The 60,948-nt window shown below is 42.0% G+C and overlaps 6 protein-coding genes and 2 long non-coding RNA genes across 14 annotated transcripts in view; 3 read left to right on the forward strand and 5 right to left on the reverse strand.

The window, feature by feature from the left end:
* The window catches only part of LOC135327821 (glutathione S-transferase-like), a 5,305-nt gene extending 5,151 nt beyond the window's left edge, over positions 1 to 154 (reverse strand). Inside the window, exon 1 of the mRNA XM_064508545.1 lies at positions 47 to 154. Within this exon, the coding sequence (XP_064364615.1) occupies positions 47 to 133 (87 nt within the window). The 5' untranslated portion in view covers positions 134 to 154. The remainder of the gene's footprint in view (positions 1 to 46) is intronic.
* Positions 155 to 8,359: 8,205 nt separating this feature from the next.
* Positions 8,360 to 15,088, forward strand: TMEM14A (transmembrane protein 14A). The gene is made up of 5 exons (XM_064508564.1): positions 8,360 to 8,544; positions 8,840 to 8,925; positions 10,800 to 10,901; positions 13,373 to 13,460; positions 14,462 to 15,088. Exons 2-5 carry the CDS (start codon positions 8,850 to 8,852, stop codon positions 14,499 to 14,501), a joined length of 306 nt encoding a protein of 101 aa, XP_064364634.1. The 5' UTR covers positions 8,360 to 8,544; positions 8,840 to 8,849; the 3' UTR covers positions 14,502 to 15,088.
* A 2,048-nt stretch (positions 15,089 to 17,136) lies between these two features.
* LOC135327825 (glutathione S-transferase-like) lies at positions 17,137 to 26,364 on the reverse strand. 4 transcript variants are annotated; one of them, XM_064508561.1, is made up of 8 exons: positions 26,135 to 26,362; positions 25,614 to 25,676; positions 22,596 to 22,702; positions 21,388 to 21,439; positions 20,968 to 21,100; positions 19,670 to 19,811; positions 18,320 to 18,451; positions 17,137 to 17,521 (listed from the first exon to the last, which is right to left on the reverse strand). In XM_064508561.1, the coding sequence occupies exons 3-8, from the start codon at positions 22,680 to 22,682 to the stop codon at positions 17,399 to 17,401; spliced, it is 669 nt and encodes a 222-aa protein (XP_064364631.1). In that variant the 5' UTR covers positions 22,683 to 22,702; positions 25,614 to 25,676; positions 26,135 to 26,362; the 3' UTR covers positions 17,137 to 17,398. The 4 variants fall into 4 exon arrangements, with proteins under 4 accessions (XP_064364631.1, XP_064364632.1, XP_064364629.1 ...); XM_064508562.1 differs by lacking the exon at positions 25,614 to 25,676 and having other exon boundaries at positions 26,197 to 26,364; XM_064508559.1 differs by lacking the exon at positions 25,614 to 25,676 and having other exon boundaries at positions 26,135 to 26,267.
* LOC135327826 (uncharacterized) lies at positions 26,322 to 31,224 on the forward strand. Its single transcript, XR_010388220.1, has 2 exons — positions 26,322 to 27,475; positions 30,069 to 31,224. It is a non-coding gene; the product is annotated as an uncharacterized LOC135327826 (long non-coding RNA).
* Positions 27,684 to 32,984, reverse strand: LOC135327824 (glutathione S-transferase-like). The gene is made up of 6 exons (XM_064508552.1): positions 32,877 to 32,984; positions 31,776 to 31,827; positions 30,452 to 30,584; positions 29,469 to 29,610; positions 28,428 to 28,559; positions 27,684 to 28,100 (listed from the first exon to the last, which is right to left on the reverse strand). The coding sequence occupies exons 1-6, from the start codon at positions 32,961 to 32,963 to the stop codon at positions 27,972 to 27,974; spliced, it is 675 nt and encodes a 224-aa protein (XP_064364622.1). The 5' UTR covers positions 32,964 to 32,984; the 3' UTR covers positions 27,684 to 27,971.
* Positions 32,985 to 41,819: 8,835 nt separating this feature from the next.
* LOC112980976 (glutathione S-transferase-like) lies at positions 41,820 to 51,049 on the reverse strand. Of its 4 annotated transcripts, XM_064508557.1 has the most exons (8): positions 50,830 to 50,982; positions 50,309 to 50,371; positions 47,291 to 47,397; positions 46,083 to 46,134; positions 45,663 to 45,795; positions 44,353 to 44,494; positions 43,003 to 43,134; positions 41,820 to 42,204 (listed from the first exon to the last, which is right to left on the reverse strand). In XM_064508557.1, the coding sequence occupies exons 3-8, from the start codon at positions 47,375 to 47,377 to the stop codon at positions 42,082 to 42,084; spliced, it is 669 nt and encodes a 222-aa protein (XP_064364627.1). In that variant the 5' UTR covers positions 47,378 to 47,397; positions 50,309 to 50,371; positions 50,830 to 50,982; the 3' UTR covers positions 41,820 to 42,081. The 4 variants fall into 4 exon arrangements, with proteins under 4 accessions (XP_064364627.1, XP_064364628.1, XP_064364625.1 ...); XM_064508558.1 differs by lacking the exon at positions 50,309 to 50,371 and having other exon boundaries at positions 50,892 to 51,049; XM_064508555.1 differs by lacking the exon at positions 50,309 to 50,371 and having other exon boundaries at positions 50,830 to 50,962.
* A 973-nt stretch (positions 51,050 to 52,022) lies between these two features.
* On the forward strand, positions 52,023 to 55,919 carry LOC135327827 (uncharacterized). Its single transcript, XR_010388221.1, has 2 exons — positions 52,023 to 52,170; positions 54,764 to 55,919. It is a non-coding gene; the product is annotated as an uncharacterized LOC135327827 (long non-coding RNA).
* Positions 52,379 to 57,679, reverse strand: LOC112979349 (glutathione S-transferase-like). Its single transcript, XM_064508554.1, has 6 exons — positions 57,572 to 57,679; positions 56,471 to 56,522; positions 55,147 to 55,279; positions 54,164 to 54,305; positions 53,123 to 53,254; positions 52,379 to 52,795 (listed from the first exon to the last, which is right to left on the reverse strand). The coding sequence occupies exons 1-6, from the start codon at positions 57,656 to 57,658 to the stop codon at positions 52,667 to 52,669; spliced, it is 675 nt and encodes a 224-aa protein (XP_064364624.1). The 5' UTR covers positions 57,659 to 57,679; the 3' UTR covers positions 52,379 to 52,666.
* Positions 57,680 to 60,948: the final 3,269 nt, after the last annotated feature.

The following is a 60,948-nucleotide window of genomic DNA, read 5'->3' on the forward strand; positions in this document are numbered from 1 at the left end:
AATATGTATTTCTCACATGCTCTTAGTATAAAAAACATAGGCAGACCTCAACTCCAGCTGCTGCTAGTAGCCACCGAATTGATTCCATTCGACCTCGTCCATTGAAGTAGTGGAGCTTGGGTTTCCCAGACATGTTTCCAAGCACCTGATTTCCTACTATCTAGAATAAAGAAGAAAGTTTTGCAGAATAAGGATTCAGAATGCTGTTTTTGAGTCTCTGACTGGTTCTCAAGCATCATTCAAAGCTTTCTCATTTGAAACCGATGATTTATGGTCCAGAACTCTCATCAAATTAACAGAGGAGTTAAAATGCATTATATCATTTTGCCTTGAGTTGTCTTTTATACATGTAGTTTATTTAAGCAGAACTCTGTACTGGGAATGATTGGCCCATGCCAGAGAGCAAGCAGATCAAAATCCTCTTGCTGAACACCCGTACCCTCCCAAAGTGTTCTGCTCTCACCAAAGAGCAAGGTGTGCAATATACACTGCTCTGTTTATTTTGACATTATCTCAGGACACAGGCTACTCTTTAAGCAGATACACAATACAAACTCAGATATTCTTTGTTTTCTCCCGTAGCCATTATGTTCCATTATAAGGTGATGGGAAGGTATTTTTTTTCCACTGTATGCATTCAGCCTCATTTGCAACAATCACTACTCCTCTCATTTCTTTGGGCAAGCACTGGAAGACCTAGAATTTTATACTATCTCCAGTAATGTTAGATTGACTGACAGCTATTACGACAAGCAGAGCCAAAGTAAAACATTTACTCAGTTTAATTCCAATTCTTTTTGCTTTTTCTTTGGACTTGTGCTACAAATATTTCAACATCAAACATTTCTAAGAGATCAATCAGTTGCCAACACTAGTTCAAGCTTTATCAGCAGATGCAACAGTTAGTTAAAAAACAAACACAGACAGAATTTGAAGCAACAGCTTTTTCTGGGCACGCTACCATCCACCCCATTAGGAAACAGTCCATGCACATCGGCAGCAAGTGTGTAGACAGTACCCAGTTTTATCCTGGTTTCACAATTATTAACACCATGTCAACAATAAAGCTGAAGAATTAACAGCAGTGAAAAACAAATTCCTACAAAAGATATATATATATATTCCTCTTGTAAATAAGATGTAGTCTTCTCTGAAATAGGAAGAAGGGGGTAACAGGAAGCATTCTTCACATTTCTGAGAGCAAAATACATATTTTTTTAATTGGTACCCCTAGCAGGCAGCTGCTTAAGAAACGAATATTTGATGCACATAGCCATGTTAGTAATGAAAACAAGTACAAGTATTTAATCCATTAAATCCATTCACTCACTTTACTTTCAGGTACACTAATTTCCTATGCTTATCTAAGATCCAAAAAGCTTACCTTGCACAAAGTCTAACCTGCTCAAAGCTCTCAGTAGCTTTGCCCTCAAGTTATACAGCTCTGTAGCCCCTCCTACAAAGAGAATTGCAGTCAGTTCTCTGCAGATAAGAAACGCCTCTTTCTTGAACAATTAGTCCTGCTTAGTCACTTCTCACCTACAGAAAAGAAATTCCTCAGTAAGCTGACTGTGTACAAATGTAAGACTCACAGGAGTTCATGATCAGTTGAAACATCTGAGCTGGTAGAAAACTCTATGCCTTTTATTTTCACTGTTTAGCAGCCTGCTAATTAAAAATAATCAAAACAGCTGAAAAATTCCCAAGATTTAAAAAACTCTTAAGACAGTAACCAATTTTTTACTTAAATGTTTTAAGATTTTGTACTTTTAACAAATTGCCTCTTTACTAACCAACTAATTCAGCTTGAATCATAGGTAAGCTTCCTTCCCTTCCCTACCGGTGAGGGATATTCCTTCTGGACATTTGTCCCTGCCTAATGTTGATCCATGTGCCAAATTTCATTCCTGGACATAGAAGTTTCTTCTGTTTTCATCAAAGATATTTCCCTGAGCTTGACCTGGTGAAAATGCATACTGCTGACGACTCCAGGGGACAGTGAATGAAGAGCGGCATCAGGAAGACAGACTGTCCTCTGTACTCCTGACTGCTTTCTTCTGATAACTGTATTGACTTCAAAGAGTCAAGACAGCATAAATTCCCCTGCACCCTCCTGCCTATCTAATCTAGCTCATTAATAATCCTGTAAACATCACCTGCAGGCTAGTTCAACACATGCTGCATGAAAATCTTCTGAATCACTCTGAATTGAATAGTGAGCTGGGATGTTCTTCTTGTATTACCCATCAGGGTTGTATGAATTGTAGTCTGTCAAACAAAAATGGTGTCGTTACAGTACAGGGCTCCCTCCTCAAGATCTTTCCCATAGAAGGGAAGGTGCTGTGTTGGTGCTTTGCTGCTGTTTAGCTGAAAATGATCCTCTTCCCATCAGACTCCACCAGTGGTGCCTGTTAGGCCGTGCTTGACAGTAAAAAAAAGCAGAATTATTTAGAACTGGGTCCACAGAAGGACAAGACATTGAAATCTCCAAGGTCACCAAGGCAATGTCTTGGCTTTTAGGAGATGCCTAGTCCCTGAATGGCGTACTCAGTAACACCTCCCTCTGTACCCCATACAGCACATGAGGAGAACCAAGCCCCCCCAGAACAAGACTCCTAACTGACAGCATATCCTATAGTCTCTGCCTTCTGATTCAGGCTGTTTCCTTTATTTCTTCCCTTTGCCTCCTTCTTACATTTTGGGAAGTTCTTCTCTTCAAGCTCTTAAAGCCCGCAGTGGGATTCAGTCACCAAACCATAGGTGTCCATGCCACCTGGAATGTTCTCAGGCATCCCACCAACCTCCAGCTGCAGCTCCCGTAGAGCACGACCCTGTGCTGCATACCACGTTTCATCCACCAGCCCCACATGGGTGCCTCAGTGCCTCAACAGTGTCCCAGGTAGCACCAGGCATCTACAGTAATATAATAGAAGACCCTTCTTAGTATCACTGGTGAAGCACAAGCTGCCCAAGTTTTGTTTGCTGTGATTGTCCAGACTAAACCTAATTTGTTAATGTTTTATAATGAAAGAGAATTCTGCATAAGAATGGTTTATTTGCTTGACAAATGAGTGTTTTCCCCCCAAGACTCTCTACAGTTCTGAAGTATGCTGTTAGCATGAATGTTTCCAAATGTAAAAGATCAAATTACACTATTGGAAACAGTATTTTCAATCTCATTAGACAAACACGACGCAGAATCTAGGATAAGATGCAGGGGACTCAAGTTGTCTTTACATAGACCTGTGCACTGAGGTGTGTCTGGTACTTTTGCACAAGTCCAGACTCGCTTTCTTAGGCAGCCTGGCTGGATTAATCTTTTGAAGGCCTGATCAAGATTAAGCTCAGAACTCTAGCAGATACCCCAAGGTCAAGCAACCATTCCTGCAAGGATTTAATGTCTACTCTATCAGAGGACTGCAAGATAAGAAAACCTGAGTTCAATTAAGAATATTAATTATGGTATGGACAAATTGGGTAAGACTCATCTCCCCTAACTTTGTAGAAACCTACATTTAATCTGGTTGCCTAGCCTTCTTTAAATAGGTCTAAATCCAGGTAAGAGGAAATCCTCACCGTGAACCTGAACTACAGCTGATGTCCAAGCTAAAGCCAATAGTATGCACTCAAAAAGCAGATGGATATTGCCTCAACTGAGGCATATAAAAGTTTTGTGTAGTTGAAACCAGTCCCCTCAAACTTCCCTCATGGGCAAGGGAGTGAAGTAAGAATCTTCAGAGGGTAATTCATCCCATCACTAAAATTTCCTGTTCTTGACTCTGTCAGAGGTTTCCTTCAAGATCTTAGGCAAGTCCTTTTCAACACAGTTCCTAGTCTAGAAAGAAGGGAAAAGTAGAATACTGTCTGCCTCCTAATCTAGTAGGACTTTTGAAAACCTCACTTCACTGAACTTTTAGAAAATGCTGTAAAGTGTCATTTCTATTCTGCATGCCTAAAAGCGTCTGATCTCTTAAGCACTACTTGGTTCAGACTGACCATCCAAGAATTAAAACTAGGGGAAACCTCAAAGATACCCTAATAGATTAGGAGGGATTATTCTCTCCAGCTGCTGCTGATGGCCACCAGCTTGCTTCCACTTTGTCTCTTCCCTTAAAATAATAAGGTTTGGGGGAAATAGTTTAAAATATAAATTAAAAAAAATTGTTTTTCAGCTGTGATACTGATTTTCTGTCACAGCATAGGAAAATGTTTTGTGTCATCAGCTTCAGTGGATTTTCCTCCATATACACAGCACAGCAGACTTAGGTTAATTTGGTTTGAGATTGTGTTGGAAATTATGAGCAAATATTTAAAATATACTTGTAACGGAAATAGGTGCACACAGAAACTGTTGTGTCTTATTACTGTATTAGCAGGGGGAATAGGAACTGTAGAAAAGGGAGCCTCATCAGTGACTATTTAAACCTACTGAGATATTCCCAGCCCTGCCTTGCTGTAGAAATAAAATCTAACACCAGTGTTCCATATCGTTTAAAACAAGGGCCTGGATTTTTTTTCAAACTAGAGCTGCCTGTGTTCAGCACACTTGAAAAATGCAGCTCACAAGATATCTCCCATGAAAAATATCTCCAAATTGTGTTACACCCTCCAAGCCACACAGGGACTGGATATTTTTCCTAGTAAGTGTGCTATGTGATGATCTTATAAACCCAGGAATATATGTGCAAAAGGTAACCTGGCAGAGGTAAGAGAGAAATAAATAAATAAGTAAATAAGGTCTTTTCTTTAGCATTCTCTTGCTGACTTAACACTTGGCTTCGGCTATTTGAAAGGCATTAGCTGCTTTCAAAACATTTTCAAGAAGAGAACAGTGGTTACCTAGAAGCAGACCAGTGTTCTGTGTGCTACAGAGCTTGAATTTTATGGCTGTGATGTGTTTTTGCCAGCAGTTTCTTTTATGGAGGTTTAAATAACAAATGCAATGTCCTGCCTAAGCAAAACAAAAACAACACTGTGATACTCAGTGAAAATTAGTAACTTTCTTTGACAGACGTCAAAGACTCCTGACATTTCCTCGGGAGGCAGACAAAGAGGTTTTGAATGGGGTGTTACCTGATCACTATTGCTTTTAGAGTTATCTGTCCATGTATCAGCATATTAAACTCGCAAGAAGCACATCATCTGCTCTTGGCTTTCCTTTCTGTTCCCTTTCTTTTGCTGCCTTTCTCTCTCCCACTTAGTCTGCAGCCTTAGTTTGTATCTTCTTGGCAAATTCCAAACTGTCCTGCTTACCTGAGATTACTCCCTATTTTCACGTCCACACTTCTATCCTCTGGACTTTTCTTCTCACTGGATGTGGTTCTCTTCCCATGGGAATGGTCAATACATAGGTATAGAAATTAGTACACCTTTGATAGGAGATACTTTACGATTTCCAGAACATTTAACACCTGAAGACCTTCTCTTTTAATATATGGTTTAGAGAAATTACAAAATTACAATTAGAAAACAATTAGAATTACAAAACAAGATCAATGTCCTGCAAACACTTTGATGTTGCTAATAACCCCACTGCACAACTCAGAAGCTGCTTCCCAAAGCCTTTCTTGATGTACCCAGGCCCACAGAAATCCTCCCAGGGTTGCCCTCCGAGTCCTCCTTTTCTGTAGCAGGAAGCTCTTGTGGCTCAGCCTGGAGAAGCAGCAGCAGCACTCGTCGCACAGAGATTTACAGCAACTTCTATAAGCTGCAACTGGTGCAGGTGGTCTCCATGCATAGCCAGGAATACAGCAGCCTTCTTGTGCAGACGACACTGGCCCCTCAGAGCCAGGGTTGCCCAGGAGCACAAGGTGGCAGTGTGCACCACGGCACCTCAGCACTGCTCACCTTGCTGGCAGTTCACCTATGGCAGTGCCAGCTGTTAACAGTTCCAGGTACTTCTCCTACAAAACTCAGGCTTCAGGAAATAAGCAACTGCTTGGGACCCGCTACTTTCACTTACTAAAAGGGGAGTATGTCCATAGCCTGAATGGTATGAAAAGCAGTCTGGAAAGATGACCTTGAATGGGTAAATCTCATCTGCCTGTGAATCTCTGTGAATCTCATCCACCCTCACAGCGAGGCCTGGCTGAAGCAGCTCCAAGCACACTGCCCACCAGTCCTGCAATGTTTCCACAGAGACAGGGGCGAGATGCAGCGCTGCCAGAGGAGCAGCCTGGCTGGGCTGTCCACATTGCTCTCTATGCTAAGCGGCAGTTCAGGCTCAAGTTTTTAGCTCTGGAGTTCTCCAAAGGTCACATCAAACATGGGCATAGCAACAAAATGAGGGTGTAAGACTGGTCTTAAATGCTCACCCATATATACCTGTGCTTATCCTTTAAACACTTCCAGGATTTGATGGCAGCTAAATATGGGAATGGGTTTTAGAGTTAGGGGCTAAAATGGCTCCAATCTGTTTCTGTGAGTCTAGCCTCAGCTGACAAAGAAAGAAAAAGAGTAGCCTGTAAAAAAAAGAATCCGCTGTCAGATTGCCAGAATAATCGGTATGTTTTATTTCACTTTATAATTCTTTTTACAATTGGTTTTAACTGTAACAGTAGTAATTTACTGAGCTGCCTACTTGCTTTAGGGCTTTTTAAAATATTTTGGGCCTTACTGAGGTTAATGTGGACTCCATTCGTCCGTCAAGACTTTCAGCACAGTTGCTACATAATGGTCATCTGGAGGAGGTTTCCTTGGGCTGCCAGGCTGCAGAAATTTCTTAATTGCAGGCATGTTGCTCATTCTTGTTTTAAAAGCCTGAAAAATAGAAACAGAGTAAAGGATAAGTTCCAACTACTCCAGAAATAAGCACAGCTGCTTGTGCAGAACAATGACTTCCCCTGGCTGACAGAAGAGAGATCCCAACATTGATAACTTGCGTTATCTGTGCACTTTCCTCTGTTCATCAGGAGAAGGACCCAGCTCCTGCATAAAGTCTGCTCGTATCAGTGAAAGCAGTATTGGAGAATAATATCTTAATCTCTTGTTACCTGAAAAAACTGAAGGTGAGAATTCAATATCTGAGAGCGGGCGGGATTATACTTTAATGCTACATGTACACTAACCAAGCTCATGACCTTCTTTTTCCATTGCTGGTTCTAATAGTGCCAGCTACGTTGTCGGCAAACCACAAGACATGTTAACAACATCATTTCCATTTTACCACTCTATGTAAGTATCTGAGCTCTGTTTACATTTAGCATGCCCACTGTCATTGCACTGTCCCAGCACTTCCAGGATTGCATGGGTGAGGGTGGAATGTCTGGAGGCATCCTAGGTTCAAATTTGTTGTCCAGTAGAGGCTTCTAGTGCTATTTGTTATACATTTGGGTAGCCAGTGATCTGCATGGAGTTGGCAGATATAACACAGGACTTCTGTCCCCTCCTGAAGCAGCGGCTGGAGGCCAGGACTAGGACAAGAGCAAGCTTGGTCATCTCAAGTGGCAAGAGATACTTATTTTAAGACAACTGAGTCAAGCTTCCTGAGACCTCTCACTATATGGACAGCGTGAGAGGACACGCTGATGTAGATTTTGGGCAGCTAGAGACCCCATGGGTAGCTAAGCAAACATATACATCAGGACCTCCGCTAACAATGTGACTAAGGGGATGAGCTTCCAAAAATGACAGCCAGTTCTTGGTGGTAGATGTATGAACGTAATTTCCTCTTCCTTACAGGCACTGGAAGGATAAGGGGGAAATACAAGAAGGAGCAAGAAAATTAAAAACTGTGAAATAAGTAAGCACCAATTTCAGAAACTGTTTCTCTACTGGTAGTGAAAGACATCGTCCCTAGATCAATGGCTTCATGGCTTCAGCAGAGGAGTGGCCATGCCTGGTGGTTAACACAGGAGATGGGAGCTGGAGGCTAGAATTCTCTGAGATTTCAAAACTGTAAATGGATTACAGTCTGCCTCTGTCATCCGCTCCTCTTCCCACTCCCATATGAATCATATCTGTGTGCAGGTAAGATTTGGGATAAACTGGAGGTTCCCAGAAGGCACAGATCACTGCCTTCTGGGCTAAGTATGACAATGCTGCTCCTGTTCTCACTGCTGGCGAGGAATGGAGCAAGAGATCGTTCAGGGAGAATCTGTGTAACAGTCTGTGTAGCGGTTCAGTGATTACAGCACTTGCCTGGAACACCCGTTAGCGTGGGGCGTCGCGGGCGGTCTGAGGCCGCGGTCCCCGTGACCGTACGTGCTGCCGGGCGCGCCCTGCCAGCTGCGTGTTAGGTTGGTGGGTAGCGGCGGGCCTGTGCGCTCTGCCGTGGTTTTGGAGGGCAGAGGCCTAGCTTCAGACCGCGCGTCAAAATCCGAAGGGGAAGCGAAACCATAGACAGAGACGGGATAAAGCATCCCCAGATCCGGTGTCCCCAGACGTGGCCTGCGTTTCCATCCGGGCTCTAAGGCTTCCTCTTCGTGCCTGGCGCCGCAGGGCCGGTCGCACCCTGGCGGAAAGCGGCGCTGAAGCTGCGCGCTCAGAAAACCCGACTGCTCCGCAGCACAGCTGCCCATGGGCCCCGCGGCGCGCGTGCGACAGGTCGATGCTTTGGGTGGTGTCAGACTTGCTGCTCACACACGCGTGCGTTGCCGTCTGGGGAACGCTGGATAGAAACATGGTATACCTAGGCGTGTGGTGTGAAGGAAGGCAGCAGTTAGTGAAAAGATGATGCAATAAGTCCTTTTAGCCATTTGAATGTTTTGATGCAGTCATTACACACATTTTACAGCAGTGTATTATTTAGAGCACTCTAAATAATGAAGTAAGGAATCATGCTTTTTTCAGAGAGGAAGGAACTTGCTTGTCTCTAGTGGCAATGTCTTTTCTCCTCCAGGACTGGGACCATGGCTATTGACTGGCCTGGTTTTGCCTATGCTGCGTTGCTGACTTTTGGAGGTGTTTTAGGATACACTCGTAAAGGTAAACAGTGGGGTGCCACGATTTGGAAATGAAGCGTTTGAGTTTCCTCTCCACTTTGCTTTGTAAAAAAGAACTGATGCAAGAGAGAGGAAAAAAAATGTTGTAATGAACGTGGTTGCTTCTTAAATCCGTCTGCACGGGTATAAATGAGCTGAGTCCCGTGAAATTACTTGGGTCAACTTAAGCAGAAGCAGTCACTTTTTTCTGTTAATTTAACTGATTGAGTTTGGTTTTAGGGCAAGAAGGGACTGTTACATTACTTCATATTGTAATTACATATATACATATTTGCATATTGTATTACATGTACATATTTTTGACCTTCAGTCTATCTTGGACCTTCTCATTTCCTTTGATCTTTCCTATGTTGAGCATAGTAGATTATGATTGATTATTTTCTACAGAGACGTCCAGGCCTGATTTGGGGTTTTAGGAGGTGTACAGCAGATGTACGCCCTTTAGTTGCCTATTTCATCTAGTGGTTAATTGTATCTGACTGTTAAAAATATGCATTTTCACTCTAAGACAAACAGACGGGTTTCACGTTATCGTTCACTGACAGCTGTTTTTCATATCTCAGTCGTATCTATGGCCCTTCTCTGAACTCGCCCAACTGCCAGCCTCCATCATGAGCTGGGGGTGCCAAAAGTGAGCACAGTGTCCCAGCAGAGGTCGCACTGGTATCAAGCACAGACAGGCTTCATTCCTAGACATGCTCCAGTTAAGTGTCCCCCGAAGTGGGAACACATTAGTCCTGTTCCCCACTGCATTGCACTGGGAACTGACATCCAATTGATTATCCATCGTGATTCCTGTGATTCAGGGTCGCTATTTCCCTGCATAGGGTGTTCTGCATGCTCTGCTTTTAGAGACATGGCTTCATGTCAGACTTTCTTAACAGACTTGGTGTATTTTTTTTATTTTTAACCAGATGCACTTACTGACCATCACATTGGTCTGTCCTCTTCACTGTTTAAGTCTGTCAATCTTTGTGGGAAATTTAGATTTTAACAGTGATGATATATGTTTTCTTTCAGATTCTTGATTAAAAATATTAAATAGCATAGGACTGAGATGTAAATGACACAGAAGGGTCTGGATTCTTCATTTACAATAATTTTGGGGTCTGTTTTAGTCCAGATAACATCTGCTGTGCTGATTCTATAGGTTTATCTTACAGTAGCAAGTCGAATGCCTCTTCAGAAACTTAATGATATTATTAAAGCTCTGGACTTCATGAAAAAAATTTGTAATAGCATGGAAAGAAAATGTCAAATTATAGTTTAAAAAGCTTTTTTTATCATAAATATAATCTAACTTTTAATTCTTTATTAATTAAATGTAATATCAACAATACCATTTATTTTTTCCAGGACTGATGTCAGACTGAAAGCCTTATGACTACCTGTGTTGTCCAATTTACCTTTTATACAGACTGACACATCATGAGTTTTCTTTCAGTTTTTTAGAGACTCTCAAGTGTTATAAGGTACAGTAAAAATCAACAGTGATAGTCTAGAGAGATTACCAAAATGCTTTTAATAGTGTATGTGGTAAAGCAAATAGCCTAGTTCAGGTTTGTGCTTGGAAGATTATTTTCCCAAACAGCAAGTATTACTAGATCTTCATCATCTCCCTTTGCTTGAACAGACTTTGCCAGTAATGTCATCCAAGAGAGTGGCCAAGAGTGATGAAAGAAACATTACCTTTCTTTTCACATTTGGCAGGTTGGCTGCACCATGGCAAAATCAGCTCTATTTTCAAAATATTAAGATAATACTGTTTAGAGATAGAGCTATCTTAAAGATACTGTACTGAGAAACAACTCTTGAACATGTGTTTTTTGGGTTTTTTGTTTTTTTTTTTTTTTGCAGGTAGTAAAATCTCTTTAGCTGCTGGTCTCACATTTGGTTCTGTGGCTGGTTATGGAGCTTACTGTGTAACACGTGATCCAAGAAATGTGAAGATATCATTGTGTAAGTGTTTTACTACAGCAAAAGGAAAAGGCAGTTGCCTGAAATGCATGTCAAAGTCTGTATTGTGTTAAATTTTGAGCATAATGATCATGCTTCAGTTTAAATGTTAGTTTTTAAATAGAGTTAGACACTTGTGATAGATACCTCACTTCAGCTTAGCTTGCAAAATTTGAGAGCTTAAAGTAGAACTGTTTGCAAGATAAGGCAGGTCATTCACACAAACCCAGCAGGTGTGTGCTATCACCTGGCAGTGCCTCCTTTTGTTATCTGGTTGTATAATACCATATATATTGTGAAACCCAGTTGAGAGATGTGGAAAAGTACTAGAAAGGTCTACAGATTAGAATGTAATTTGACAGGTAAAGGTATTATGAAATCCAGTCTTGCATGATGTAGAGTATCATCAGCTCCCAGTGAAGCAAATATTTAGCCTTAGTTTTTTCTTTGCTGCCAAGAAATTTATGGTCTGAACTATGGAATAATTGTCATGTTAGCTAGTCTGCCATGAAATGCTCGTGGAGGCAAAGTACTACAGCCTCTAAGGGTATGGTGTTAAACTTGCCTAACTGATTTGCAGTGAGAGCTGTTGGGAGCTTATCCCACTTACAGTTTTAGCGTGGATGGCTTAGGCTGTGGTTCCACATGTATGCATACCAGACCATTAGGATACATTTAATCCACGCTGCGTGAGCACACAATCACTTTTCTGACCTTAGTCAGAACATACAGAACAGTGTTCATGCTGGCTTTTGCCTTATACCAGCTACAGCTGTAAAATCTTCTTTCCTCTCAAAAAAATGTTGACTGCTTTTCAGTTCTCAGAGTGCATTTGTACTGAGTTCCCTTAATAAAGGTGGTCATGGAATACCTGATCTGCTACTGGAGAGCCTAAAATTGAATATTCCAGTTTTGCAATCATGACCTTGCTCTGATTCATTATCTCACTGCTGAAAAAAATCCAGCTCTTTTGCAGTGAAGATGCTGCCTTAAGTATATGGGAATTTGGAATCATTTGGAGTGGCATGCTTTTAGGGACCATACAGTATTGTACTTTTATGGGTTAATTAAATCATTAACTCAGATACAGAACTTGTGGAAGAGAAGACTAATTAAAAATAAGTAAATGTTGCATGTTTCCCAAAATGAATTCCTCATGCTTTTTAGCTTGTAATTAACTGTATATGTTCAGGGTGGTAGGCAAAACACACATTGTGGCAGTCTACCTTTCAGACATTCCTGAGAGGATCAGAGTATGGGAGCAGAAAAGAAGAGCAATGGATAATGGAGCATAATAGATTTTTGCAGGATATCTTAGTGAGTGCACATGTTTAGCTGGTAGTTTCATAAAATGCTTCTGTCAATGGTTGTCTTACGGTGTTAGGATGAGTGTAAAACTATTTCTTGACAACTGTGAGCACAGCACTGTCCACAGAAGTGGGCAATGGAGTTTGAGAAGAGTTATCAAGGTGGTTTAACTGCCCTATAATAAGGGGAGGAGACTGGTACAACTGCCACTGCTGCAAGTGCTGCAAGAGTGCTAAAGCCCAGTCTCCTGTGATAAGTGCTGCCTCTCTGCCCACTTTTAGGCAGCATTTCAGGTGACAGTTCTTTAAGTGAGCTAGCTACCTTTGTAGAGTTTGTGTTCTCGTTAATCTTCTCATTTATGTAGCACTCTGCACTCATTAGCTTAGTATGAATTCCCCATGCCTAATTGATCAGGAGTCATTGTTACCTCCATTTTTAGGAGGTAAAGGAGCTGCAGGAAGAAGATGTGATTCCTTTCTTGATGTTTGTTCTATGTAGCTTATACTGCATCTGTTGCCCTTTTGGGCTGCCTACCTCTTGTCACAGACAAGGATGGTTTCCTCATAGCAAAAGGAAGTCAAGGAATTTGTAGGCGTGATGTAGATGTTGACAATCATATTCTGTAGAAAAAATAAATGGCAAGCCTTCAAATCTGTTTTTTAAGGCTTGCTCAGCAAATAAAGAGCTAGCATTTAAAAATTAAAAAAAACTTAGATAAAGTCGGATGCATTAGTTCCTTAAAATAGCTAGTAAGAAAAGGAGCTGTAATGATCTAGGATGATGGGATTCATAAGCCACTGTTCCTGTAGTTCAGCGTACATGTTACAGTTATGACGAGGATCCTTCCTACTTTATTGGAGGAAGCCCCTGTGAATGTAAATAAAGGAGAATATAATTCATGGTCTGACAAACTTACTTGCTATCTGTGGAATAGGATTTAGCATTCTGCTGCACCTGTGAACGTTATTTGCGGCTGAAAGAAGCCATAGTAGTGTATTTTGGAAAGGCAAGAATGTTTCATAGACCTATGTCTCTGATTTAATATTTTATTAAATTACATTTCATAGCAAACAGCAATTTATTTTGCAGAGCTTTGATAACTTCATGTTCCTGAATAGTCCACTGGGAAAGGGGAGAACATAAACGTATTGAATTGTCTTTTACAGTTTCAGCTTTTCTTTTGACCATTATAATGGGAATGAGGTTCAAGAGGTCCAAGAAATTAATGCCAGCCGGACTAGTAGCATGTATGAGGTAAACTTATTCAGGATCTTAATGCAAAGATTTCACTGATTTTCAGATAGCTGCCATTCGACATCTGATTCAAGTCAGTATCAGTGAAAGCTATTATCATTCAGCAACTGTATGGTTTAAATGAAGCAAGTCCTGTTTTCAGTAAGCAGCTTGTTCATCTCGCTAGACAGATACATCCGATATGGACTGACTTTCTCAGCAAAGAGAGGAGATATCAGTAATTAAATTATTAATACATATTGATAAGACTCTTGGAAGAACCTGAGGTAAGCCTCAGTGTTTTCAAACATATATGCATAAAGTTAGTCAACTAATTTCCTCCAAAATGGCCATCTTAAAAAAAACAACAACAAAAAACCCCTTTTGATTTAGAAGTGCTGCATTCAAAAATGCTGGAAGCTCAGCACCTTTGAAAACTGGAAAGATTTTGACCTGACCTAAGAACTTTGGTCAGTGTTATTGCAAATGATGATGTTACTAACCAGTCTGACTGCTTTATATCTGATGTTTATTTTGGCATTCTGAAAAACATAATTTTCTGTACTTATTTTGGAACTAAATTATGGAATAAGTCCAGGCTTTTTTCCCAGTGAGTTCCTAACTCAAAACAATTTTCAGCTATAAGTCAGAATCTTCTTCTGAAAGAAGCAAGAATGACTTTTGCTTGGATGTCACCAGATTGGATATAACTATTAACTTATTTTACTCTCAGTACATAGAGGGAGGAAAAGATGGATATAGAGTGTCTAGATGCAAAAGTTAAGAATTGGGACTTAAATTGGAAAATGTTATTTTTCCATTACAGATCTCTTAAAACTTAGACAGACTGATGTGTTTCAGTGAACACTGAAGCTGTAGATTTAGTCGTGTTTTAAAAAATTGTTTACTAGAAGCTCTAGAGTCACGTATTTATGAATGTGCTGTTACTTAGAGATGACTTTCACTTTTTCTGTTCATGCACAAACATAATTATGTGTTTTGTTCTTCTCTTTTTTTTACAGCCTTTTGATGATTTTGAGGCTTGTTTTTATGCTGCTGTAGGAAAATTTAGCAACTTAAGAACTGAAGTATGACTATCATGCCCACCTGGCAAACAGGCAGGCTTTCCGTACTTAAAAGATAAGTTTGAATGCAAGTCTTAGTTTGCATTTATCTTTTCTGTAAAAGATCTTTACCTGAAATTTAGTTTTTGGCATTTGTTGATATTTTGCCAGCTTTTGTAAAAAAACAAAAATGAGTGTTTTGTTGATGATGTATTTTGATATACTTCTGTTTAAGCTCAAGGGATCTTTAATTGTAAGCCTGATTGATTGGTTTTAGAGGTGCTGAGCACCTTAAGAAATTGAATTAGCAATGCACTGTATTTTTCAAAGAAAAACATATGTCGATATATCATTATGATGAAGAGGTATATTGTGTTGAACCATAATTTTGTAGCTTCTGAGATTAAGTAATTGATTCTAATCATAGCATCAGTTACTGTTCAGTAAAGGCTCATGCCTGTACTATGTTGCACTAGAAGACAGACCTTCCTTTCAAACCCAGCTATCATCTTCTTCCACTGGTTCTAAATGTAAAAACTATAATCAGTGTTCAAATAAAAAGTAAAATGTTTGAAGCTTCCCTCAGCATTTTATGTAGAGACTGGTCATTTGCTCCACACATTACTGTTCAAACATGCACCATGCCATAAATTCCCACTGACGTAAACCACAGCTGAGAAAAGTTCATTATCTTGCACCAATAGGTTCTAAATGCTCAGTCTCCACATTCTTTAACAGGTTTGCAGGTGTGAGCTGAAACAGATTCTTTTGCTGAAATCCTCTCCATAAACAAAGGGGACTGTTCAGACATTAACTATTCAGGGACTGAAGTGATTCCAGTTTGCATAGAAAATAAATACTCCTTGGGTCTGAAAGCTTGGCTGAGGTTGTCTTGTCATGCGCAGGATTATGCAGCGAAATCATTAAGAGGCTGAATTTAGGTGAGTGCCCTATTGAAGACTAAGAGCAATAGGTGCTTCATTTTTTTTATACAGAGCCTGATTATGGAGGCTCTCTCTGACTACAGCTACCAGATCTAGTGCTGCATAAATTCATCAGACTACCAAGCTTATGATTCTTGGTAGGGCTTTAGTGGAGACAAAGTGCTGTAAGCAGATGCTTATGATTCTTGGTAGGGCTTTAGTGGAGACAAAGTGCTGTAAGCAGATCATGTGACTAAGGCACATCTTACCAAAAAACAAACAAACAAAACAAAACAAAACCTTTAGATCACTGGAATCTTTTGCTAACAAATGTTGGTACCGGTGGCCTCCAGGTGTTGCCAGTCTTACAGGTGACTGAGACAGTGTGTTCAGGATTTCAGTTTGGGATGTTAGTACCTAAAATGACAGTTGGGCAGTTTTAAGATGTGGCTTATTTTATCCTGAAGTAGAACTTTTCAGACAGATCAGATGAATTGGACTGCCATGAACTTTAATAAGAGGCTTGGGTGACTGATGCCAATGTCAATATTTGCACCATAGATGAGGTGACTCCTACCTTAGTGCCAAAACATAGAAGCCATCCTGCGGTTGGCTGCTTTCCCAAATCCTAAATGCGATAGGATTCTCTGTTTTTTGGCATCTGCAGCCTTGAGCCTTCTGTGTTCTCAGAACCACCCCGTGGTGATGGGGCTGCCTTCCAAGCCCAGCTATAATCCAGAAGCTTCTGCCTAAATTCCTGAGCATCTCAAACCAGCAGAGGTCTCACCAACTAGGCATTCACAAAATGCACTGGTGCTGGCCCATGTCAGTCTGTGTAGCGGTTCAGTGATTACAGCACTTGCCTGGAACACCCGTTAGCTCTATAAAACTTGAGTTACTATCAGGCACATTTCAAACTGCTGCTAGCTACCCAGGAAATTTTAATGTAAAAATCTTCAGCTAATCCTGGCAGTGCCTAGGTGCTGGGTGTGTTTCAGGTCTGTGCCTGTGAGGATATGCAGAATTCAGGTGCTTTCCTCCATTTTGTGTTCTTTTTAAAGCTGGCTTTAAATCCTGCCTTGGTTCTTTTGTGCATAGAGGGGTGGGGGTGGTCTCTGTGTCTGTACTTTAAAATGGGTACATCAGTGTGTGAAGGAAACAGCATCAACTTTGAAAAAAACATTCTGGGGTAGAGCTTACTTACAAAATCAAGTAGCATTTTCCTCCCTGTACCCATCTAGCCAAGCAGCAAAAGGAGAAGTGAGGGAGGAGGCTGTTTCAGTGGATGAAAAACAGATCAAGCTAATTAAATACATGTTCTTTGATCTCTCAGTGAACAAAATCGCTGCTGAGAGATTAGCCCAAAGGTTTATTTGGGGATTAAAACAGGTTCATTCTTCTGCCCATAAACTTACAAGGATCATGAGTTTGGAGGAAAAAAAATGTTAGGTTTTCTTTTATTTTAAGTATGGAGACAGCAGTGAAACACAGCAAGGGGACAGGGAACACGACTTTGAATTTACAGTCAGGGAGACTAAGTAGGGGCCAGCAGAGATTCCAATTCTGAATTTAAATGACTCCTCTTTTTACAGAGTGTCTCTTCCGTGCTGCAGTTTGCAAAAGGCTGGAAGAGAGCTTTCTCCTGTACTGCCAGAACTACAGCTGAAACATTTTACCCTACCAGGCATGCACTGTAAATAAACAAGCACAAAAAGTTATCAGCATGTTTTATTTCATGTAATTGTTCCATAAAATACTACTTTCTGAAATCAACAGCTACAGCTCAGCCTTTTAATCTAATCAAAAAGATTATTCTGTTATATATTCCATATATTCTGTATACTCTGTTTCAAAGATTTTCATGTAACTGGCTGTACGATGCAAGCTACAGAATGCACCTATGCAGTTTACACCTATGAGGCATAGCTCAGGTGATCTACTACAGTTACAGGATCTTCAGCAGCCACATTGATTACATATCGAATATTTCCTTCACACGTGCAATAAACTTTTCATCTTCTACTGGTTTCCTCTGGCTGCCAGGCTGCAAGAATTTTTTAATTGTTGGAATGTTGCTTATCCTTCCTTTAAAAGCCTGTAAGAAGAAGCAATAAAACCAATGAGCATAAGGAAATTATATGCCATCCTTTATAGCTTAAAAGTCAGCTGACTTGGATTTTTCCTTCCCAGACATGCTTCAGCAAACAAAGCAAGTTAGTAGCTACTTATGTCCAGCTCAGCACTCTGCATCCTCCACTGCAAATCACATATCAGTCTTTTTGGACAATCTAGATGTAAATACTCTGATCTGCAATACTGGTGCTATAAAGTTTACCTTGGTTTCACAGATGGGGATGGGAGAATTTAATATTAAAGAGCAAAAGATTCATCTGATAAAGGTGGGAGAAGAAAAATCACAGCCTCAGTCCAGATAGCTGGAATATATTTGGGCTGAAGAGAGGCATGGACACAAGTATTTCAGTGTAAAGCACCATGGAAGCAAGAGAGAAGAAAATGAAGAGCTCTTGTCTCTGATTTCTTCAAAATACAATTTTGTTAACAAAAACAGAAGGATAGGAACTGCAGACAAAACAGGCCGTGTTTGAAGACCTGGAAGTAACAGTTACAGGACCAAACTGGTAGAGTTGGTAAGTGAATTCCTGCCAACAGAGAACTGGCAGAGCTGGAGGAAGGACTGGACAATGAGCCCTCAGGAGCTCTGGAGGCAGGACTGAGTGGGTGCGTTCAGGTGGTTACAGTCAACAGAAACAGATCAGAGAGCTGTCAGCGACATACTACAGTGGTTCAAAGGATTTAAACATCAATAAGCTTTTAAAACTGGTCAGTGACATTGGTATGTTATATTCCATATTGAGATCAGATAATTACTTACCTGTAACAGAGGGAATGCAGAAAGTATATCAGGCTTACATTCTTCTGTCATTAAAATGGCTTCCAGCAGATGGATGTCTGCCCAGCTTAATTTGTTGCCAACAAGATAACCATGTCCATGGTCTTTTAAGGCCTACAAAATATAAACAATTAAAAAAGTCATATGCAGTGTAATGATTTTGTCTAGCTATTCCATTACAGCTTCTTAGTTCCCAGGAGGCAATTCCATGATGATTTTGGTCTTGTAACTCTGCATCTCTTTTGGTCTCTGTCTCTCATCCCCTCTGTAATTTCCTCCCACCTCCCTCCTAGGGCTTCAGCTGCCTGTGAGCCAAGGACCCAGGCTAGGAACCAGGCCCAAATCTAATACAGCAAAGCTGTGTAACCTTGGCACAGACTTCTGAGGAGACTGCTACATCACGAGAAAGAGCTGTGAGAAAGTCTGTACAGTACAGCCACACAAGGTGAGAAAGGTAAAATTACAAGACAGAAGCAGGATTGTTGAGATGAAGATCATTGCTAGCCCAATTCAAGAAGAAAAACACCAACATGAAAAAGTCTAAAATGCTAGAGGGAAGAAAAAACGAAAACAAAAAAACCCCAGGGAATTGGTAGAAAATGGCAATTCACTAGCATCAAGAATATGTTCCAGGGAATAGCAGAGGGCAACCTTTCCCTCCTGATACCTGCCTGGACACCAAAGATGCTTCATGTGCCTTATAGGGGGTAGAGAGCATACTAATGCTTTACCTAGTAGACCATTAGGTCCCAAGTTCTCTTTTGTGCCCGCTAGCCAATAAATAATTGCTCTATATTTTTAAGCTTTATACATCCTGTTTGCAGAGTCTTTCCGTGCACATATAAAGATGCCCAAATAAAATGACTCAGAGAAGGACAGTAACAAGTCTCTAGGTATTATTACAATGTATGTAAGCAATGGGTTTGAGAAGGATCACAGGATTAGGTCCACATTATAAAGCACAATTGTATTTAACTTTGAACAGCAAAAGTATATACACTTTCATAGGTATTTAAATGGTGCACATATGCAAAATGCTAGCAGCTATGAACCACTAGGCTAGTTTTTAAAAAGCTTGAGCCAATCCCTTTTCTCCCAACAAGTAGGATTTGCTCTGTGAGGAGTCTTCCTGAAGTCAGCAGAGATACCTAGTACCAGAATCAGCCCGATGTTATTTTGTGGTCCTCTCCATGTCACTCAATGTGGGCTCCATCACCCAGTTCCAGAGTTGTACCATCACTTGCCTTCTGGGAAGCATGCGTTGGGGCTGAGCTGGGGAGTGTTAACTGTACACTGCTTTACTGTCTTTGTGGACTAGTAGTAAATTATCACCTTTTCATAGACAGGAAAGTATCTGGCTGCAGCTCGTTCAATGATTAAGGCAAAATTCTTCTCTTTTGATTCAGCCGGTTGAAAAGGGAGATGTATGATCATTCCCATCAGGTCCGTCGTTCCTTCCACATACATATCAATCCTGAAACAAATATTTTTATTTAACATTTCTTATTTGAACAATCCATTCTGGTTATTTGACTGAAACATGGTGCTAAAGTTATCAGAGAGTTAAATGCTCACTAGCCAATGTAGAATAAGACATTAATTTGTTTTCTTGTTCTTCGTCTTTGATGGAAGAGGAAAAAAAAAACTGAGAAACCAGCTCCAGTTTTTTGAAAGCACAGATCTTTATAGACAGGTTCATTGTGTCTGTGACATGCAGGATATTAAATACAGTAATTACACAGACTCTTATTTAATTGGAGTTCATATTGTTTTCCACTGATATCATACTGATTTATACTGGGGGACAGAAGTATGCATATGCCAACTGCTTTGGGGGGGGGGAGGGGGAAGGGGAGGGGCATTTGATGCCTAATTATAAAAGGTTCCATGCAACAAATGGCTGCAAATTGCCAGTTCAGACATGCTGATCCATAATAGTAGTCCTCATAATCTCTGCTGAACTGCCTACCCATTGTCAGATATGTTTTGGAAGATTTGTTTATGGGAATAAACCCTTTACGGCAAATTGGAGTCAGTTATGTTAAGGACTTAGCTGAATTTTTCTATGATTTTTATTTTACTTGTTAGAATGAGTGAATCAGAATTTTTGCTTTTGTATGAGCTCTTTAGTTATGACTGGGGAAAGCCAGTCTCACACGTGTACACCCAGAGCATACATGGTAAAGTAACATTAGGAAAATATTGGTTTATTTTTCAGTAGTAATAAGCCACTGAAGATTTCTTCCTCATCTTTCATCAGCTAGGAAAAATTCTTCACATTTTGAAAAAAAGAAATCAAATTTCACAATCTTTTTCATGCAGCTCTAAATTTTCTACAGTTTTCTAGTTGAAAAAAATCAAGGCATACTTAGCCTTTATTATTGTATTAAGATTCTGCAGTTGCCCAAGAGTTTAATGCACTTCTCGTCTCTGTGCATTCAGAGGAACTTTGAGTTGGCCGTAACATTTCTCATTATGTTGACAATTAATAATCATTTATCAGTCATATGAAGTCCACTCATCCAGTCCCTGGAGCTGAGGTGACAAAGCACCGGCAGACATGCACCTTTACATGCAATATGAAAAAAATAAAGCAGTATTAGTAAGGGTGGTATGTACTATTACCGTACCAGGCTCTCTCCTTCAGGTCTTTCCCATAGAGGTTGTACTTTCCTGCTATGTAGCTGAGGATGGCTCTAGTCTGCACCAACTTCATCCCATCAATCTCCACCATGGGCACTTGCTGAAACAGCAGGGATCCATCTTCGAAGGAAACAGAAGCAAATTACTCAAACCACTGTAGTACTGCACTGAATCTGAGGGGAAAAAAAGAGCTGAGAATATCCTAAAACATTTCTAATTCTGAGTGACTAAAGCTCCTGCAATGAAAGCATACACAAGCAGCCATGTCTCTCAAGTCTTCTCTTTACGGGCCATATCATATCAGAGAAGGTCTTACAAAAGATTTCATCTCTTAACAAAGTCAGATAAAGTACTCCTTTTGTTATATTGATGCAAATTTATGTTTAGGAGACAATTTACAGACTCACTGCTGCGTAATTTTTCCAGGTCTTCCTTTGTTTCTATAAATTCTTCCTCAAACTGAAAAGCAAAGATAGAAAACAACACTGTGTCACTCCGACCACAATGGGGAAGGGAGACGAAGTTAGAAACCATCCTCTCCACACTACTCCCACTACTTCTCATGACTGTTTGGAGATCCCGGCTCCTATTCTCCACCTCCACTCCAGCAAATAACGCAGGACTACACTATCCCCTGACCACACAGTAACATGCAATGCTTTACATCTCAGAAAAAACCTTCCTTTGTTATAAAGTCCTGTCTACATGCCTGCATAAACAATTACCAGCTAGGCAACTGAGTCATTCACTTAAATGCTGTGTAAGGGAGGCACAATGGTTACTCAGTATTTCAATATATACTCAGTATGTTGAGGACACATTCAATATATATGTTCAATGTATACTCCATATGTCCAGTATACTCAATGTGTTCTCAGTATTTCATGTGGCATCAGCTGCTTTTATCTCCCTATTTCCCCCTGCTGATATTTTAATTATTTTTTAATAAAAAGGACATTTGAATGAGGGCACAATCTTGGTTCCCTCAGCACTCGTGCTCTGCAGCTTATCCCTCAGCAACGTTCACATGTGAGCATCATTTAAAAAAAGCCTTACGTTTCCAATGGAATATAAGTAGCTTCTGAGAAATGAAAGCACCACATTCAAACAAAATGTAAATGTGGAAATTAAGTTGACAGAGATAGCTCTGTTGGCTTCAGGGCATCTTTGCTGATTTACCTTCATCAGACCCTGACCCCAAGAATGAAAAGCACTTTGTTTACAGATAATGTTCTGAAGTTCTTCATGGGGTACACACGGGTCTTTTAGTAATGACCGCTCAGAGTAAGTTAAAGAGATGCAGAGTTTTGGTCTGTAGCAACAATCTAAGCCTTCTAAGCTGAAACTATGTTTTGAAAACAAAGATTCTCCTTGTAAAGTAAAAGCCTTATACTGGGTAACTGTTGCTCGAACACTATCTTAAATACAATTTGAAACAGTGTATCACTGAATCCAAGGCATTCTGCATCACATGTGATTGTGCACATGTCTGTAAGCACATGTCATGTCGTGCTATATAGCTCTGTAAGCACAAAGGTACTTGGGAAACCGTTCCTAAACGGAACACTTATTTTAATCACAGATTACTCTGATCATTTTATAAAAAGGTACAAACCTCAACCCCAGCTGCTGCTAACAGCCATCGGACTGACTCCATCCTCCCCCTTCCCTTAGGATAGTGCAGCTTAGGTTTCCCCGCCATGATTTCAGCGTTCTTGTTTCCTGATAAATTCAAGAAGATCATTTTAAAGGATTCTTTTTTTTAAATCAGCACTTGTAAAATTTTACATTCCAACATACTAAATACTGTTGGGTGAATGTGAAAGGAGAGGGGCAATTCAAGACCTAGACACCCAGGTTTGATGCAGCCAAAGTTCCTGTAGATTCAATGGAAAAATAGTACATGCTTCCAGGATAATGTGCAGCAATTTAAAAGAGATTCATGACAGCAGATAATAAACATGTGCTAGATCATATACCTCTCTTTAAAAACTATCAGCTCAGCTTTAAGAAGTCATGAGAATCTTACAACCAAAACAGCATTGTAGGGTACTCTTAGATAAATACATTTTTAATTTTGTAACAATACAATCTGTTCGGTAGATTTTGAGTTTGGTGATAGCATCCACATCATACCAGACTTGATAACATACAACGTCAAATCTATTGCTTCACAAGAACACCAAGGCAAAAATATCAATGTTACCTTCACCTCTCTCACTGTGAAGTTTCAGAGCTTTGTGTCTTTAAGAGCTTATGACAACAATATATATTAGAGCATTTATTTTACTAGGCCCGTTGACTTCCATATTTAGCTAGTTCTGCTTCAACCATTAGCCAAATCACAGTGTTTCCATTATACAGGATGTCAATCCACTTCAAGACCCCTTCCAACTTCAGGAACAATGTCTAAAATGTAGCAGGCATTTACATCCTACTGACTCTGAAGACCTAACTTTAAAAACTAAAACAAACAAATGAGATCTGGACCTCGACTGGACAGATAAGGCCCATTCAATGCACCCAGTGCCTTAGCAGCAGTGAGAGCTGAAAGTCAGACCACCAGATAACAGCACAGGGGTGAACTGCTTAGTTTTTTCAAAGTGTCACTGACAGCAAAAGCAGCTACATGCAGTAATACAAACCTGGCAGCTGACATGGGCTTGTGCAGCACTGGAACAGGAAGGTAACTGACAAAGCACACTGTACTCTTATCACTAATGGGCCCCAGAAGAAAACTGAATGATAGGAGGACAAACTCATGAACTGATTAACAGAGCGTTCCACCGTTTAGCCAAGGTTTATCTGTTTACAGGGAGGTTTATTTAATTCCTGGGTAAGACTTTTCAGTACTTCATTGAGTCACAAACTTCCTTCCTCTCTTTCCTCATCAAGATAGCTGATGAAATCATCCCAGCCAAAATCTTGCTCGTCTCAGTGCTCCACTCCAGACAGCTGGTGAAGCTGAAGAGCAGAGGAAGCGCCAGTGGAAAAAAAGCATCTGTATCAACATAACCCGTACTTGCCCATCACGATTCCTTGCAGGGATCAGTCTTTTCATGCAGGTTGGAAAAGGCTTGGATTTGCCTGGAGCTGCACTGCTTAAGGACTGACTTAGGGATTTAGGCTGAACTTTTGCTCCTAGCACACAGTGGCAAAGTACTTAAGTGACTCTGTTACTACTCTGTAATGAATATGCCTTTATAAAGCAATGAGTCATGTAAGAGTAGCAAAGTCATTGGTAAATTAGGTTTCTGGAATAGGAGTAACAGATCTGAAAAATCACAAACTTTCTACATTGTCCAGCACACTGGACCTTCCTTAGGCCTCAGCCAGACTGTAGTCAAAGTGATGGCTTCCACCCTGATCACTATATTAAAAAAAACATGCATTTTTGTCCAAAGCAGTTCAAGCATCAGCTTCCAGTGAGAAACAAATAGGTGAACTGAAGTGTGCTCATGATCTGCTGCAAGGTCTTAAGCTTTCTTCCTAATTGCATATATAATCCAAAGCAGTTCCTTGTAATGCTTTGTTCCTCAAATATAGCTCAAACAGGACTGTTCAAGCAGAATGACCTTATGGCAGTGGTCCTTTGGTCCAGTAGTGCATTGAGCCTGACACAATCTTGAAATATCTGAACTTGTAATTTCTCACCATGTGGTTTCTGCTGGCATTCAGGCCAAACCACTTTGGATTCAAAAGTATTCCCTCCCAAGCTAGGAGGGGTGTCTGAATAAGATAAAAGGGAAATCACCACTTGAGATTTTAAAACTTGAATTACAAATAACAATTCAGCTTTAAAATCTCTGCCTATATAACAAAGAGCCAGAACCCCATTATGTACAACACCATAGTCCAGCCTGGTGAGAGTCTCTACTGCAGGAAAAACATTGTCAAGCAACACTGAACACTTCCCAAGTGTGGGCCTAAAGTAAAAGATTAGCCTTTCATGCATGCAAATCCAGCTTTTTGCTCTCATGCAGGCACGCCTCAGCAAACACAGATATTCCCTTAGCAACCCTAAAGGAGAGCAGCAGCAGCAGCAGCACCAAGTTACCCCTCTTGGACAGAGTCCAAGAGGGGCTGCAACTCATTTGGTCCTTAACAGACATTGATGTTATTCAAGTTACATAAGGCTGCCTTCAAGTTCTGTAAACTGAGTGGTGCTAATGTTAGACCATACGTGCAGGTGTACACAGCTCACAGAAGGAAGCAAGATCACACACATAAGCAAGGGGAGGGAGATCTGGATCATGTGTCAAGGTGTGCATGTGTGTATATATGCAAGCAAGCGAGCACACCTGTTGGTTCCTCCCCCTGTGCAGGCAGCCATGAGAGCACAGAAATGAGAGCCTGCCTTCTCCTGCCTCCCCAGCCCCTTTCACTTGCTGATGTAGCTAACTGCAGCAGGCAGAGGTATGGCTCCACTGACTCAGGTGAGAACGGTGAGTACCCTCCTAGGACTCATCCTGCACAAAAATCAGGGGTAGTTTCTAAAACCAAGGCTAAGAGTGTAAAGCTCACAGAAGTGCACAGAAAAGAACAGTAAAGTAGCATTGGGCCAACAGCACGAAAAGCCTCAACTACGGCACAGCAAACACGTCAGAGAGTGCAGATTAGACATTTACAGTACCAGGCTTCGCAGACGTAACTGCGTAACATGCATTCCCCGTGCACCACTGATCACAGAGAAGAGCTGGAGGAGTGAAGATCAGAAAAGGGAGCAGTTAAGAGCGCCCGAAACCAAGCAGCTGCATTCCGCCGTTGTCCTAACAGTTCCTCTGTCTGATGGCTTATATCCAAGGCAAAACTCCCCTCGGCAGGGACGATTTGGCAGCTCGAGGCGCAGCAGGAAACATGCGAGCTCAGGGCGGCGGCGCGGCCCCGTTCCAGGAGCGCTACGCCCGCCACCGCGACGCGCCGCCGCACGGAGCCCCCCAGCCCTGCCGCGGGCAGCCCCGGGCGAGCGGGGCCCGCAGCGCCCTCCCCCAGCCGGAGCCGCAGCAGAGCTCACGCCCGGCGCGCTCCCCCAGCCGCGCCCGCCGGGCAGCGCGCCGAGCCCCCCGCGGCCCGCCGCCGCCGCCCCCCGGCCCGCCACCGCCAGCGCGCTCCCCAGCGGGCGGCAGCGCCCGCAGCCCCGCTCCGCGCAGTTACCCAGCGCTCCGCGCAGCCGCCTCGGCACCCAGCCCGCCCGCGGCGTCCGCGCCGAGCCTAACCGAGGAGCGCCAGCCGCGCCCCGCGGGCGGCACCGGCGAGGGGCGGGGCAGCACCGCCAACGGCCGCGCGCGCGGCGGGCGGTGGCCAACGGCCAACGGCTGCGCGAGCGGGGGGGGGCGGAGCCCCAGCCCCGGCCGCCACCGCCGCCGCTGCTGCTGCAGCCACCGCCCAGGGCGTCCTGGGCGGGCGGAGGGAGCGGGGCAGCCTGTACTTCTGCGGTGGAGACGGAGGGGGAAATCTACGGCGCGCCTGCGATTGGCACGGCCGCGGGGGCGCGCAGGCGCTCCCGAATTGCTTTGCGGCCTCTGAGGCGCTCGGGGGCGTCAGTGAGCCGGGGAGGGGAGAGGGAGCCGTCCCAGCGCCCGCTGGCCTGGGCCATAGCCCGAGGGCGGCAGGGGCTGAGCTGCCGGCTGGTTGCCAGCATGCCAGAGCTCGGCTTGGCTGAAGGCTGGGGACTGCGTGCCAGCTGATACAACTGCTCTGCTGCGCGGTACAAAGGGGAAGGTAACGATGAGGAGGGTCATCAGCCGAGGCCGAGGCCGAGGCCTCCTGCTCGAGTTTCTCACAGCGCACTGCAGTTTCCGGCGCTTCTGTGAGGCGGAAGGGAGACGGCTCATGTCTATGAGCAACAGTTCTAATTAATACACGCTCCCCTGCAGAACCATTTTCTGCCTTTCTTGATGCTAAAAACAGTTTGATTCCCATTGCATGGCATTTCCCATATGAGGATGGGGAGAAACACATCCACACGGATGTTAGAAAGAGTTTTTACACTCAGTTTAAAACTGGTGGTACTAGTCAGTAATTACTTTGGGGGCGCTGGCAGTTGCATGTACATATTTGTTTCATTTGGTGTTTAAATAATTAGCACGTTTATGTATTCAACTTTCTTGCTAGTGCCTCGGTAGTGGAACTTGATTCAAGTGAATATGTTTATAACGTGCAATTATAGATAATATTTAACTGAGCTTAGTGTACAAAAAGATAAGTCATCGTAACATAAGATCTACATTACAAGGCAAAGTGTTAGCACCTGACACCAATCAAGACTCCTTCTGCCTCAAACTATTGTAGTTTTTCATCTGTACAGTCGGATACAAGCATTCATCTTTCAGTCAAATGTGCAAAGTGCTTTTAGCTGCTACAGTCAGCTTTTTGTTAAGGTAAGCGTTAGTGAAAATACACTACAAGAATGACTACAGGAGACCGCAAATGATCAGCGGCAAAACAGAGGTGTGATAGGACTTCTGATCCCAATATACTCCAAGTCCAGGAAAGGTAAGTTCCGAGGAAAGTTGAATCAAAACATGCAATCCCCGTTGAACCAGAACCTGCAGGCTTTGCCTGGCTTTTTCCAGAATGGTCATGTTGACCAGCTTTTGGGCTAAGCTCTCTCTGTACTCAAGCAACTCTTGTGAATAACAGAAAGACAGAATGAGAGACCCCTTATCTATAAAACTGGCCGCAAACAGTCATTAAACAGATGTTTTTAAATGTCAATAGCGAGACTTTATTTCAGGTAATCTCTTAAAATCGGTAATTTAAGACATCCTGCTTTGTCCTGTGCACCTCATAATTCATTTAACCATTTCATTTGCTGGTGTGCTCAAGTTGAATTACTTAGGAAGAGCAGGCCAAACCCAATCAGAGGCCGGATGTTGGCCAGAGAAAGGGAGATCAAAAAACCTTTTAACTATTTTCATTAGTTTCACTTTGCCACTATCAGGAAACACAGAGAAAATGCAGTAGAGTTTCTGTGATTTTAGATTGCTGCTCACTGGTTAAGATTGAAAATTTTCAGCACTTTTGGAAGATCTTTTTCTTGTAGTGGTGGTTTCCTCTGGCTGCCAGGCTGCAGAAATTTCTTTATTGTGGGAACATTACTTATTCTTGCTTTAAAACTCTACAAAGCAAAAACAAAACAGCACTATACTTAAGAACCACGGTTACTATCAGACATTTGGATGTTACCCGTGCTGTAAAAGTAACACTGTGGGTTGATCATGCAGCAGACTCTTTATGCTTTGTCCTATTATGCTTTTGAGCCCTGGTGGCTATAGTGGTATAAGAAGGCAATGACCATCATTATTTGAGACAGGCTAAAATTACTTAGGATACTTGATTTTGGCTTTGTCTTTCCTTACCCTCCCACTCCCCCATATTTCTTAGCCCGTGTAAATCAATGGCTCTGCTTTGATTCACTTCCCATTAAAACTGTCCATTCAGTTACCTGCAAGAGAGGAAATCTGGCAAGTATATCAGGCTTGCACTCCTCTGCCATTAAAAGAGCTTCAAGTAATTGCACATCTGCCCTGCTAAGCTGATTGCCCACAAGAAAGTCCTGTCCATGGTCCTTCAAAACCTGAAAACAGGGCACAATGACCAGATGTAAAGGCAATTTTTTCCCTGCATTTGTGTGTGTGTGCAGCCAGAGCAGACTGAACCTAATACGGTATTTTCAAAGCAAGGCCATACACTGCATAGGAGTTACCTTTGAAACAAGGCAGTACAGTAAGAACTTCTGTGGTATAAACAAACAATCTGAGTGCATTCTGACCACATCAGTCCTTTCTATTGTGCAGATTTTTCTGATGGCTCAGTTCTAGCCCTCCTCCTTTCACTTCTGTAACCCTCATAATCAGAACTTCTGTGCTGAAGGCTCAGAGCTGCTGGAATACAGCCATCACTGCAAATGCCCACACAAAATTTAGGAGAGGCTTAAATTCAGCCCAGCGCATAATAGAATATCTTGGACTCTTTCAAAATAGGGGCACCTCCCTTACTTCTCATGTGCTTCCTTTTCAATTTTGGCAAACATTGTATTGGGAACTCTCCATATATAACCCATGCCTCGTGTTCTTGACATCCAACTCAGCCACCCTCCCTCTTGTTGCAGAAGGAACTATAATGCTTTCACATAGCAAATACATGATTTTACAGAGGGTCCTGTACTGAAAATGCTTCAGGAGGAAACTTAATATAGAAAATGATGCTAAAGTGGCTTTTGCCTGAAACAACATACAGTTTGAAACATGGATATTTGGAGAGCTCAGTCTATCCTGTGTCTTTGCAGCTCTGAATTTCTCTCAGATTTGTAGCATCCTCTATCCCTTTCGTATTCCTCCCAGCCCTGCCTTCCCCAAGACATTGCATGTACACTGCAGTGGTAATTTTTCCTCTCCATTTTCCTGAATTAAGTTTGCATGTATAGATCCAAGATGGAGTTTCAGGAAACCAATATTAACTAAGTTGCTATGTCTTTGCCACCTACCTTCTCATAGACTGGGAAGTGTCTGTTTGTGGCCTTGTCCACAATATTAGCAAGATGTTGCTCCTTTTTATCAGCTGGTTGGAAAGGATGGCTCATGAGTAACTCATCCAGATCTATTATTGCTTCCACATACATATCAATTCTGGAAGAAAAAGTTTGATTTGGTCAATTCACAGTAGGTCCGAATAGCACAATAAGTACTGACATAGCCCCGACTGAAATGTTAGGAACACCTCTTCTATCCAAAATGCATAGGATGGAGCAGTCCCCCCTCCAAGTGCAGTAGCTTCTGTTTTGGGAGGAGATAAAAGACAAGTGGAATATATCTAACCAAAACTGAAGTACTACATTCCTTCCATTTTTCACTAGTGGTGATATTCCTCTACATTAAGTTTTTCAAGCATATATACAAAATTGGCATATACGTCATCCAAACCCATGTTAAAAATCAAAGCAGATGTGTTAAGTTAAACAGTGTTTCTATACGATTCCTACTGGATATCATGAAATGTGTTTACTTGTGCTAACTAGCTTGAAGCATTTCAGGATATTTACATAATCAACACATGTGCCTTGAGAGCGCTATCCTTTAATATCTAGTTCCTAGAAACAGAAGAGTTTCTCTTCCCATCAAAGACATTTCCCTGAATTTGAGCTGGTGAAAATGCATGCTGCTGGCGACTCCAGGGGACAGTGAATGAAGAGCGGCATCAGGAAGACAGACTGTCCTCTGTACTCCTGACTGCTTTCTTCTGATTCTTGCATTGACCTTTGATCTTCATAAACACCCTTGCACCCTCCTGCCTATCTAATCTAGCTGGTTAATCCTGTTGTAGACATCACCTGCAGGCAAGGCCAGGACACGCTACATGAAAATCTGCTGAATCACCCTGAATCGAATAGTAAGCCGGGATGTTCTTGTATTGCACAACAAGGCTGTCTGCATTGCGGTCTATCAAACAAAGACAGTATCGGTACCGTACAGGGCTCTCTCCTTCAGGTCCTTCCCGTAGAGGTTGTACTTTGCTGCTATGTAGTTGCCAATGGCTCTAGTCTGCACCATCTTGATCCCGTCGATCTCCACCATGGGCACTTGCTGAAACAGCAGGGCTCCACCTAGAATAAAAGGGACATGACAAACAAGACATTCAGCCTCTGAAGGAGTACCATCAGTGGGTATCTGGCAAAATGTCTTACGATCCATATTATTTTTGATTTGAGACAGTCTTCGTCACTCTCAGATTATGGTATGGAAAAAGCTTACCATAAAATGAAGAAGCATTTGTGGGTGATAGGTTAATCTAATATTATAACAATCAGCTTCTTGAAGTTTCTTCAAATCTGATGAAGCACCCGAATGCAGAAGCTTCAGGAATCACACACTGAAAAGGACAAGTCCTGCACTGCACGGTCCTAACTCAGATGAATTTCCATTGAGGTTGACACAGATGGGAAGGACTGAAGGACCTGACCCATCTGACCCATCACAAACCAGTTTCTGTCATGCTACGATAAATATTATGGAAATATGGACTATTTAAAAGCTTGTCAACATGAATGCCAATACAAATGTTTATACTTATCTTTGTGACTACTCTACTGACTTTAACTGATCAGAGATGTAAGTCAGAGTAATTACTCTATAGGATGACATTTATTGTCTTAAATAACCTATCGATTATGTCCATCTTTGGATCCACTGTAAGGCAAGTGTGCATAGAAACTGTTTGCTATTAAAGGCATATTTTTATTATTATGCTCATGTCTTAAAATACTGCTGTGCTTTTTGAAAGCTTGCAGGTGTCAGGAGGATCAACTCGTTCTTCCCAAAGGAGAGCGGGACTGCAAATGCCGACCTAAGCTCAGACTTCTTTGGTCAGCCAAGGTGAACTGGAAGAGCACAGACATGTGATTTGGCTTGGAGAAAAAATAAATCTCAAACCCACGGAGATGGAAGCTAAAGAGCAGCAAGGTCAACTATTGCCTTGGGAAACCAAGAATACATCAGAGTTACAGGTTAAACTCTGAACTCTGAAACTTGTTTCATATGGATTATAAAACAACAGCTTTGTAGGCAACCTAAAATACTAATGAATTTCAAGACGATCTGATGACAAAAAACTGTACTATCATAAGACTGAAGTGACTGGGCAGATGGTATCATCTATCACAGTGTGTTCTCACTGCAGTGTGCATCTGTGATACCTCAGGTGCAATCCAATCTTGATTTTCTTTTCAAGAGACATAAGACTTCTTAGATGTTCTAAGACAAATAGGTCTATTTACTGAAAAGTGAAGGAAACTTACTCTTCAGTAACTTTAGCAGGTCATCCCTTGTTTCCAGAAAACATTCTTCAAACTGCAGGAAATATAGAAGAAAAGTCATGTTGTCACTGTGTATTTTAGCTTCTGCATTGCATGAGACAATCGAAGACCAGAGAGTTATACTTTGGGGAATTTTCTTTTAAAAAGATGAATCGGTTGTTAAAGTGATATCTTTTAAAAATGTTTTTGCCTCTGTCATCCGCTCCTCTTCCCCCTCCCATATGAATCATATCTGCGTGCAGGTAAGATTTGGGATAAACTGGAGGTTCCCAGAAGGCACAGAGCACTGCCTTCTGGGCTAAGTATGACCGTGCTGCTCCTGTTCTCACTGCTGGCAGGAAATGGAGCAAGAGATCGTTCAGGGAGAAGGGCGTATAGGTAAATTCATACGGTGGCAGGAGAACTGTGCTAGAGCTTCTTTGCCGCAGGCTGGGAAGAGGAGGGAGGAAGAGAAAGGATCATGTGTCCTCTGCAGTTTTCTGGCTCATTGCTTTTCACCATGACAAAAGCTCACAGCTCTTAAACACACAGATTCCCTGCACTGTCTCCCTCTCCAGCTTTAATATCAGAAATTGTTAGAGGTGAGAAGAATTACTGTTTGTTTTATATAAGGCATTACTTTCAAGGGGCCGTTACATTGCAATAGGCATAATATAAACACTCTTCTGGACTTTGGGGTTTAGCTAGAGGCCTTCAGAGTTGAAAGTGCTGAATCCCTATGATCAGAAGATAGAACCAGGGACTACCACTGTGGTTATAAAAATGTTATTTGGCTAGCTATAGGGAGATGCATTCATAATGCTAACAACAGGCTTGGAACATGATGGTTAAAAGTGAGATAGGAACCTGCTTTGCTACTTGGGATAAGCTAGTAGTGACATTAATTGTTTTTTAATGGTGAGTGGTGTAGTAATAGGTAATAACATGATCTCATAAGAACCATAACTAGCAATGCTGACTTGGTCATCATTGTGCAGTGCACTGAACACGGAACTTGAAACTGCTGGTCAGTCACAGTTTTGATAAGGGACAGTAAAAATATGTATTTCTCACATGCTCTTAGTATAAAAAACATAGGCAGACCTCAACTCCAGCTGCTGCTAGTAGCCACCGAATTGATTCCATTCGACCTCGTCCATTGAAGTAGTGGAGCTTGGGTTTCCCAGACATGTTTCCAAGCACCTGATTTCCTACTATCTAGAATAAAGAAGAAAGTTTTGCAGAATAAGGATTCAGAATGCTGTTTTTGAGTCTCTGACTGGTTCTCAAGCATCATTCAAAGCTTTCTCATTTGAAACCGATGATTTATGGTCCAGAACTCTCATCAAATTAACAGAGGAGTTAAAATGCATTATATCATTTTGCCTTGAGTTGTCTTTTATACATGTAGTTTATTTAAGCAGAACTCTGTACTGGGAATGATTGGCCCATGCCAGAGAGCAAGCAGATCAAAATCCTCTTGCTGAACACCCGTACCCTCCCAAAGTGTTCTGCTCTCACCAAAGAGCAAGGTGTGCAATATACACTGCTCTGTTTATTTTGACATTATCTCAGGACACAGGCTACTCTTTAAGCAGATACACAATACAAACTCAGATATTCTTTGTTTTCTCCCGTAGCCATTATGTTCCATTATAAGGTGATGGGAAGGTATTTTTTTTCCACTGTATGCATTCAGCCTCATTTGCAACAATCACTACTCCTCTCATTTCTTTGGGCAAGCACTGGAAGACCTAGAATTTTATACTATCTCCAGTAATGTTAGATTGACTGACAGCTATTACGACAAGCAGAGCCAAAGTAAAACATTTACTCAGTTTAATTCCAATTCTTTTTGCTTTTTCTTTGGACTTGTGCTACAAATATTTCAACATCAAACATTTCTAAGAGATCAATCAGTTGCCAACACTAGTTCAAGCTTTATCAGCAGATGCAACAGTTAGTTAAAAAACAAACACAGACAGAATTTGAAGCAACAGCTTTTTCTGGGCACGCTACCATCCACCCCATTAGGAAACAGTCCATGCACATCGGCAGCAAGTGTGTAGACAGTACCCAGTTTTATCCTGGTTTCACAATTATTAACACCATGTCAACAATAAAGCTGAAGAATTAACAGCAGTGAAAAACAAATTCCTACAAAAGATATATATATATATTCCTCTTGTAAATAAGATGTAGTCTTCTCTGAAATAGGAAGAAGGGGGTAACAGGAAGCATTCTTCACATTTCTGAGAGCAAAATACATATTTTTTTAATTGGTACCCCTAGCAGGCAGCTGCTTAAGAAACGAATATTTGATGCACATAGCCATGTTAGTAATGAAAACAAGTACAAGTATTTAATCCATTAAATCCATTCACTCACTTTACTTTCAGGTACACTAATTTCCTATGCTTATCTAAGATCCAAAAAGCTTACCTTGCACAAAGTCTAACCTGCTCAAAGCTCTCAGTAGCTTTGCCCTCAAGTTATACAGCTCTGTAGCCCCTCCTACAAAGAGAATTGCAGTCAGTTCTCTGCAGATAAGAAACGCCTCTTTCTTGAACAATTAGTCCTGCTTAGTCACTTCTCACCTACAGAAAAGAAATTCCTCAGTAAGCTGACTGTGTACAAATGTAAGACTCACAGGAGTTCATGATCAGTTGAAACATCTGAGCTGGTAGAAAACTCTATGCCTTTTATTTTCACTGTTTAGCAGCCTGCTAATTAAAAATAATCAAAACAGCTGAAAAATTCCCAAGATTTAAAAAACTCTTAAGACAGTAACCAATTTTTTACTTAAATGTTTTAAGATTTTGTACTTTTAACAAATTGCCTCTTTACTAACCAACTAATTCAGCTTGAATCATAGGTAAGCTTCCTTCCCTTCCCTACCGGTGAGGGATATTCCTTCTGGACATTTGTCCCTGCCTAATGTTGATCCATGTGCCAAATTTCATTCCTGGACATAGAAGTTTCTTCTGTTTTCATCAAAGATATTTCCCTGAGCTTGACCTGGTGAAAATGCATACTGCTGACGACTCCAGGGGACAGTGAATGAAGAGCGGCATCAGGAAGACAGACTGTCCTCTGTACTCCTGACTGCTTTCTTCTGATAACTGTATTGACTTCAAAGAGTCAAGACAGCATAAATTCCCCTGCACCCTCCTGCCTATCTAATCTAGCTCATTAATAATCCTGTAAACATCACCTGCAGGCTAGTTCAACACATGCTGCATGAAAATCTTCTGAATCACTCTGAATTGAATAGTGAGCTGGGATGTTCTTCTTGTATTACCCATCAGGGTTGTATGAATTGTAGTCTGTCAAACAAAAATGGTGTCGTTACAGTACAGGGCTCCCTCCTCAAGGTCTTTCCCATAGAAGGGAAGGTGCTGTGTTGGTGCTTTGCTGCTGTTTAGCTGAAAATGATCCTCTTCCCATCAGACTCCACCAGTGGTGCCTGTTAGGCCGTGCTTGACAGTAAAAAAAAGCAGAATTATTTAGAACTGGGTCCACAGAAGGACAAGACATTGAAATCTCCAAGGTCACCAAGGCAATGTCTTGGCTTTTAGGAGATGCCTAGTCCCTGAATGGCGTACTCAGTAACACCTCCCTCTGTACCCCATACAGCACATGAGGAGAACCAAGCCCCCCCAGAACAAGACTCCTAACTGACAGCATATCCTATAGTCTCTGCCTTCTGATTCAGGCTGTTTCCTTTATTTCTTCCCTTTGCCTCCTTCTTACATTTTGGGAAGTTCTTCTCTTCAAGCTCTTAAAGCCCGCAGTGGGATTCAGTCACCAAACCATAGGTGTCCATGCCACCTGGAATGTTCTCAGGCATCCCACCAACCTCCAGCTGCAGCTCCCGTAGAGCACGACCCTGTGCTGCATACCACGTTTCATCCACCAGCCCCACATGGGTGCCTCAGTGCCTCAACAGTGTCCCAGGTAGCACCAGGCATCTACAGTAATATAATAGAAGACCCTTCTTAGTATCACTGGTGAAGCACAAGCTGCCCAAGTTTTGTTTGCTGTGATTGTCCAGACTAAACCTAATTTGTTAATGTTTTATAATGAAAGAGAATTCTGCATAAGAATGGTTTATTTGCTTGACAAATGAGTGTTTTCCCCCCAAGACTCTCTACAGTTCTGAAGTATGCTGTTAGCATGAATGTTTCCAAATGTAAAAGATCAAATTACACTATTGGAAACAGTATTTTCAATCTCATTAGACAAACACGACGCAGAATCTAGGATAAGATGCAGGGGACTCAAGTTGTCTTTACATAGACCTGTGCACTGAGGTGTGTCTGGTACTTTTGCACAAGTCCAGACTCGCTTTCTTAGGCAGCCTGGCTGGATTAATCTTTTGAAGGCCTGATCAAGATTAAGCTCAGAACTCTAGCAGATACCCCAAGGTCAAGCAACCATTCCTGCAAGGATTTAATGTCTACTCTATCAGAGGACTGCAAGATAAGAAAACCTGAGTTCAATTAAGAATATTAATTATGGTATGGACAAATTGGGTAAGACTCATCTCCCCTAACTTTGTAGAAACCTACATTTAATCTGGTTGCCTAGCCTTCTTTAAATAGGTCTAAATCCAGGTAAGAGGAAATCCTCACCGTGAACCTGAACTACAGCTGATGTCCAAGCTAAAGCCAATAGTATGCACTCAAAAAGCAGATGGATATTGCCTCAACTGAGGCATATAAAAGTTTTGTGTAGTTGAAACCAGTCCCCTCAAACTTCCCTCATGGGCAAGGGAGTGAAGTAAGAATCTTCAGAGGGTAATTCATCCCATCACTAAAATTTCCTGTTCTTGACTCTGTCAGAGGTTTCCTTCAAGATCTTAGGCAAGTCCTTTTCAACACAGTTCCTAGTCTAGAAAGAAGGGAAAAGTAGAATACTGTCTGCCTCCTAATCTAGTAGGACTTTTGAAAACCTCACTTCACTGAACTTTTAGAAAATGCTGTAAAGTGTCATTTCTATTCTGCATGCCTAAAAGCGTCTGATCTCTTAAGCACTACTTGGTTCAGACTGACCATCCAAGAATTAAAACTAGGGGAAACCTCAAAGATACCCTAATAGATTAGGAGGGATTATTCTCTCCAGCTGCTGCTGATGGCCACCAGCTTGCTTCCACTTTGTCTCTTCCCTTAAAATAATAAGGTTTGGGGGAAATAGTTTAAAATATAAATTAAAAAAAATTGTTTTTCAGCTGTGATACTGATTTTCTGTCACAGCATAGGAAAATGTTTTGTGTCATCAGCTTCAGTGGATTTTCCTCCATATACACAGCACAGCAGACTTAGGTTAATTTGGTTTGAGATTGTGTTGGAAATTATGAGCAAATATTTAAAATATACTTGTAACGGAAATAGGTGCACACAGAAACTGTTGTGTCTTATTACTGTATTAGCAGGGGGAATAGGAACTGTAGAAAAGGGAGCCTCATCAGTGACTATTTAAACCTACTGAGATATTCCCAGCCCTGCCTTGCTGTAGAAATAAAATCTAACACCAGTGTTCCATATCGTTTAAAACAAGGGCCTGGATTTTTTTTCAAACTAGAGCTGCCTGTGTTCAGCACACTTGAAAAATGCAGCTCACAAGATATCTCCCATGAAAAATATCTCCAAATTGTGTTACACCCTCCAAGCCACACAGGGACTGGATATTTTTCCTAGTAAGTGTGCTATGTGATGATCTTATAAACCCAGGAATATATGTGCAAAAGGTAACCTGGCAGAGGTAAGAGAGAAATAAATAAATAAGTAAATAAGGTCTTTTCTTTAGCATTCTCTTGCTGACTTAACACTTGGCTTCGGCTATTTGAAAGGCATTAGCTGCTTTCAAAACATTTTCAAGAAGAGAACAGTGGTTACCTAGAAGCAGACCAGTGTTCTGTGTGCTACAGAGCTTGAATTTTATGGCTGTGATGTGTTTTTGCCAGCAGTTTCTTTTATGGAGGTTTAAATAACAAATGCAATGTCCTGCCTAAGCAAAACAAAAACAACACTGTGATACTCAGTGAAAATTAGTAACTTTCTTTGACAGACGTCAAAGACTCCTGACATTTCCTCGGGAGGCAGACAAAGAGGTTTTGAATGGGGTGTTACCTGATCACTATTGCTTTTAGAGTTATCTGTCCATGTATCAGCATATTAAACTCGCAAGAAGCACATCATCTGCTCTTGGCTTTCCTTTCTGTTCCCTTTCTTTTGCTGCCTTTCTCTCTCCCACTTAGTCTGCAGCCTTAGTTTGTATCTTCTTGGCAAATTCCAAACTGTCCTGCTTACCTGAGATTACTCCCTATTTTCACATCCACACTTCTATCCTCTGGACTTTTCTTCTCACTGGATGTGGTTCTCTTCCCATGGGAATGGTCAATACATAGGTATAGAAATTAGTACACCTTTGATAGGAGATACTTTACGATTTCCAGAACATTTAACACCTGAAGACCTTCTCTTTTAATATATGGTTTAGAGAAATTACAAAATTACAATTAGAAAACAATTAGAATTACAAAACAAGATCAATGTCCTGCAAACACTTTGATGTTGCTAATAACCCCACTGCACAACTCAGAAGCTGCTTCCCAAAGCCTTTCTTGATGTACCCAGGCCCACAGAAATCCTCCCAGGGTTGCCCTCCGAGTCCTCCTTTTCTGTAGCAGGAAGCTCTTGTGGCTCAGCCTGGAGAAGCAGCAGCAGCACTCGTCGCACAGAGATTTACAGCAACTTCTATAAGCTGCAACTGGTGCAGGTGGTCTCCATGCATAGCCAGGAATACAGCAGCCTTCTTGTGCAGACGACACTGGCCCCTCAGAGCCAGGGTTGCCCAGGAGCACAAGGTGGCAGTGTGCACCACGGCACCTCAGCACTGCTCACCTTGCTGGCAGTTCACCTATGGCAGTGCCAGCTGTTAACAGTTCCAGGTACTTCTCCTACAAAACTCAGGCTTCAGGAAATAAGCAACTGCTTGGGACCCGCTACTTTCACTTACTAAAAGGGGAGTATGTCCATAGCCTGAATGGTATGAAAAGCAGTCTGGAAAGATGACCTTGAATGGGTAAATCTCATCTGCCTGTGAATCTCTGTGAATCTCATCCACCCTCGCAGCGAGGCCTGGCTGAAGCAGCTCCAAGCACACTGCCCACCAGTCCTGCAATGTTTCCACAGAGACAGGGGCGAGATGCAGCGCTGCCAGAGGAGCAGCCTGGCTGGGCTGTCCACATTGCTCTCTATGCTAAGCGGCAGTTCAGGCTCAAGTTTTTAGCTCTGGAGTTCTCCAAAGGTCACATCAAACATGGGCATAGCAACAAAATGAGGGTGTAAGACTGGTCTTAAATGCTCACCCATATATACCTGTGCTTATCCTTTAAACACTTCCAGGATTTGATGGCAGCTAAATATGGGAATGGGTTTTAGAGTTAGGGGCTAAAATGGCTCCAATCTGTTTCTGTGAGTCTAGCCTCAGCTGACAAAGAAAGAAAAAGAGTAGCCTGTAAAAAAAAGAATCCGCTGTCAGATTGCCAGAATAATCGGTATGTTTTATTTCACTTTATAATTCTTTTTACAATTGGTTTTAACTGTAACAGTAGTAATTTACTGAGCTGCCTACTTGCTTTAGGGCTTTTTAAAATATTTTGGGCCTTACTGAGGTTAATGTGGACTCCATTCGTCCGTCAAGACTTTCAGCACAGTTGCTACATAATGGTCATCTGGAGGAGGTTTCCTTGGGCTGCCAGGCTGCAGAAATTTCTTAATTGCAGGCATGTTGCTCATTCTTGTTTTAAAAGCCTGAAAAATAGAAACAGAGTAAAGGATAAGTTCCAACTACTCCAGAAATAAGCACAGCTGCTTGTGCAGAACAATGACTTCCCCTGGCTGACAGAAGAGAGATCCCAATATTGATAACTTGCGTTATCTGTGCACTTTCCTCTGTTCATCAGGAGAAGGACCCAGCTCCTGCATAAAGTCTGCTCGTATCAGTGAAAGCAGTATTGGAGAATAATATCTTAATCTCTTGTTACCTGAAAAAACTGAAGGTGAGAATTCAATATCTGAGAGCGGGCGGGATTATACTTTAATGCTACATGTACACTAACCAAGCTCATGACCTTCTTTTTCCATTGCTGGTTCTAATAGTGCCAGCTACGTTGTCGGCAAACCACAAGACATGTTAACAACATCATTTCCATTTTTACCACTCTATGTAAGTATCTGAGCTCTGTTTACATTTAGCATGCCCACTGTCATTGCACTGTCCCAGCACTTCCAGGATTGCATGGGTGAGGGTGGAATGTCTGGAGGCATCCTAGGTTCAAATTTGTTGTCCAGTAGAGGCTTCTAGTGCTATTTGTTATACATTTGGGTAGCCAGTGATCTGCATGGAGTTGGCAGATATAACACAGGACTTCTGTCCCCTCCTGAAGCAGCGGCTGGAGGCCAGGACTAGGACAAGAGCAAGCTTGGTCATCTCAAGTGGCAAGAGATACTTATTTTAAGACAACTGAGTCAAGCTTCCTGAGACCTCTCACTATATGGACAGCGTGAGAGGACACGCTGATGTAGATTTTGGGCAGCTAGAGACCCCATGGGTAGCTAAGCAAACATATACATCAGGACCTCCGCTAACAATGTGACTAAGGGGATGAGCTTCCAAAAATGACAGCCAGTTCTTGGTGGTAGATGTATGAACGTAATTTCCTCTTCCTTACAGGCACTGGAAGGATAAGGGGGAAATACAAGAAGGAGCAAGAAAATTAAAAACTGTGAAATAAGTAAGCACCAATTTCAGAAACTGTTTCTCTACTGGTAGTGAAAGACATCATCCCTAGATCAATGGCTTCATGGCTTCAGCAGAGGAGTGGCCATGCCTGGTGGTTAACACAGGAGATGGGAGCTGGAGGCTAGAATTCTCTGAGATTTCAAAACTGTAAATGGATTACAGTCTGCCTCTGTCATCCGCTCCTCTTCCCACTCCCATATGAATCATATCTGTGTGCAGGTAAGATTTGGGATAAACTGGAGGTTCCCAGAAGGCACAGATCACTGCCTTCTGGGCTAAGTATGACAATGCTGCTCCTGTTCTCACTGCTGGCGAGGAATGGAGCAAGAGATCGTTCAGGGAGAATTTGCGTAACAGTCTGTGTAGCGGTTCAGTGATTACAGCACTTGCCTGGAACACCCGTTAGCTCTATAAAACTTGAGTTACTATCAGGCACATTTCAAACTGCTGCTAGCTACCCAGGAAATTTTAATGTAAAAATCTTCAGCTAATCCTGGCAGTGCCTAGGTGCTGGGTGTGTTTCAGGTCTGTGCCTGTGAGGATATGCAGAATTCAGGTGCTTTCCTCCATTTTGTGTTCTTTTTAAAGCTGGCTTTAAATCCTGCCTTGGTTCTTTTGTGCATAGAGGGGTGGGGGTGGTCTCTGTGTCTGTACTTTAAAATGGGTACATCAGTGTGTGAAGGAAACAGCATCAACTTTGAAAAAAACATTCTGGGGTAGAGCTTACTTACAAAATCAAGTAGCATTTTCCTCCCTGTACCCATCTAGCCAAGCAGCAAAAGGAGAAGTGAGGGAGGAGGCTGTTTCAGTGGATGAAAAACAGATCAAGCTAATTAAATACATGTTCTTTGATCTCTCAGTGAACAAAATCGCTGCTGAGAGATTAGCCCAAAGGTTTATTTGGGGATTAAAACAGGTTCATTCTTCTGCCCATAAACTTACAAGGATCATGAGTTTGGAGGAAAAAAAAAATGTTAGGTTTTCTTTTATTTTAAGTATGGAGACAGCAGTGAAACACAGCAAGGGGACAGGGAACACGACTTTGAATTTACAGTCAGGGAGACTAAGTAGGGGCCAGCAGAGATTCCAATTCTGAATTTAAATGACTCCTCTTTTTACAGAGTGTCTCTTCCATGCTGCAGTTTGCAAAAGGCTGGAAGAGAGCTTTCTCCTGTACTGCCAGAACTACAGCTGAAACATTTTACCCTACCAGGCATGCACTGTAAATAAACAAGCACAAAAAGTTATCAGCATGTTTTATTTCATGTAATTGTTCCATAAAATACTACTTTCTGAAATCAACAGCTACAGCTCAGCCTTTTAATCTAATCAAAAAGATTATTCTGTTATATATTCCATATATTCTGTATACTCTGTTTCAAAGATTTTCATGTAACTGGCTGTGCGATGCAAGCTACAGAATGCACCTATGCAGTTTACACCTATGAGGCATAGCTCAGGTGATCTACTACAGTTACAGGATCTTCAGCAGCCACATTGATTACATATCGAATATTTCCTTCACACGTGCAATAAACTTTTCATCTGCTACTGGTTTCCTCTGGCTGCCAGGCTGCAAGAATTTTTTAATTGTTGGAATGTTGCTTATCCTTCCTTTAAAAGCCTGTAAGAAGAAGCAATAAAACCAATGAGCATAAGGAAATTATATGCCATCCTTTATAGCTTAAAAGTCAGCTGACTTGGATTTTTCCTTCCCAGACATGCTTCAGCAAACAAAGCAAGTTAGTAGCTACTTATGTCCAGCTCAGCACTCTGCATCCTCCACTGCAAATCACATATCAGTCTTTTTGGACAATCTAGATGTAAATACTCTGATCTGCAATACTGGTGCTATAAAGTTTACCTTGGTTTCACAGATGGGGATGGGAGAATTTAATATTAAAGAGCAAAAGATTCATCTGATAAAGGTGGGAGAAGAAAAATCACAGCCTCAGTCCAGATAGCTGGAATATATTTGGGCTGAAGAGAGGCATGGACACAAGTATTTCAGTGTAAAGCACCATGGAAGCAAGAGAGAAGAAAATGAAGAGCTCTTGTCTCTGATTTCTTCAAAATACAATTTTGTTAACAAAAACAGAAGGATAGGAACTGCAGACAAAACAGGCCGTGTTTGAAGACCTGGAAGTAACAGTTACAGGACCAAACTGGTAGAGTTGGTAAGTGAATTCCTGCCAACAGAGAACTGGCAGAGCTGGAGGAAGGACTGGACAATGAGCCCTCAGGAGCTCTGGAGGCAGGACTGAGTGGGTGCGTTCAGGTGGTTACAGTCAACAGAAACAGATCAGAGAGCTGTCAGCGACATACTACAGTGGTTCAAAGGATTTAAACATCAATAAGCTTTTAAAACTGGTCAGTGACATTGGTATGTTATATTCCATATTGAGATCAGATGATTACTTACCTGTAACAGAGGGAATGCAGAAAGTATATCAGGCTTACATTCTTCTGTCATTAAAATGGCTTCCAGCAGATGGATGTCTGCCCAGCTTAATTTGTTGCCAACAAGATAACCATGTCCATGGTCTTTTAAGGCCTACAAAATATAAACAATTAAAAAAGTCATATGCAGTGTAATGATTTTGTCTAGCTATTCCATTACAGCTTCTTAGTTCCCAGGAGGCAATTCCATGATGATTTTGGTCTTGTAACTCTGCATCTCTTTTGGTCTCTGTCTCTCATCCCCTCTGTAATTTCCTCCCACCTCCCTCCTAGGGCTTCAGCTGCCTGTGAGCCAAGGACCCAGGCTAGGAACCAGGCCCAAATCTAATACAGCAAAGCTGTGTAACCTTGGCACAGACTTCTGAGGAGACTGCTACATCACGAGAAAGAGCTGTGAGAAAGTCTGTACAGTACAGCCACACAAGGTGAGAAAGGTAAAATTACAAGACAGAAGCAGGATTGTTGAGATGAAGATCATTGCTAGCCCAATTCAAGAAGAAAAACACCAACATGAAAAAGTCTAAAATGCTAGAGGGAAGAAAAAACGAAAACAAAAAAACCCCAGGGAATTGGTAGAAAATGGCAATTCACTAGCATCAAGAATATGTTCCAGGGAATAGCAGAGGGCAACCTTTCCCTCCTGATACCTGCCTGGATACCAAAGATGCTTCATGTGCCTTATAGGGGGTAGAGAGCATACTAATGCTTTACCTAGTAGACCATTAGGTCCCAAGTTCTCTTTTGTGCCCGCTAGCCAATAAATAATTGCTCTATATTTTTAAGCTTTATACATCCTGTTTGCAGAGTCTTTCCGTGCACATATAAAGATGCCCAAATAAAATGACTCAGAGAAGGACAGTAACAAGTCTCTAGGTATTATTACAATGTATGTAAGCAATGGGTTTGAGAAGGATCACAGGATTAGGTCCACATTATAAAGCACAATTGTATTTAACTTTGAACAGCAAAAGTATATACACTTTCATAGGTATTTAAATGGTGCACATATGCAAAATGCTAGCAGCTATGAACCACTAGGCTAGTTTTTAAAAAGCTTGAGCCAATCCCTTTTCTCCCAACAAGTAGGATTTGCTCTGTGAGGAGTCTTCCTGAAGTCAGCAGAGATACCTAGTACCAGAATCAGCCCGATGTTATTTTGTGGTCCTCTCCATGTCACTCAATGTGGGCTCCATCACCCAGTTCCAGAGTTGTACCATCACTTGCCTTCTGGGAAGCATGCGTTGGGGCTGAGCTGGGGAGTGTTAACTGTGCACTGCTTTACTGTCTTTGTGGACTAGTAGTAAATTATCACCTTTTCATAGACAGGAAAGTATCTGGCTGCAGCTCGTTCAATGATTAAGGCAAGATTCTTCTCTTTTGATTCAGCCGGTTGAAAAGGGATATACATGATCATTCCCATCAGGTCCGTCGTTCCTTCCACATACATATCAATCCTGAAACAAATATTTTTATTTAACATTTCTTATTTGAACAATCCATTCTGGTTATTTGACTGAAACATGGTGCTAAAGTTATCAGAGAGTTAAATGCTCACTAGCCAATGTAGACTAAGACATTAATTTGTTTTCTTGTTCTTCGTCTTTGATGGAAGAGGAAAAAAAAAACTGAGAAACCAGCTCCAGTTTTTTGAAAGCACAGATCTTTATAGACAGGTTCATTGTGTCTGTGACATGCAGGATATTAAATACAGTAATTACACAGACTCTTATTTAATTGGAGTTCATATTGTTTTCCACTGATATCATACTGATTTATACTGGGGGACAGAAGTATGCATATGCCAACTGCTTTGGGGGGGGGAGGGGGAAGGGGAGGGGCATTTGATGCCTAATTATAAAAGGTTCCATGCAACAAATGGCTGCAAATTGCCAGTTCAGACATGCTGATCCATAATAGTAGTCCTCATAATCTCTGCTGAACTGCCTACCCATTGTCAGATATGTTTTGGAAGATTTGTTTATGGGAATAAACCCTTTACGGCAAATTGGAGTCAGTTATGTTAAGGACTTAGCTGAATTTTTCTATGATTTTTATTTTACTTGTTAGAATGAGTGAATCAGAATTTTTGCTTTTGTATGAGCTCTTTAGTTATGACTGGGGAAAGCCAGTCTCACACGTGTACACCCAGAGCATACATGGTAAAGTAACATTAGGAAAATATTGGTTTATTTTTCAGTAGTAATAAGCCACTGAAGATTTCTTCCTCATCTTTCATCAGCTAGGAAAAATTCTTCACATTTTGAAAAAAAGAAATCAAAATGCTTAAAGATATTTCACAATCTTTTTCATGCAGCTCTAAATTTTCTACAGTTTTCTAGTTGAAAAAAATCAAGGCATACTTAGCCTTTATTATTGTATTAAGATTCTGCAGTTGCCCAAGAGTTTAATGCACTTCTCGTCTCTGTGCATTCAGAGGAACTTTGAGTTGGCCGTAACATTTCTCATTATGTTGACAATTAATAATCATTTATCAGTCATATGAAGTCCACTCATCCAGTCCCTGGAGCTGAGGTGACAAAGCACCGGCAGACATGCACCTTTACATGCAATATGAAAAAAATAAAGCAGTATTAGTAAGGGTGGTATGTACTATTACCGTACCAGGCTCTCTCCTTCAGGTCTTTCCCATAGAGGTTGTACTTTCCTGCTATGTAGCTGAGGATGGCTCTAGTCTGCACCAACTTCATCCCATCAATCTCCACCATGGGCACTTGCTGAAACAGCAGGGATCCATCTTCGAAGGAAACAGAAGCAAATTACTCAAACCACTGTAGTACTGCACTGAATCTGAGGGGAAAAAAAGAGCTGAGAATATCCTAAAACATTTCTAATTCTGAGTGACTAAAGCTCCTGCAATGAAAGCATACACAAGCAGCCATGTCTCTCAAGTCTTCTCTTTACGGGCCATATCATATCAGAGAAGGTCTTACAAAAGATTTCATCTCTTAACAAAGTCAGATAAAGTACTCCTTTTGTTATATTGATGCAAATTTATGTTTAGGAGACAATTTACAGACTCACTGCTGCGTAATTTTTCCAGGTCTTCCTTTGTTTCTATAAATTCTTCCTCAAACTGAAAAGCAAAGATAGAAAACAACACTGTGTCACTCCGACCACAATGGGGAAGGGAGACGAAGTTAGAAACCATCCTCTCCACACTACTCCCACTACTTCTCATGACTGTTTGGAGATCCCGGCTCCTATTCTCCACCTCCACTCCAGCAAATAACGCAGGACTACACTATCCCCTGACCACACAGTAACATGCAATGCTTTACATCTCAGAAAAAACCTTCCTTTGTTATAAAGTCCTGTCTACATGCCTGCATAAACAATTACCAGCTAGGCAACTGAGTCATTCACTTAAATGCTGTGTAAGGGAGGCACAATGGTTACTCAGTATTTCAATATATACTCAGTATGTTGAGGACACATTCAATATATATGTTCAATGTATACTCCATATGTCCAGTATACTCAATGTGTTCTCAGTATTTCATGTGGCATCAGCTGCTTTTATCTCCCTATTTCCCCCTGCTGATATTTTAATTATTTTTTAATAAAAAGGACATTTGAATGAGGGCACAATCTTGGTTCCCTCAGCACTCGTGCTCTGCAGCTTATCCCTCAGCAACGTTCACATGTGAGCATCATTTAAAAAAAGCCTTACGTTTCCAATGGAATATAAGTAGCTTCTGAGAAATGAAAGCACCACATTCAAACAAAATGTAAATGTGGAAATTAAGTTGACAGAGATAGCTCTGTTGGCTTCAGGGCATCTTTGCTGATTTACCTTCATCAGACCCTGACCCCAAGAATGAAAAGCACTTTGTTTACAGATAATGTTCTGAAGTTCTTCATGGGGTACACACGGGTCTTTTAGTAATGACCGCTCAGAGTAAGTTAAAGAGATGCAGAGTTTTGGTCTGTAGCAACAATCTAAGCCTTCTAAGCTGAAACTATGTTTTGAAAACAAAGATTCTCCTTGTAAAGTAAAAGCCTTATACTGGGTAACTGTTGCTCGAACACTATCTTAAATACAATTTGAAACAGTGTATCACTGAATCCAAGGCATTCTGCATCACATGTGATTGTGCACATGTCTGTAAGCACATGTCATGTCGTGCTATATAGCTCTGTAAGCACAAAGGTACTTGGGAAACCGTTCCTAAACGGAACACTTATTTTAATCACAGATTACTCTGATCATTTTATAAAAAGGTACAAACCTCAACCCCAGCTGCTGCTAACAGCCATCGGACTGACTCCATCCTCCCCCTTCCCTTAGGATAGTGCAGCTTAGGTTTCCCCGCCATGATTTCAGCGTTCTTGTTTCCTGATAAATTCAAGAAGATCATTTTAAAGGATTCTTTTTTTTAAATCAGCACTTGTAAAATTTTACATTCCAACATACTAAATACTGTTGGGTGAATGTGAAAGGAGAGGGGCAATTCAAGACCTAGACACCCAGGTTTGATGCAGCCAAAGTTCCTGTAGATTCAATGGAAAAATAGTACATGCTTCCAGGATAATGTGCAGCAATTTAAAAGAGATTCATGACAGCAGATAATAAACATGTGCTAGATCATATACCTCTCTTTAAAAACTATCAGCTCAGCTTTAAGAAGTCATGAGAATCTTACAACCAAAACAGCATTGTAGGGTACTCCTAGATAAATACATTTTTAATTTTGTAACAATACAATCTGTTCGGTAGATTTTGAGTTTGGTGATAGCATCCACATCATACCAGACTTGATAACATACAACGTCAAATCTATTGCTTCACAAGAACACCAAGGCAAAAATATCAATGTTACCTTCACCTCTCTCACTGTGAAGTTTCAGAGCTTTGTGTCTTTAAGAGCTTATGACAACAATATATATTAGAGCATTTATTTTACTAGGCCCGTTGACTTCCATATTTAGCTAGTTCTGCTTCAACCATTAGCCAAATCACAGTGTTTCCATTATACAGGATGTCAATCCACTTCAAGACCCCTTCCAACTTCAGGAACAATGTCTAAAATGTAGCAGGCATTTACATCCTACTGACTCTGAAGACCTAACTTTAAAAACTAAAACAAACAAATGAGATCTGGACCTCGACTGGACAGATAAGGCCCATTCAATGCACCCAGTGCCTTAGCAGCAGTGAGAGCTGAAAGTCAGACCACCAGATAACAGCACAGGGGTGAACTGCTTAGTTTTTTCAAAGTGTCACTGACAGCAAAAGCAGCTACATGCAGTAATACAAACCTGGCAGCTGACATGGGCTTGTGCAGCACTGGAACAGGAAGGTAACTGACAAAGCACACTGTACTCTTATCACTAATGGGCCCCAGAAGAAAACTGAATGATAGGAGGACAAACTCATGAACTGATTAACAGAGCGTTCCACCGTTTAGCCAAGGTTTATCTGTTTACAGGGAGGTTTATTTAATTCCTGGGTAAGACTTTTCAGTACTTCATTGAGTCACAAACTTCCTTCCTCTCTTTCCTCATCAAGATAGCTGATGAAATCATCCCAGCCAAAATCTTGCTCGTCTCAGTGCTCCACTCCAGACAGCTGGTGAAGCTGAAGAGCAGAGGAAGCGCCAGTGGAAAAAAAGCATCTGTATCAACATAACCCGTACTTGCCCATCACGATTCCTTGCAGGGATCAGTCTTTTCATGCAGGTTGGAAAAGGCTTGGATTTGCCTGGAGCTGCACTGCTTAAGGACTGACTTAGGGATTTAGGCTGAACTTTTGCTCCTAGCACACAGTGGCAAAGTACTTAAGTGACTCTGTTACTACTCTGTAATGAATATGCCTTTATAAAGCAATGAGTCATGTAAGAGTAGCAAAGTCATTGGTAAATTAGGTTTCTGGAATAGGAGTAACAGATCTGAAAAATCACAAACTTTCTACATTGTCCAGCACACTGGACCTTCCTTAGGCCTCAGCCAGACTGTAGTCAAAGTGATGGCTTCCACCCTGATCACTATATTAAAAAAAACATGCATTTTTGTCCAAAGCAGTTCAAGCATCAGCTTCCAGTGAGAAACAAATAGGTGAACTGAAGTGTGCTCATGATCTGCTGCAAGGTCTTAAGCTTTCTTCCTAATTGCATATATAATCCAAAGCAGTTCCTTGTAATGCTTTGTTCCTCAAATATAGCTCAAACAGGACTGTTCAAGCAGAATGACCTTATGGCAGTGGTCCTTTGGTCCAGTAGTGCATTGAGCCTGACACAATCTTGAAATATCTGAACTTGTAATTTCTCACCATGTGGTTTCTGCTGGCATTCAGGCCAAACCACTTTGGATTCAAAAGTATTCCCTCCCAAGCTAGGAGGGGTGTCTGAATAAGATAAAAGGGAAATCACCACTTGAGATTTTAAAACTTGAATTACAAATAACAATTCAGCTTTAAAATCTCTGCCTATATAACAAAGAGCCAGAACCCCATTATGTACAACACCATAGTCCAGCCTGGTGAGAGTCTCTACTGCAGGAAAAACATTGTCAAGCAACACTGAACACTTCCCAAGTGTGGGCCTAAAGTAAAAGATTAGCCTTTCATGCATGCAAATCCAGCTTTTTGCTCTCATGCAGGCACGCCTCAGCAAACACAGATATTCCCTTAGCAACCCTAAAGGAGAGCAGCAGCAGCAGCAGCACCAAGTTACCCCTCTTGGACAGAGTCCAAGAGGGGCTGCAACTCATTTGGTCCTTAACAGACATTGATGTTATTCAAGTTACATAAGGCTGCCTTCAAGTTCTGTAAACTGAGTGGTGCTAATGTTAGACCATACGTGCAGGTGTACACAGCTCACAGAAGGAAGCAAGATCACACACATAAGCAAGGGGAGGGAGATCTGGATCATGTGTCAAGGTGTGCATGTGTGTATATATGCAAGCAAGCGAGCACACCTGTTGGTTCCTCCCCCTGTGCAGGCAGCCATGAGAGCACAGAAATGAGAGCCTGCCTTCTCCTGCCTCCCCAGCCCCTTTCACTTGCTGATGTAGCTAACTGCAGCAGGCAGAGGTATGGCTCCACTGACTCAGGTGAGAACGGTGAGTACCCTCCTAGGACTCATCCTGCACAAAAATCAGGGGTAGTTTCTAAAACCAAGGCTAAGAGTGTAAAGCTCACAGAAGTGCACAGAAAAGAACAGTAAAGTAGCATTGGGCTAACAGCACGAAAAGCCTCAACTACGGCACAGCAAACACGTCAGAGAGTGCAGATTAGACATTTACAGTACCAGGCTTCGCAGACGTAACTGCGTAACATGCATTCCCCGTGCACCACTGATCACAGAGAAGAGCTGGAGGAGTGAAGATCAGAAAAGGGAGCAGTTAAGAGCGCCCGAAACCAAGCAGCTGCATTCCGCCGTTGTCCTAACAGTTCCTCTGTCTGATGGCTTATATCCAAGGCAAAACTCCCCTCGGCAGGGACGATTTGGCAGCTCGAGGCGCAGCAGGAAACATGCGAGCTCAGGGCGGCGGCGCGGCCCCGTTCCAGGAGCGCTACGCCCGCCACCGCGACGCGCCGCCGCACGGAGCCCCCCAGCCCTGCCGCGGGCAGCCCCGGGCGAGCGGGGCCCGCAGCGCCCTCCCCCAGCCGGAGCCGCAGCAGAGCTCACGCCCGGCGCGCTCCCCCAGCCGCGCCCGCCGGGCAGCGCGCCGAGCCCCCCGCGGCCCGCCGCCGCCGCCCCCCGGCCCGCCACCGCCAGCGCGCTCCCCAGCGGGCGGCAGCGCCCGCAGCCCCGCTCCGCGCAGTTACCCAGCGCTCCGCGCAGCCGCCTCGGCACCCAGCCCGCCCGCGGCGTCCGCGCCGAGCCTAACCGAGGAGCGCCAGCCGCGCCCCGCGGGCGGCACCGGCGAGGGGCGGGGCAGCACCGCCAACGGCCGCGCGCGCGGCGGGCGGTGGCCAACGGCCAACGGCTGCGCGAGCGGGGGGGGGCGGAGCCCCAGCCCCGGCCGCCACCGCCGCCGCTGCTGCTGCAGCCACCGCCCAGGGCGTCCTGGGCGGGCGGAGGGAGCGGGGCAGCCTGTACTTCTGCGGTGGAGACGGAGGGGGAAATCTACGGCGCGCCTGCGATTGGCACGGCCGCGGGGGCGCGCAGGCGCTCCCGAATTGCTTTGCGGCCTCTGAGGCGCTCGGGGGCGTCAGTGAGCCGGGGAGGGGAGAGGGAGCCGTCCCAGCGCCCGCTGGCCTGGGCCATAGCCCGAGGGCGGCAGGGGCTGAGCTGCCGGCTGGTTGCCAGCATGCCAGAGCTCGGCTTGGCTGAAGGCTGGGGACTGCGTGCCAGCTGATACAACTGCTCTGCTGCGCGGTACAAAGGGGAAGGTAACGATGAGGAGGGTCATCAGCCGAGGCCGAGGCCGAGGCCTCCTGCTCGAGTTTCTCACAGCGCACTGCAGTTTCCGGCGCTTCTGTGAGGCGGAAGGGAGACGGCTCATGTCTATGAGCAACAGTTCTAATTAATACACGCTCCCCTGCAGAACCATTTTCTGCCTTTCTTGATGCTAAAAACAGTTTGATTCCCATTGCATGGCATTTCCCATATGAGGATGGGGAGAAACACATCCACACGGATGTTAGAAAGAGTTTTTACACTCAGTTTAAAACTGGTGGTACTAGTCAGTAATTACTTTGGGGGCGCTGGCAGTTGCATGTACATATTTGTTTCATTTGGTGTTTAAATAATTAGCACGTTTATGTATTCAACTTTCTTGCTAGTGCCTCGGTAGTGGAACTTGATTCAAGTGAATATGTTTATAACGTGCAATTATAGATAATATTTAACTGAGCTTAGTGTACAAAAAGATAAGTCATCGTAACATAAGATCTACATTACAAGGCAAAGTGTTAGCACCTGACACCAATCAAGACTCCTTCTGCCTCAAACTATTGTAGTTTTTCATCTGTACAGTCGGATACAAGCATTCATCTTTCAGTCAAATGTACAAAGTGCTTTTAGCTGCTACAGTCAGCTTTTTGTTAAGGTAAGCGTTAGTGAAAATACACTACAAGAATGACTACAGGAGACCGCAAATGATCAGCGGCAAAACAGAGGTGTGATAGGACTTCTGATCCCAATATACTCCAAGTCCAGGAAAGGTAAGTTCCGAGGAAAGTTGAATCAAAACATGCAATCCCCGTTGAACCAGAACCTGCAGGCTTTGCCTGGCTTTTTCCAGAATGGTCATGTTGACCAGCTTTTGGGCTAAGCTCTCTCTGTACTCAAGCAACTCTTGTGAATAACAGAAAGACAGAATGAGAGACCCCTTATCTATAAAACTGGCCGCAAACAGTCATTAAACAGATGTTTTTAAATGTCAATAGCGAGACTTTATTTCAGGTAATCTCTTAAAATCGGTAATTTAAGACATCCTGCTTTGTCCTGTGCACCTCATAATTCATTTAACCATTTCATTTGCTGGTGTGCTCAAGTTGAATTACTTAGGAAGAGCAGGCCAAACCCAATCAGAGGCCGGATGTTGGCCAGAGAAAGGGAGATCAAAAAACCTTTTAACTATTTTCATTAGTTTCACTTTGCCACTATCAGGAAACACAGAGAAAATGCAGTAGAGTTTCTGTGATTTTAGATTGCTGCTCACTGGTTAAGATTGAAAATTTTCAGCACTTTTGGAAGATCTTTTTCTTGTAGTGGTGGTTTCCTCTGGCTGCCAGGCTGCAGAAATTTCTTTATTGTGGGAACATTACTTATTCTTGCTTTAAAACTCTACAAAGCAAAAACAAAACAGCACTATACTTAAGAACCACGGTTACTATCAGACATTTGGATGTTACCCGTGCTGTAAAAGTAACACTGTGGGTTGATCATGCAGCAGACTCTTTATGCTTTGTCCTATTATGCTTTTGAGCCCTGGTGGCTATAGTGGTATAAGAAGGCAATGACCATCATTATTTGAGACAGGCTAAAATTACTTAGGATACTTGATTTTGGCTTTGTCTTTCCTTACCCTCCCACTCCCCCATATTTCTTAGCCCGTGTAAATCAATGGCTCTGCTTTGATTCACTTCCCATTAAAACTGTCCATTCAGTTACCTGCAAGAGAGGAAATCTGGCAAGTATATCAGGCTTGCACTCCTCTGCCATTAAAAGAGCTTCAAGTAATTGCACATCTGCCCTGCTAAGCTGATTGCCCACAAGAAAGTCCTGTCCATGGTCCTTCAAAACCTGAAAACAGGGCACAATGACCAGATGTAAAGGCAATTTTTTCCCTGCATTTGTGTGTGTGTGCAGCCAGAGCAGACTGAACCTAATACGGTATTTTCAAAGCAAGGCCATACACTGCATAGGAGTTACCTTTGAAACAAGGCAGTACAGTAAGAACTTCTGTGGTATAAACAAACAATCTGAGTGCATTCTGACCACATCAGTCCTTTCTATTGTGCAGATTTTTCTGATGGCTCAGTTCTAGCCCTCCTCCTTTCACTTCTGTAACCCTCATAATCAGAACTTCTGTGCTGAAGGCTCAGAGCTGCTGGAATACAGCCATCACTGCAAATGCCCACACAAAATTTAGGAGAGGCTTAAATTCAGCCCAGCGCATAATAGAATATCTTGGACTCTTTCAAAATAGGGGCACCTCCCTTACTTCTCATGTGCTTCCTTTTCAATTTTGGCAAACATTGTATTGGGAACTCTCCATATATAACCCATGCCTCGTGTTCTTGACATCCAACTCAGCCACCCTCCCTCTTGTTGCAGAAGGAACTATAATGCTTTCACATAGCAAATACATGATTTTACAGAGGGTCCTGTACTGAAAATGCTTCAGGAGGAAACTTAATATAGAAAATGATGCTAAAGTGGCTTTTGCCTGAAACAACATACAGTTTGAAACATGGATATTTGGAGAGCTCAGTCTATCCTGTGTCTTTGCAGCTCTGAATTTCTCTCAGATTTGTAGCATCCTCTATCCCTTTCGTATTCCTCCCAGCCCTGCCTTCCCCAAGACATTGCATGTACACTGCAGTGGTAATTTTTCCTCTCCATTTTCCTGAATTAAGTTTGCATGTATAGATCCAAGATGGAGTTTCAGGAAACCAATATTAACTAAGTTGCTATGTCTTTGCCACCTACCTTCTCATAGACTGGGAAGTGTCTGTTTGTGGCCTTGTCCACAATATTAGCAAGATGTTGCTCCTTTTTATCAGCTGGTTGGAAAGGATGGCTCATGAGTAACTCATCCAGATCTATTATTGCTTCCACATACATATCAATTCTGGAAGAAAAAGTTTGATTTGGTCAATTCACAGTAGGTCCGAATAGCACAATAAGTACTGACATAGCCCCGACTGAAATGTTAGGAACACCTCTTCTATCCAAAATGCATAGGATGGAGCAGTCCCCCCTCCAAGTGCAGTAGCTTCTGTTTTGGGAGGAGATAAAAGACAAGTGGAATATATCTAACCAAAACTGAAGTACTACATTCCTTCCATTTTTCACTAGTGGTGATATTCCTCTACATTAAGTTTTTCAAGCATATATACAAAATTGGCATATACGTCATCCAAACCCATGTTAAAAATCAAAGCAGATGTGTTAAGTTAAACAGTGTTTCTATACGATTCCTACTGGATATCATGAAATGTGTTTACTTGTGCTAACTAGCTTGAAGCATTTCAGGATATTTACATAATCAACACATGTGCCTTGAGAGCGCTATCCTTTAATATCTAGTTCCTAGAAACAGAAGAGTTTCTCTTCCCATCAAAGACATTTCCCTGAATTTGAGCTGGTGAAAATGCATGCTGCTGGCGACTCCAGGGGACAGTGAATGAAGAGCGGCATCAGGAAGACAGACTGTCCTCTGTACTCCTGACTGCTTTCTTCTGATTCTTGCATTGACCTTTGATCTTCATAAACACCCTTGCACCCTCCTGCCTATCTAATCTAGCTGGTTAATCCTGTTGTAGACATCACCTGCAGGCAAGGCCAGGACACGCTACATGAAAATCTGCTGAATCACCCTGAATCGAATAGTAAGCCGGGATGTTCTTGTATTGCACAACAAGGCTGTCTGCATTGCGGTCTATCAAACAAAGACAGTATCGGTACCGTACAGGGCTCTCTCCTTCAGGTCCTTCCCGTAGAGGTTGTACTTTGCTGCTATGTAGTTGCCAATGGCTCTAGTCTGCACCATCTTGATCCCGTCGATCTCCACCATGGGCACTTGCTGAAACAGCAGGGCTCCACCTAGAATAAAAGGGACATGACAAACAAGACATTCAGCCTCTGAAGGAGTACCATCAGTGGGTATCTGGCAAAATGTCTTACGATCCATATTATTTTTGATTTGAGACAGTCTTCGTCACTCTCAGATTATGGTATGGAAAAAGCTTACCATAAAATGAAGAAGCATTTGTGGGTGATAGGTTAATCTAATATTATAACAATCAGCTTCTTGAAGTTTCTTCAAATCTGATGAAGCACCCGAATGCAGAAGCTTCAGGAATCACACACTGAAAAGGACAAGTCCTGCACTGCACGGTCCTAACTCAGATGAATTTCCATTGAGGTTGACACAGATGGGAAGGACTGAAGGACCTGACCCATCTGACCCATCACAAACCAGTTTCTGTCATGCTACGATAAATATTATGGAAATATGGACTATTTAAAAGCTTGTCAACATGAATGCCAATACAAATGTTTATACTTATCTTTGTGACTACTCTACTGACTTTAACTGATCAGAGATGTAAGTCAGAGTAATTACTCTATAGGATGACATTTATTGTCTTAAATAACCTATCGATTATGTCCATCTTTGGATCCACTGTAAGGCAAGTGTGCATAGAAACTGTTTGCTATTAAAGGCATATTTTTATTATTATGCTCATGTCTTAAAATACTGCTGTGCTTTTTGAAAGCTTGCAGGTGTCAGGAGGATCAACTCGTTCTTCCCAAAGGAGAGCGGGACTGCAAATGCCGACCTAAGCTCAGACTTCTTTGGTCAGCCAAGGTGAACTGGAAGAGCACAGACATGTGATTTGGCTTGGAGAAAAAATAAATCTCAAACCCACGGAGATGGAAGCTAAAGAGCAGCAAGGTCAACTATTGCCTTGGGAAACCAAGAATACATCAGAGTTACAGGTTAAACTCTGAACTCTGAAACTTGTTTCATATGGATTATAAAACAACAGCTTTGTAGGCAACCTAAAATACTAATGAATTTCAAGACGATCTGATGACAAAAAACTGTACTATCATAAGACTGAAGTGACTGGGCAGATGGTATCATCTATCACAGTGTGTTCTCACTGCAGTGTGCATCTGTGATACCTCAGGTGCAATCCAATCTTGATTTTCTTTTCAAGAGACATAAGACTTCTTAGATGTTCTAAGACAAATAGGTCTATTTACTGAAAAGTGAAGGAAACTTACTCTTCAGTAACTTTAGCAGGTCATCCCTTGTTTCCAGAAAACATTCTTCAAACTGCAGGAAATATAGAAGAAAAGTCATGTTGTCACTGTGTATTTTAGCTTCTGCATTGCATGAGACAATCGAAGACCAGAGAGTTATACTTTGGGGAATTTTCTTTTAAAAAGATGAATCGGTTGTTAAAGTGATATCTTTTAAAAATGTTTTTGCCTCTGTCATCCGCTCCTCTTCCCCCTCCCATATGAATCATATCTGCGTGCAGGTAAGATTTGGGATAAACTGGAGGTTCCCAGAAGGCACAGAGCACTGCCTTCTGGGCTAAGTATGACCGTGCTGCTCCTGTTCTCACTGCTGGCAGGAAATGGAGCAAGAGATCGTTCAGGGAGAAGGGCGTATAGCTAAATTCATACGGTGGCAGGAGAACTGTGCTAGAGCTTCTTTGCCGCAGGCTGGGAAGAGGAGGGAGGAAGAGAAAGGATCATGTGTCCTCTGCAGTTTTCTGGCTCATTGCTTTTCACCATGACAAAAGCTCACAGCTCTTAAACACACAGATTCCCTGCACTGTCTCCCTCTCCAGCTTTAATATCAGAAATTGTTAGAGGTGAGAAGAATTACTGTTTGTTTTATATAAGGCATTACTTTCAAGGGGCCGTTACATTGCAATAGGCATAATATAAACACTCTTCTGGACTTTGGGGTTTAGCTAGAGGCCTTCAGAGTTGAAAGTGCTGAATCCCTATGATCAGAAGATAGAACCAGGGACTACCACTGTGGTTATAAAAATGTTATTTGGCTAGCTATAGGGAGATGCATTCATAATGCTAACAACAGGCTTGGAACATGATGGTTAAAAGTGAGATAGGAACCTGCTTTGCTACTTGGGATAAGCTAGTAGTGACATTAATTGTTTTTTAATGGTGAGTGGTGTAGTAATAGGTAATAACATGATCTCATAAGAACCATAACTAGCAATGCTGACTTGGTCATCATTGTGCAGTGCACTGAACACGGAACTTGAAACTGCTGGTCAGTCACAGTTTTGATAAGGGACAGTAAAAATATGTATTTCTCACATGCTCTTAGTATAAAAAACATAGGCAGACCTCAACTCCAGCTGCTGCTAGTAGCCACCGAATTGATTCCATTCGACCTCGTCCATTGAAGTAGTGGAGCTTGGGTTTCCCAGACATGTTTCCAAGCACCTGATTTCCTACTATCTAGAATAAAGAAGAAAGTTTTGCAGAATAAGGATTCAGAATGCTGTTTTTGAGTCTCTGACTGGTTCTCAAGCATCATTCAAAGCTTTCTCATTTGAAACCGATGATTTATGGTCCAGAACTCTCATCAAATTAACAGAGGAGTTAAAATGCATTATATCATTTTGCCTTGAGTTGTCTTTTATACATGTAGTTTATTTAAGCAGAACTCTGTACTGGGAATGATTGGCCCATGCCAGAGAGCAAGCAGATCAAAATCCTCTTGCTGAACACCCGTACCCTCCCAAAGTGTTCTGCTCTCACCAAAGAGCAAGGTGTGCAATATACACTGCTCTGTTTATTTTGACATTATCTCAGGACACAGGCTACTCTTTAAGCAGATACACAATACAAACTCAGATATTCTTTGTTTTCTCCCGTAGCCATTATGTTCCATTATAAGGTGATGGGAAGGTATTTTTTTTCCACTGTATGCATTCAGCCTCATTTGCAACAATCACTACTCCTCTCATTTCTTTGGGCAAGCACTGGAAGACCTAGAATTTTATACTATCTCCAGTAATGTTAGATTGACTGACAGCTATTACGACAAGCAGAGCCAAAGTAAAACATTTACTCAGTTTAATTCCAATTCTTTTTGCTTTTTCTTTGGACTTGTGCTACAAATATTTCAACATCAAACATTTCTAAGAGATCAATCAGTTGCCAACACTAGTTCAAGCTTTATCAGCAGATGCAACAGTTAGTTAAAAAACAAACACAGAATTTGAAGCAACAGCTTTTTCTGGGCACGCTACCATCCACCCCATTAGGAAACAGTCCATGCACATCGGCAGCAAGTGTGTAGACAGTACCCAGTTTTATCCTGGTTTCACAATTATTAACACCATGTCAACAATAAAGCTGAAGAATTAACAGCAGTGAAAAACAAATTCCTACAAAAGATATATATATATATTCCTCTTGTAAATAAGATGTAGTCTTCTCTGAAATAGGAAGAAGGGGGTAACAGGAAGCATTCTTCACATTTCCGAGAGCAAAATACATATTTTTTTAATTGGTACCCCTAGCAGGCAGCTGCTTAAGAAACGAATATTTGATGCACATAGCCATGTTAGTAATGAAAACAAGTACAAGTATTTAATCCATTAAATCCATTCACTCACTTTACTTTCAGGTACACTAATTTCCTATGCTTATCTAAGATCCAAAAAGCTTACCTTGCACGAAGTCTAACCTGCTCAAAGCTCTCAGTAGCTTTGCCCTCAAGTTATACAGCTCTGTAGCCCCTCCTACAAAGAGAATTGCAGTCAGTTCTCTGCAGATAAGAAACGCCTCTTTCTTGAACAATTAGTCCTGCTTAGTCACTTCTCACCTACAGAAAAGAAATTCCTCAGTAAGCTGACTGTGTACAAATGTAAGACTCACAGGAGTTCATGATCAGTTGAAACATCTGAGCTGGTAGAAAACTCTATGCCTTTTATTTTCACTGTTTAGCAGCCTGCTAATTAAAAATAATCAAAACAGCTGAAAAATTCCCAAGATTTAAAAAACTCTTAAGACAGTAACCAATTTTTTACTTAAATGTTTTAAGATTTTGTACTTTTAACAAATTGCCTCTTTACTAACCAACTAATTCAGCTTGAATCATAGGTAAGCTTCCTTCCCTTCCCTACCGGTGAGGGATATTCCTTCTGGACATTTGTCCCTGCCTAATGTTGATCCATGTGCCAAATTTCATTCCTGGACATAGAAGTTTCTTCTGTTTTCATCAAAGATATTTCCCTGAGCTTGACCTGGTGAAAATGCATACTGCTGACGACTCCAGGGGACAGTGAATGAAGAGCGGCATCAGGAAGACAGACTGTCCTCTGTACTCCTGACTGCTTTCTTCTGATAACTGTATTGACTTCAAAGAGTCAAGACAGCATAAATTCCCCTGCACCCTCCTGCCTATCTAATCTAGCTCATTAATAATCCTGTAAACATCACCTGCAGGCTAGTTCAACACATGCTGCATGAAAATCTTCTGAATCACTCTGAATTGAATAGTGAGCTGGGATGTTCTTCTTGTATTACCCATCAGGGTTGTATGAATTGTAGTCTGTCAAACAAAAATGGTGTCGTTACAGTACAGGGCTCCCTCCTCAAGGTCTTTCCCATAGAAGGGAAGGTGCTGTGTTGGTGCTTTGCTGCTGTTTAGCTGAAAATGATCCTCTTCCCATCAGACTCCACCAGTGGTGCCTGTTAGGCCGTGCTTGACAGTAAAAAAAAGCAGAATTATTTAGAACTGGGTCCACAGAAGGACAAGACATTGAAATCTCCAAGGTCACCAAGGCAATGTCTTGGCTTTTAGGAGATGCCTAGTCCCTGAATGGCGTACTCAGTAACACCTCCCTCTGTACCCCATACAGCACATGAGGAGAACCAAGCCCCCCCAGAACAAGACTCCTAACTGACAGCATATCCTATAGTCTCTGCCTTCTGATTCAGGCTGTTTCCTTTATTTCTTCCCTTTGCCTCCTTCTTACATTTTGGGAAGTTCTTCTCTTCAAGCTCTTAAAGCCTGCAGTGGGATTCAGTCACCAAACCATAGGTGTCCATGCCACCTGGAATGTTCTCAGGCATCCCACCAACCTCCAGCTGCAGCTCCCGTAGAGCACGACCCTGTGCTGCATACCACGTTTCATCCACCAGCCCCACATGGGTGCCTCAGTGCCTCAACAGTGTCCCAGGTAGCACCAGGCATCTACAGTAATATAATAGAAGACCCTTCTTAGTATCACTGGTGAAGCACAAGCTGCCCAAGTTTTGTTTGCTGTGATTGTCCAGACTAAACCTAATTTGTTAATGTTTTATAATGAAAGAGAATTCTGCATAAGAATGGTTTATTTGCTTGACAAATGAGTGTTTTCCCCCCAAGACTCTCTACAGTTCTGAAGTATGCTGTTAGCATGAATGTTTCCAAATGTAAAAGATCAAATTACACTATTGGAAACAGTATTTTCAATCTCATTAGACAAACACGACGCAGAATCTAGGATAAGATGCAGGGGACTCAAGTTGTCTTTACATAGACCTGTGCACTGAGGTGTGTCTGGTACTTTTGCACAAGTCCAGACTCGCTTTCTTAGGCAGCCTGGCTGGATTAATCTTTTGAAGGCCTGATCAAGATTAAGCTCAGAACTCTAGCAGATACCCCAAGGTCAAGCAACCATTCCTGCAAGGATTTAATGTCTACTCTATCAGAGGACTGCAAGATA

Source organism: Dromaius novaehollandiae, chromosome 3 (assembly GCF_036370855.1).
Source record: "Dromaius novaehollandiae isolate bDroNov1 chromosome 3, bDroNov1.hap1, whole genome shotgun sequence".
In the NCBI taxonomy this organism is placed as follows: domain Eukaryota; kingdom Metazoa; phylum Chordata; class Aves; order Casuariiformes; family Dromaiidae; genus Dromaius; species Dromaius novaehollandiae.

Excerpts from the sequence above, each read along its gene's own strand:
- TMEM14A (XM_064508564.1), top strand. The coding sequence starts at position 8,850 with ATGGCTATTGACTGGCCTGGTTTTGCCTATGCTGCGTTGCTGACTTTT. Across the intron at positions 8,926-10,799 it reads TTTAGGATACACTCGTAAAG|GTAGTAAAATCTCTTTAGCT; the intron begins GTAAACAGTGGG and ends TTTTTTTTGCAG. Across the intron at positions 10,902-13,372 it reads AAATGTGAAGATATCATTGT|TTTCAGCTTTTCTTTTGACC; the intron begins GTAAGTGTTTTA and ends TGTCTTTTACAG.
- LOC135327825 (XM_064508562.1), bottom strand. The coding sequence starts at position 22,682 with ATGGCGGGGAAACCTAAGCTGCACTATCCTAAGGGAAGGGGGAGGATG. Across the intron at positions 19,812-20,967 it reads GACCTGAAGGAGAGAGCCTG|GATTGATATGTATGTGGAAG; the intron begins GTACGGTAATAG and ends TATTTGTTTCAG. Across the intron at positions 18,452-19,669 it reads ACTTTCCTGTCTATGAAAAG|GCCTTAAAAGACCATGGACA; the intron begins GTGATAATTTAC and ends TATATTTTGTAG.
- LOC135327824 (XM_064508552.1), bottom strand. The coding sequence starts at position 32,963 with ATGTCTGGGAAACCCAAGCTCCACTACTTCAATGGACGAGGTCGAATG. Across the intron at positions 31,828-32,876 it reads TAGCAGCAGCTGGAGTTGAG|TTTGAAGAATGTTTTCTGGA; the intron begins GTCTGCCTATGT and ends TATTTCCTGCAG. Across the intron at positions 30,585-31,775 it reads CCTGCTAAAGTTACTGAAGA|GTGGAGCCCTGCTGTTTCAG; the intron begins GTAAGTTTCCTT and ends CTTTTATTCTAG.
- LOC112980976 (XM_064508558.1), bottom strand. The coding sequence starts at position 47,377 with ATGGCGGGGAAACCTAAGCTGCACTATCCTAAGGGAAGGGGGAGGATG. Across the intron at positions 46,135-47,290 it reads TAGCAGCAGCTGGGGTTGAG|TTTGAGGAAGAATTTATAGA; the intron begins GTTTGTACCTTT and ends TTTGCTTTTCAG. Across the intron at positions 43,135-44,352 it reads ACTTTCCTGTCTATGAAAAG|GCCTTAAAAGACCATGGACA; the intron begins GTGATAATTTAC and ends TATATTTTGTAG.
- LOC112979349 (XM_064508554.1), bottom strand. The coding sequence starts at position 57,658 with ATGTCTGGGAAACCCAAGCTCCACTACTTCAATGGACGAGGTCGAATG. Across the intron at positions 56,523-57,571 it reads TAGCAGCAGCTGGAGTTGAG|TTTGAAGAATGTTTTCTGGA; the intron begins GTCTGCCTATGT and ends TATTTCCTGCAG. Across the intron at positions 54,306-55,146 it reads GACCTGAAGGAGAGAGCCCT|AATTGATATGTATGTGGAAG; the intron begins GTACGGTACCGA and ends TTTTTCTTCCAG.